This window comes from Lagenorhynchus albirostris, chromosome 5, assembly GCF_949774975.1.
Source record: "Lagenorhynchus albirostris chromosome 5, mLagAlb1.1, whole genome shotgun sequence".
NCBI lineage: Eukaryota > Metazoa > Chordata > Mammalia > Artiodactyla > Delphinidae > Lagenorhynchus > Lagenorhynchus albirostris.
This window is the reverse complement of record NC_083099.1, coordinates 127850791-127922879: the sequence shown is the minus strand read 5'-3', so window position 1 is coordinate 127922879 and position 72089 is coordinate 127850791. Positions and strand designations below refer to the sequence as shown.

Here is a 72089-nt window from a genome sequence, read left to right as displayed (position 1 = left end):
AACTATGGTTTTTAATATATGCTTTAATGTTTTAACCCTAGAAGCTATGTAGAAAAGAAACTAGGATGGGGTCAGACAAAGATGAGATCAGTCTCACCCCAACATCCCAGGTGAGATAATATGACAAAAGTGACAGAAAAGAGGAGATGAATTTAGAGTTATTTTTGAGATCAAATTGCCAGGACTTGCTGACCAAATTAAAATCAGGAATGAGGGTGAATCCTTGTGTTGTGTTGCTGTTGTTGTTGTTTTCTGCAACAGATGAATGGATGCCAATGCTATTAACCGAAAACAGAATAATAGGGGGAATTTGTGGGGCTGTTGACACAATTCCTTCATTCACTTAATAAATATCTACTGTCCACCTACTTTGTCCAAGCTCTGGGCTAATGAGGTTCAGTTTGGGGTGATTCCAGGACCTTAAGAAGGTCACGCAGTACAAAAAGGGTGAGGAAGGAAACAAGTCACTCTGGGAGTGTTTAATGTTTTATATTTGTTTGTTTTATTTTGTTTGCTTTTTTGTGTGGGTTGACAGTGTAGAAAGGATAGTAGGTGAAGAGGTTGTAGTTTAGATAGAGGACGTAGTAAATGTGCAAGGGAAGTATATGAAGAGTTGTTAAAACGAGGGGTAAATCAACTGTCAAGAAGAAAGTCTATCTCCCGGAGCACAAATGAAACTGGATAACATTTTCATGATTGATTGACGTTGAAACGTTTTGGCTTTAAATATAAATGACATACCATATGCAATTCCTCCCCTAGATGCGTTTTTGGGAGACTTTATCACTGTATAACAAAAATACATAATAAATAAATAAACAATGGTTTATTGACATGTGCAGTCCAATACGTTTACAGGATAATGAGGCACACTTGGTATCTGTTGCACTTCATTAAAATTCCAGGCTCAAACTTAACCTTGAAGTTTAACGAAACTGCATTTCTAATTTAGTAATTCTTATACAGGACAAACCTTGATATATTTATGTACAGTGAGATACTGATCACATTTATATGCTGTCCGAACACATTTTTTTTTAATTTATTTTATTTTATTTATTTTTGGCTGTGTTGGATCTTTGCTGCTGCGCGTGGGTTTTCTCTAGTTGCGAAGAGCGGGAGCTACTCTTCGTTGCGGTGCCCGGGCTTCTTATTGTGGTGGCTTCTCTTGTTGCGGAGCATGGGCTCTAGGGCACGTGGGCTTCAGTAGTTGTGGCTTGCGGGATCTAGAGGGCAGGCTCAGTAGTTGTGGCTTAGTTGCTCCGCAGCATGTGGGATCTTCCCGGACGAGGGCTCAAACCTGTGTACCCTGCATTGGCAGGCGGATTCTTAACCACTGCACCACCAGGGAAGCCCGAATATTTTTCTTTTTTGCATGAAAGCCATCATCATTTTTAGTCCATGGGCTTGGTGATTCTTTTATATCAATTATCTATAAATATCCAGTGCATCACAGTTCAATGAAAGCAATGACCACAGGCAAGCACCTCATATGTGTGATGTCTTGGTTCAAAAGAAGATAAACTGAAATAATGAATAAGCTTTGTGTAGCAAGAATTACATACATGGTATTTGGCATCCTTCTTGCTCTGTGAATGGTTTATTTTCATGGATGTAAAAATGGTTGTATCCTGATCCTGAGCAGAGTTTAAATTTCAGCATATCCTCCAGGGGGATACTCCATAGAATGTCTATTCTGTAATTCTGAGGCAGAGCAATTTCTAATTATTAAAGGCCTCGAAAGTACCTGGTACTATATAAAAATGACTTCTACTCCACCCAACATTGCTAAAAGGGAAATGTTATAGTAATAGATATGGAAACTGGTAATTTTCTTATTTTAATAGATGAGAAAAATATTATTTTGGACATTTTAACAGATGAGGAAATTTACCTGGCAGAGTTGAGATTCAAACCAAACACGTGATTCTTCAACCCCCAAGGCCAAGCTATTCCTAGCACAGCAAGCTACCTCATAAACAGGCTACTTCAAATCCCTAAATAATCAAAACACTTATATTTTTGGTGGGTTTCACCCAGACCTAGTCCTTTAGGAAAAATATCAATACAATTATTCTATTATAATCGAACTTTAGCATACTTAGTCTGCCTTTAGTCGATTTAAATGATAAGTAAAGGTGAATATGCTTACTTCAACTAGAAATGCCACAACTTTGGAATTCATAATACATTTATTTATTTTTAGCCAAGATATACAATTTAGCATAAAATTTAAGCTAAACAAAAATCATTCTTAGATAAAAATGATTTTTGTTTTTCTTTAAGCATGCAAGATAGGCCACATGTATTTACATTCTATCCTATACCTTCACAAGAACACACTGAAATGAAATGATTAACCAATTTATTCTCCTACTCTCCTAGGCCACCCTGTCTCTTATTCTCTACTCTCAGCCAACAACCTTGTTTCCTATGTATTGAGAAAATAGGACTTTCACAAACTACTGAGTTCACCTAAGATTTTGTTTAACTCTGTTGGTTGCATGTAGGGAGAAGAAATGGATGGGAGGGCTATGGAGGAGATCAATCTCTAGCCACTGTAAGAAGTTATTGGATGATGAGTCAAACCATAATGGAAAAGAATATGAAAAAGAATACACACACACACACACACACACACATATATATATGTATGTATATGTGTAACTGAATCACTTTGAGATACACCTGAAACTAACACAACATTGTAAAGCAACTATACTTCAATTTAAAAATAATTAAGAAGAACATTATTAACATACCATCTAGAAATATGGAAGTAAATATCAAAAGAAACAGGTAAACATTTTGAAATAGTTGCTTCTGGGGAGTAGAACTACTGAGTCTGGAGGCATAAGAATATTATTTTTTAACTCTAAGCTTTTTAGCATTTAAAAAAATCTATATGATAAAAATACAATTGATAAAATTACAAAATTAAAGTCTGGAATAAAATACACAAAATTATAAACGCCTTACTATTAAGATGTTCTGGGTACTAATTTTATCATGTATTTCTCAACATTTTAAAATGTTACATAATTCATATAGTTTACCAATAAATCTTCATGAGAAATAATTGTTTGTATTTTATTCTATTTTAGAAAACTTTTTAAGTGTTCTCTAAAAGAAATAACTTAGTAGTATGGAGAAGGGGGAGTACACACATTTCTATGTTTGTACATATTAAAACTTACTACTGTAGACAGTACAAGAGATGACTCTCTGCTGGGCCCGTTATTAGACTCAACACATGATGAGAGGGATTGAAATGTTTTCCAGGACTAGAGGAGCTGCTGGTTTTATCAGTAAATTTAAAATGCCAAGAAAAGTATTATACATCTCAAGGAGGATTGTCAGCATGGAAAAGAGGGTGAGCTAGGGATATGAAAGACACAGTTTCTTATCTGCAAAGTTAATGATCCAATTTTAGACCATGAAAATTCACCAAAGCTTGTTTTCTCTGAGGCTCTTTTGGTAGACAGCAAGCTGATCTCAGAAGACAGTCCATTCACACCTCTGAATATTAAACCATCAGAATCACCAACAAGAGCTATCCTTGATAAGGACAACCACAAGGTACAAGGAAATGACTAGATTTCTGAATCTCTGATCTTAGGTTAACTTCACACTATCTATATCCAAGAATCAAAAATGAAGATGAAATTTCTCTTTCAAAAACTTTGTCTTCTACTCTGTTTTTTTTCCTAGACCAATATAAGACAGTCCTTTAATTTATAGCTCATCACTCACTTGGGCTATAAATTAAATGATTCCATTTAACAGTGGTTTTCCTTCAGATACAATGTTAATAAGGGGATATTTCTTAATCAACAAACTGAGGCTCAATGTTTTGGAAAATTATCCATTTCTCTATTAAAAGTAATTACTGGTCATTAAATCATAAAAGTATGCAGTGAACAGTATAGTATTAACAGTGTATAGAGTCAGTATATGTGAACAATACAGTAACTAGACTCACAAAAATACTTAGTCTCTACTGAGGATATAACTGGTAGAAATATTTTAAGGGTAAAAGTGAACAACTAAGGTCCTCCTGAGGAGGGAAAATATATGTACAATAAGTAAATAAGATTTAGAGTCAGGAAACTTGGATTTGTTCCAGCTCTGCCATGTACCAGCTCTGGCTTTGTCCAAGTTACACATCATTTTCAAACCTTAATACACCTATAAGCAAATACAATTTATAGTGTCCTTGTCATAGATTTCTTGATTAATTACACTCATCTAGCCAAAGTGACTACTATAGTGACTGTCCTGTAGTAAGTGCTCAGTAAATATTTGGTATTGGTATCAATTGATACCAAATGAAGGAACGTGTACTCGAAGGTAGAGAGAAAAGTTTTACATACTGGATCCTACATTATTGTCATTGATTACTGACAGTGTTTGAGACCAAGAGCCAAAGAGAACCCAGGCAGAGGGAGCTGTAGAGGCTATCAGGAGGCCATCTGAGGTCAAGGACCCAAGCCATAGGGTCTTACGTATTGATGCAGGTCAGAAAGCAGACAGTGCCAATGATGTAGCTGTGTTTAGCCTTCTGCCAGGGCTCTGAGTAACTGGCAGAGCACTGAGCATGTGACTCATTATAAGTCAAATTGCTGTAAGTGAGAAACCACCTGTAGTTAAGACAAGTGCTTCATTGAAAGTATTAGAGCAAGAGAAAACTTAGGGAAAGAATGATCTCTTTGATGCAAAATAGCCCTCAGCTCTGCCCTGTAGTAATTTCTAGGAATTCTCTCACCACACCCCTATCTGGTCAAAGCATCTCTTCTAAGCTTCCTCTTCAGAGGAAACTGGATTCTGGGACCTGGGGCTCCCTATGGTGACTCTATACCCAGGCTCTTCTTCTTTACAACATTGTGGATTACTCTAAAAAAATTAAAAATGGAGTTATTTCCCCTTAGCTTCATGTATGAACCATACTAGAAATCCCTGTCTTACCTACTTAGTCTGAGTTCTGTCCCATTGATAGGCACTCAAACTTTAATTTGGTTTCCTCAATAAAAACACTATTACCATTCACAAAATCTGTTTATTTTGTCTTTCCATTCAGCTTGGCCAGGACAATTTTCTCTTTTTAACATTGAAGTTAAATCCTGTTTGGATATTGCCACACATTTCTTGACCATTTTCTGTCTCCTATCGCTTCACTGTTAAAGATTTACAAGCTCACTAGTTCTACCTGTCCCTCCAATTGAGCCTGAATCAGCCTTCATCTTCTTCTTCTTTTTTTTTTTTTCTATATCTACATTTATGTTTCACTAAAATGCCTTTCTGGGCTTTTTTTACAATTCCCCTTTCTTTCTTTTCCTTTCTGGGCTTTTTTACAATTCCCCATTCTTTCTTTTCCTTTCTATGCTCTTAGCAACATTAGTTCCTCCACTTTCTCAATGTGTTTTTCTAATGGTTACACTGAGGTTATAGGTTTTTGGAAGAAAGACTATAGAGATGAAAGATGAAGTATCATTCTCATCACATCATATCAAGGATACTTACTATCAACATTACTTATCACTGGGATTATTGACTTGGATCACCTGGCACGGTAGAGTTTGTAGGTATTCTCTCTCCTTTCCATATTCTACTCATTGGACACAAATCACTAAGTGTAACCCATACTCAAGGGTCTGGAGAGCTAAGCTCCATCTACGTAAGGGGCACTATATTGACATATTGTGCGGGAAATTTGTCTCTTTTCTTTTTACTTTTTCAATAGTATATTTGTATCCACATGATTTCATGGATATTCATTATACATTCTGGGTTATAATCCAATAATACTTCATTTATTTTGTTGCTGAAATTGTCCCATCTTTAGTCACTTGAGAGTTCTTTCAGTTTGGCTCCTTTATTAAAGTTCGTAATAAATTCCACCATTTTTATTATTTTAGATAAATGCTTTAAGAAAAAGCATACAAAATGTGTTTTGCCATTATGTCAAAATTCAGTATATTAATCAACATATTATGTCAATTTTGCATTTATCATTTTATCTTGTATTCTATGCTTCTCCTCTGTGCTGACCTTTCTTCTTGTTATTTTTTATACTTTAACCATTCCTATATAGGGGCCTATTGGATGATGGCAAAGTTTCATAGTCTTGGAAAAAATTTTCTGATCTCTATTTTGCCCTCATTCTTGGAAAATAATATGGCTGGGTATAAAATTCTAGGCTTACAATGTTTTCCCTTCTATCTTTTTAAGATCTTAACCCACTGTTTTCTGTTACCTATTTTTTGCTGACCAAAAGTCTGCTAAATATTTATCTGGGTTTCCCCTCACTCTGGTAACCTTTACTATATAATCCTTTATGTTAGGAAGATTAAGAGTAATGAGTCAAATAGAAATTATTTTTATTAATTCATTTTGATACTCAGAGTAAACTCTTGATCTAATGAATTCTGGAAACATCAAATATTTTCCCTTTATATACTTCTTCTCAACCATCCTCTCTGTTCACTTAGTCTGTTGGATCCTTCCTGATTGATACCCACATCTTTTGCCTGCTCTTTTGTCTCTATATGATGTTACTATGGTCTGAATGAATGTGTCCTCTCAAAATTCACACATTGAAGTCTAATGCCCAATATGATGGCATTAGGAGGTGGGGTCTTTGGGAGTGGTTTAGGTCATTAAGGTGAAACCCTAATGAATGGGTTTAGTGCTCTTATAAAAGACCCCACAGAGCTCCCTTGCACCTTGTGTGAATACAATAAGAAGTCTGTGGCCCATCTGACCACAGACTAAGCAGCAAAAGAAAAAAAAGTCAATGAATATTTTCCAATATATCATTAAAATTTAACATTTAGAAAGGTATTTATTTAACAAGCTTCTATCTAGAGCTTAGGAAGGAACAGGATTTTTTTTAACCTTTTTTTAAAGTAAGCCACTTCATATGGTAGAGTATAGCAAAGTGGTTAGAACTACAAAATTGGAATAAAATAAACTCAGTTCAAAAAACTCTGCCACTTCCTTAGCTATGTGTGACCTTCAGAATGTTAGTTAATGTGACTGAGTCTTTCTTGGGCTCACTTGACCATGCCGGACCCTGATTTTAAACAGCCTCCAGAATTGTGAGAAATGAATGTTTGTTGTTTATAAGCCACTCAGTTTTTGGTATTCTATAAAGCCACCTGAACAAACTAAGACAGATGCACCTTGATGAATTCAATACCTTCTTCCAAATTACTATATTCAACTGTATGCTGAGTTTATGGATGTATTTTGTGTATATATATATATATATATATATTTTTTTTTTTCTGTATATTATGATGTGTTGACATCTTAAGAAAAACCTTTCTGGCTGGGGAGAGACTACACCTCCCAGGGCTAGCAGATTCTTAGAGGTAGAAGGTGATTCAGGGATTCAGCTGGGGAGCATACCGTTGATATGCAAACCAACAAACACAAAGCCACACCTCCTCTATCATGTGGTCCTCATACAACAGAAGATCCTCTATCTGGTCTTTGTACTACAGCTGACAATTCCTTCTGCCTTAATCATCCCAGGGAACTAAAGCCAGGCAACTGAAGCCCACACCTATAGCTCAAAGCCCACTGAAATTACACAAACTAGATATTCCTAAACTGTTGACCCTGCATTGCCTTGCCTCCTTCCTGTGAAAATCCCCAGAAAGGTCATAGCCTAGGCCCTCCAGGCCCTCCAGAAGCTCCTGCTTCTGCTTCCTGACTAAAACCTGGTGTTCTTCCAGTGGTCCTGTGATGCAAGTTGTGCCTGTCATTTCTAAGGAACTATGAGTAAATTAAACTTTTTTTTCCAATGGTATTGCCCTTCTGTGTTGTCATTCAGTCACATGTATAACTGAAGACCTAGGCCCAGAACAATGAAAGTAATTAAAATAGTTTTATACTTTAAAAATACATTTTTTATTTTCAAGATTTCTAATTTCTAAAAAATATATTACCTATGTTAGCATGTAATAGGTTTATTATTATTAAAAATGAATCAACAAATATTTTTTTCAATTCTATTTTCTATTATGGTAACTATCAGTAGATATAATCATATACTGAGAACCCCACATAAACCAAAGTTTGGGGAGTCATCAATCATTTTTAAAGGGACAAAGGGATCTCAAAATTTTTGAGATTCACTGATTTCTAGAGGATGGAAATTTTTTTTCCCCTTGTTTCAACAAAAACATGAAGAAAAAGAAAGTATAGACAAAGTATTCTACTCTATAGATATGCCAAGAAAAACATTGAGAAGCCACACATTTTAAAATGCCATTTAGCACAAAGTACTCGTGGACATTTTTGAAAGAAAAAAATAAAAGAATTTGACCATGCTTTATACTGTTTTTAATGGAACGTCAATAAACATTAAGGCAGTTCTTATTCAAGTCCCTTAATGTTGGGAAATGACAGAACAGGAAAACAAGTGAGTCTTAATCCCAAAATATGCTACTCTGCCACAAAAGTAAATGAGTCAGTTTATCCTTGGCCTCCTTAAATCCTTGTGTTTTCCTATCCATCTCATGGATGAATGAATATTTAGGAAGAAATTTTCTTTATTGAACATGCTATTTCTCCACTATGAGTTTCTCTACTTCAAGAGAACACTTCTGGGGCAATGAGTCAAATAATGCATTTGTTGATTTCACAAGTGTCAAAAACTAAAATGCTTCGGGAAGTTTCAAACCAACATTTACTCTAGGCATGCTGAGTCCAATTGCCACTGTCTTGCCTTCACCAGTTGTAGCTCTGTTTGCGCTTTTGACTTTCTCTTCAACCTTATTTTAATGGAGACCCACAATTGTGTGCTTTTTGTACCTAATACATTTTGCCATCTTGCAGCTTTTTCCAAATATTTATCTCACTGGTGAGTAAACTGCATTGCATAAATCACTTGGAGTCACTGTCCCAACTATTTCCTTTTCTTATACCTCTGGGCAACGTAAGTGAAATTGTTTTCATGGTAGATCTGAGCCTTGACTGAATTCCCTTCTCAAATCTATCCATTTTATTTTCTGTCTTAAAGTACAACTGCTTTACACTTTGTGTTCTCTTCACTTCTACCACCAATAATACTAGTGACCTCCTTTGAAGAAACGTCTGTTTTAAATAACAGACAATAAATGCCTGTTTTCAGTTTTTTAATTATTTTTTATTTTGGGGTCAAAACATTTGGCTCAGAAATTAATTTTCTCACATCCTGAAGGATAGAAGTGCAAAATTAGTGTCAGCTGGGTCACATGCTCTCTAAAAGCACTAGGGAAGAGTCCTTTCTTGTCTCTTCCTAGCTTCTGGTAGTTGCCCACAATCCTTGGCTTTCCTTGGTTTATAGCTGCTGAATCAGTCCAGTCTCTGCTCAATCTCCTCCATCTTCACATAATCATCTTCCCCCTGTGTGTTTGTTCTTTTTGTATCTGTGTCTCATAAGGACACCAGTCACTGAATTTAGGACCCACCCTAACCCTGTATGACCTCATCTTAACTAAATCTGCAACAGCCCGAATTCCAAATAAGGTCACATTCTGTGGATTTGGATGGCTTCTTTTAAAGAAACAAAAAGTTGTGGTTTTCATTTTTTGTTTAATCTCTTGACCTTAGCTTTTTGTTGTGTGATAGGACTTTTCAAAACAAAGCAAACAAACAAAACCCAGAACCAGAAATACCAGGCAACTACCTAGGCTGACCACATTCCAAATTATGAATTGCTGTGTACTATGTAACTAAGTTCTTCCAGGAACCACCAAGAAACTGGAAATGTGAATATTATGTCCACCAACCCTAAGGGTCCCATATATTATATCATGTGATGGGAAAGATAAGTGTCATTGAGTCTTCCCTCAAGTACCAAAAACCTGTACTGTTTTGTCACCATTTATATTCTCTTCTGGACATGGGGTTCTAGAAGTTTCTACTAGACTGAGTTATAGATGGTCATGATTGCTTTCATAAGTTACAATTATTTCTCTTTTCCTTGAACTGAGATCAAGATTATAGAAAAGAAACAGAAACTAAATATTTTGTGCTTTATTTCTCCTCACTTAAACCCTGTGGGATTAAAGGAGATTAATTTAATTGAAATAAATTAAAGCAAATGTTTGTCGAGAGACTATAAGGTCTGATGTGCTAGGATCTGGTGGTATGTGTAGATGGGGGTGATGGTCCCTATACTCTATGATGGCAGTCTAGCACGTGGCAGAGGGACAAAAAAACAAGCACACAAATGACTTCAACACCATCAGGGAATATAAACACAAGAAGACATGAATGGAAAAAATAAAGTTCTTTTTTTTTAATTCCTCTTTACCGTTCACTCAGACACCAGAGGTAATAATGACCATTAGAAGATACTTCTCTCTAAACCCTTTTGGAATTTCCACTTTGCATCAGGCTTTTCTCCAAATTTAGCACCTGGAATGTTTTAAATATCTTTATTCTTCACAGCCTTGTGATGTTCTTTCAAAACCTCCTTTCAGGACAGTCAGAGACACATTCTGAGCCAAAATATAAATGGACATGAAAGAGTTAAAACTAAATCCGCAACTGCCACAGTGGGATAATAATAATAATAATAATAGTAATATATTATTTATTTACTGTGCACCAGGCACTTCATACATATTTAAACTTTTAATCTTTATAAGAACCCAGGAAGGTAAGTGTTACAATCTTCACTGTTTGGCACATGAAAAACAGGTGCAACAAAGGGTCTAAGTGACTTCTAAATTACAAAGGATCACAGACAGTGCCTGGGCTGAGATAGAAACTTGGGCATTTTGGCTTCTTGCTGTTGTTTTGGAGGGATGTGCTCAACCATACAGCAAGTAGGCACAAAGTAAATCTTCTGCTACTCTCGTGCCTCATAGTTTGGTAGAAGAATTTTCTTATGATGTTTGGCTCTGGTGGTTTCCTCTAATTATCAAAGCCCCGCGATGACTATCTTTCCACACTGTGGGGTCAGCACAGAGAGGGGGCAGGGAGCCAAGCATCTCTTCAGAGCACACATCAGAGGGATGTTAGGTGTCCTTACATTCCAGAATTTCACAGACATTTGCTGTGTTTAATAGGATTAAACAGATTTAGAATCAAAGAAGTACAACTGAAGTCTCAGTTTTAACTAATCATGAATGTGAAAATTTCTGCAATAAGTGAATCAACCCAGATAAAAAGTGTTGAAAATTTTGATACAGATCATCATGAGACACATCAGCGACATGAAACAGAATAACAGGAAATATAATGATAGACTGTGTGATGCATTTATTAGTATAAGTTTGACAGCTAACATCAGACAAATATATTGAGAGTTCATTCCTATAATCTGTGATTCAAAAAATATTTAGACTGTCTACCATATGCAAAGCATTGTGTTTAGGCCTACATATAGCGTAGCAAGCAAAACAGGGGTGTGTTCATCAGATTATTTCTATTTTAGGTGACAGAATTTCTAATTAAACTAGCATAAACAAAAATAAAGATTTTATTGACATTGTGAATTCAAGGTTTCTAATGTTACTGTCTTTCTTTTTTCTCCCCTTTCTTATTTTCTCCCTCTTGCTCTCTTTCTCATCCCTGCTTGGCTTCATTCTTAATCTTTTTCCATTGGTGGCATCTCTAAGATAAATGGCAATTATCAGAGACTGACTAAATGTTGTTTTCACCCCCTTTCTTCTTGGGTTCACACCTGCCTCCCTCTGCCTTACATCTGGGTCACTCCCTATGGCTAGTTATGCCAATGGACTGTTAACAGAAATGAAGTATGCCACTGTTGGAAGACGCAAGTAAGAGAGAATGCCTTATCTACCCTCTCTTTCTTCCCTTTCTAAGTCAGCCTCAGAGGCAACAGGTGAAGAATGGGGTGGGATCACAGGATGAAACAAGGTTGAATTCTTGATTGATTGCACAGAGCGGCCTCCCACCTGCCATCAACCCACAAAGAACTGTGATATCGAAGGAGAAAATATGATTACGTAAAAACACTGAGAATTTGAGGGTGTTTATTATACACTTAGAATAAACTTCAATTGTGTGAGAACATTGAGAATTTGTGGGTGTTTTACAGCAGTTAGATTTCTGTTTTTAGTACAGGGTCCTTATAGCTTTTGATCATGGAAAGAAAAGTATATTTGCCTAATGACCTGGGCAAATGTCCCAAGTGAGAATACAATGGGCAGAGCTCTTTCTGGGACCAATTTCTATGGCCAGGTCTATGGGGAGCTCTGAGCTGCCAGGTTTGGTGTCAAGTGCCCAGACCTGTGGGAAGGTGACAGAAATGGGATCAGCTTTACTCAAACACGTGGATTAGGGCTCCCTGAAAAGGTGTGGTTTTATTATTAGAGAAAGAATGGTTAAGAAAGGTGACAGACAAATATCAAAAAACACACGCACAAATACTTTAAAAAAATAGTTAACATAGATGTTTTGCATAGTTACCATGTATCTATTCATGCCTCCCATTTGCAAGTTACCAAGCTAGAAACTGGAGTTACAAGGTGATAAAGATAAGCATAGGTCCTGTTTTCATGGTGCATGCATTCTAGTGGAAAAAACAGACATAAAGAACGGGAGAGGGAGGGAGGGAAAAAGAGAAAGAAGGAAGAGAAAGAGGCCAAGAATAATTCTGATACATGGAGTTATCTTTGGCATGCAAAAAGTTTACTTATGTAGGAGGAACCCAACCATTAAACTTGTCAATGATCAAAGGCAAAAACAAGGTTTATGACAGAGCAGAGGGAGAGAAACAAAAACAAAAATACCTCATAGTCTCAAGACATTGTTTTGCATTTTTTGGAGAATAAATTATTTGGCTGATAGCTAGCAGAGAGTCCAGTTGGCATAGTTTACCCTTTAATCCTCTGACTACTAATTTTTTTTAAATTATTTTTAGATTTTCTGAAAATTCTGTAGAATTTAGCTGTGGAACATATGTGAGAGGCTTTCTTTATGTCATACTTGATAGTTTCCTGCTGTGAATGCCTCTGCCTTATGTAGTTTCAACCTGCATCATTATCCTCAACCCACTTTTCTAAAATAAATCTCACGAGGAAGTAGGTGAATAAAACACTGACCGATTTGATTACTGCTGTGGCAGAAATAAATGAAGATCTGAGATGCAGAAAAACAGGCTAGAGATGATATAGTTCATTGTAAATATGTGTTTAGTAATTCACAACCAACTACTGGTAATTAATTCTAAAGTCATGAGTCAAAAGAGCTCTTTCAGGTATAATTCAACAGTCACTTAAAACATTTGGGCCCAAACTGACATGGACCATCAAGGTCTGATAATGACTGTGGACAGATCTGGTGAGGACTCCTTTGAGAAGATGATTTTGAATGTAGGTCTGAGTTTCATGAGTGACAGCACCGCAACCTCATTCTTTCCTACCCAGCTCTGTTCTCAATAGAATGTGATGCCCCAAATGCCTGAAGGACAAGGGGAATCTTTCTTCATCACGTATATAAACTGGAAAGGGTGTAGATGGCTTGAAAGAGGATCCCGAAATGAGAAAAATGAAGGAGCAAAAGTAAGAGTCTGGCTTTGGGGACAAATACAGAAAAATTTGGGCAAAGATTATTTCCCTCAACTATAACACAATCAAATTCTATTTCCTCTTCTCTTCCTGCTGCCGCAAGCCCATCTACTCTTATTCTTAAAGATGAGAGATAACGACCTCATTGGGACTCTGGGTCACGTCAGTAGAGGTGAAAGGGGAGTTTCCAACAGGTTCAGGATGGACTAACTGGAAGAAGAAAAGAGGGAGTGTTGATGGTGATTGTCATGAATGGGCTCCTTCCTGGAACTGAGAATAAAATTTTTATTCAGTAAGTCAATAAGTAAGAGCGGCATTGTTACTTCCTGTTTCCGCCATGATTCGGGGCTTGGGAAGAGGGGTATAGGAAGAGGGACACCTGTGAAGTAAAATAAGGAAACACTGCAAGCTCTTTACCTGCACCCCCATCCTCATGTAGGATCATAACCAGGATAACTGCTCCTTCCACCTGCTAGTACCTGTCTAAGAAAAGTATGTGTTGGACAGGTATGAATTAGTCTATGGATAATCATGAGAAATGATACTCTGTACTTCTTTCTTAAACCGTCTAAGCAACCAGCAGCATGGGTGGAAGGTAAGCTTATTGATTAGGCAGCCACTGTCTTCATTTCCTTACTAGCCGGGGGCGAGTGAGGCAGGAACCAATTGATGTTTATCAGCTTTGTTTGGACTAACTTCCGCTTCTTACTTTACTGACCAGAATAAGGCAAATACTTTTAATAAGGAGAGATTCACTGGTTTCCAAGGAGACTGTGATATTGCAGAGGTTGAACAAAGTGTTGCTACCATGTAAACTTTACTTAAAAAAACAACAAAAAAAACTAGTTGTAGGGCTATGGAACAACAATTCTTACCTGCTACAATGACGATGGCAACAACTACTCATTACGCAATTTGAAATCTTTGCTTAAATTTGTCATCATGAAGGAAAAAATAAAAACCTCAAATGTTTTAAATTACTCTAGGCTGGAAATTCCTGATTTTCCATGTGTTTCCAGTAACGTTTGATTTTGAGATGATTTTTGGAAAATAAAGAAAAAAAAAAAAGGACTTGAGTAACTCATAAAAGAAAGTAATATGTGCATATTTGTGTGAGAAAAGCTAAAACAACATTTCACAGCTGGTCAGCATAAAAACACTTGTTGGTTTTACTTTACAGATAGCACCTGTATGTCTTAAATAATACCATGTACATTACTCGAAGACTTTTACACTGTATAAAATTTCTGCATATAAAAACATGAAAATCTAGCTTTGTCCAAAATTTATTCTTTATAAAATTAAATAACACTGATTCTGAAGCATATGTTATCTGTCACAAGAGATAGACCATTCTGTAATATGTCCTAAGCAGAGACCAGACAAAATGGTTTTGAGTTTTATCAGAAGTGTGGTATATTTCCCTAAAAAAATAAAATCTCTACAATGAAGGTCTCAAGAAAGTTTTCTCTGCAAGGGGAAAGGAAGAGCTGGCATAATACCCTCTCCTATTTTCTCAAGACATTCTATCCCCTTGTCACATCAGTACAGCCTAGATGGGAAACCGAGTTAGGGCGAAGCGTGTGCACAGGTGCACACATGCTGCTGTGTGTTGTGTGTCTAATATGTGTGAGATCGTGCATGTACATTGATGTGTACACCATTGTAGATTATAGGAGGAGATGGAGAGGGAGGTAAAGGGTTAGGAAAAAAGAGAAGGATAGGGCTTCCCTGGTGGTGCAGTGGTGGAGAGTCCCCCTGCCGATGCTAGGGGACACGGGTTCGTGCCCCGGTCCGGGAAGATCCCACATGCAGCAGAGCGGCTGGGCCCGTGAGCCATGGCCGCTGAGCCTGCGCATCTGGAGCCTGTGCTCTGCAACAGGAGAGGCCACAACAGTGAGAGGCCCGCATACCGCAAGAGAATCATAGTTTAGGTAGTAGTTTTACCCTCTAAAAATTTAGGATTCATATCAAAGATAGCATACACTCCTTTCCCTATTCCCCAAGTGTAACCTTTGGTTTTCATTTTGTTTTTGTGTTAAGAATATTTAACATGAAATCCACCCTCAATAAATTTTTAAGCATACAGTACAGTATTGTTAACTATAGGCACGATGTTTTACAGCAGATCTCTAGATTTCATTCATCTCGCATAACTGAAACTTTATACTTTTGAAGAGCAATGCTCCATTTCCCCCTCCCCCTAGACCCTGGAAGCCAGCATTCTACACTCTGCTTTTATGAGTTTGACTATTTTATGTGGACAGCATGGATGAACCTGAAGGACATTATGCGAAGTGAAATCGACCAGTCACAGAAGAACAAATCCTGCATGATTACACACTTATATGAGGTATCTAAAATAACCTTTGGTTTTGAAGCAAGTCTTCTGAGAACTGGAATTTGCAAAGTTGAGTGGCACTTGAGGAAAAGGCTGACCTAGAATCTTTAGAGCATTCATGTAGGGCCTCAAGCAGCAGTGGAGCTGCTTCACTCCCAGCATCCAGCATCCTGCCACTCAGGGACCTGATACTCAGGGACTTCAAAATACAGCAAGACCTAGGGTAGGGACCCTGATGTGGGAAAGGAAAACTATTACAGAGTTGACAGGCTGTCATTCTCCTACCTGGGAGGTAAAGAACAGGTGTTTGACTAGAGGGGAATATTTTATTGTCAGTTATTTCCTCATTTTTAGCATTAAAATCATAGATGGGGGGAGGGGAGGAAATGACACTTTAGCAAATGGAAATTTGAGAAAATACTACTTACAAGAATATACACATCCTATGAAATGAAGTTGTACTGGAAATACACAGCTCAAAGCACCTGCAGAAGTTGTTCTCTTGCTTTTTTCCCCTCTCTATTTGCATTTTCCAGTTTGTATTCCAAGTATCTCTTGGTACAGTTGGCTCCATCTCTGAACTGTCAGCATCTTTGAACATTAATCATGACTTATTCATTTTCATATGTCTCCAGAGAACCTCCAGAGCACTTTGCAGTGGGACCTTGACAGATATTTGTTACACTGGGTGGATTTTAAGAGAGGTTGTGGATTGCCCATCAAATCAGGGGGAAGGAATTTAGGTTGCAGGAGAGCTGGCCACTAGTGGACTTTTGACTCCCAGGCAACTCACTTTGGTCTCAACTCTTAGATAATAATCTCTAAAATAATTTCCAATTTGTAACATTCTGGAGTAGAAAGTCTCTCTTCCTTTGGGGAAATGTAAAATTACACATCAGGTGTGGTCATATACTTTAGAAATGCAGTGGAAACTTCTCATTAAATATGCACAAGTAACACTGTCACTTGGAATAATGAAATAACGAAGTAGCAAATTGTCCCCCTAAACATGATTCCTCATACATGTTCTTTTTCTTCTTTAAAAAGAAAATAAAAACACGGGCTACTTTTAGCCAGTGCAAAGTATATTATTGGACAGACAGACATTAATTTTTCTGGAACATTTGTGGAATATTCATCCTAATCCACAAGGGTAATATTTTTAAAGTGTTACCAAATGAACTTCCTAAAGTGCCCAAGTTACTTTCACAGAAAAAGAAAAAGGTTATATCCAATTAGAAATGTTCTGACTATGTAAGAATTTACTCATTAAATTTATAAGCTGTATTAGTTCCTGTCCTTGTGAATATGTGGTTATGTTTATATTTAGTACTTGATATTCATGTTTGGAGCTTTATCTGTATCTATCTTGTTCTTCAACATACTTCTAAAATTTTGAATAATCTACCTGAGTACAAATATCATTATGTAATTAAAATTGAAGGCATAAAATTCAGAGGCATGATTCATGTGAGAAATGCAGTGTTTCTGAGAGAGGAGAAAGATGTTCATTCACTAAGAAGAAAATTGATTTGGAATTTGTTTAAATGCTAACTATATGAAATCTATGAATTCAAATAATTATAATTAATTAATTTACACCACTGCCATCTGCTTCTCTATCAAAAGGATCCTTTGAGATTAACAATGATGAAAGGGTTAAAATTAATGAATCCAAGTTGTTTTAGAGATGGTATTTAGTGACGAATATTGGGCTACTTTTTACTGAAATTGGTAATAATAACAATAACAAATCCTATCTAAAGGCACAGGCAATGACCCCTGAAGAGAGAATGGCCAGTACAAACTTGAAGGCTACTGGGGGAACAGGAAGACTTCAGGAACTAGGTTCTCCTTTATTTCCTGTTTCTGAATGTCTCTGGTTCCTCAAAATATTCAACTGGTAGTATTGGTCTTGGACAGTTGACCACTGAGAGACTGAGGGGTCGTGGAATTAAAAGGCAATGGCCTTCAGCAATAGAACTTCCTCCCAGATCTTGAGGTATTTCAGAATCCACTAGAAGTTATTGGGTGGTCCAGAAACCCCAATGATCAGTTCATTTATAAGTGAGAACTAACTCTCAAAACACGCTTCACCCCTCCTTCCAGGTGACTCCAGAGGGTGCTCCAGGCACAGGGCAATGGGCATCACTGCTGGGCAGCTCTGGGATTCCCGGGTTCATCGCTGCTACTCGGAGGACCTCAAGCCAGTTCAGGACCCTCCCGATTCCCTGAAATAGTCATCAGATCTCTTAACAAAGATACAAAAACCACCAGCAGCTTGGGGTGCACAGAGGTGCCCCTGCTATCCTTGGCATGCATCTCTGTGAATTAAACAAAGGTAGAAAGACAGAAATGTGCTAACTATATAGCAGATTCATTTTTCAATGATGTATTCATTAATTCGTCTTGGAATAATGGGGAAGGAAGGTACTCTTGTCCCTACGGTAGACCTTCTAACCATTATCAGTAGTGGTTAGAAAGTAGGATTTTCCTTCTTTTCTACTAGAGTTGATAATTTGAGGAAAGAAAGAGGAGAGAGAAACCAAGTAGCAGTAACAATACCACTCAGATACTAATAAACACCAACCTGCGCCCTTCCTCCCCCCAAAAGTCTTCTTTTTCACCTAAAAGGAATTTCTGAGAATGATAGTAGGTCAGGGCCAAGGGTGGTGGTGGTTGTTTTAGGAAAAATAAATACATATATGGGTATTTATCATTTAAATATCATTTTAGACGAAGGAATAAAAGAAAAGTGTGGGCACTTTTTGTTTTTTTTTCCTAATCTTATGGGGAGAAAAAAAAAAATGAGTGCAATTCCCTTCAAGAGTTAACTCTCCCCCCCTCCCGCCCTTGCCTTCTTAAAGCAAAGCAAAGGAAGTTCCAGTCATCCGGGATTAAGTGAAAGATCGTGGGCGAGGATGAAAGGCGCGCTTGAGGAAGCGGGGAGCCCGCGGCTCGCACACAAAGGCGCGGAGTTCCCAGGCCTCCCGCGGCCCTGTCCCGGGGACACGCAGCCCTCGGGGCGCAGAGACGCGCCAGGAAGCGCCCGCGGCTCTCCGCCTGCGCGGCCACTCTGCTGGTGGCTCGGAAAAGTTAGTCACCCGAAGACCGAACCTAGCGTGCATCCAAGAACGAGAGCGAAGAGTCCGAGGGATGCGGAGGGAGGAAACCGGTACCGGGAGAGCGGGGCGAGGGGGCGCACGGGAAGCTGAAAGCCCTTGGCTGAGGGATGCGGTTGCAAGGTCTACGAGGCCAGAGCGCACCGGTGTGCACAGGGCAAAAACGTGCTGCAGGAACTTCCTACTGAGGGAAAGAAAAGCAGGAGAAAAGGGGGCAGAGAGAGACTTGAAACGTCTCAGTAACTTTAAAAACATACCAAAACACCCCGTCAGGAGATGAGGTAAGCCGAGGTTAGCCAACCCCGATTGGTTGTGAAATATCAGACAAACCCCAGCCGCTGTGGCTTTAAATGAGGCCAAAGAAATCTTCTGTTTTTCTTACTCAAATACTTTTCTCCCCCTCGCCCTTGCTCCCTCCCCCACCCTCCTTCCACCTCACCGGGTCCCTTCCTCCTCCGCTGTCGCCCTTTCCTCGATCACCCCCCAGGCCCGCCCTCCCCCATCTGATTAGGCGCGGACCAGGAAGGGTGGGAGTGGTGGGGGAAGCTCTCCCTTTAAGAGGCAGCTTGCAGTGACGAATTGTTGAAATTGCCATTGCAGGATGGCATGCCGCTATAAATTCATTGTTCCACCTCCTCGCATCTTCACAGCGCTCGCGCTGCTCTCCGCGCTCGCAGCGGCCGACTGGGGATGACGGCGGGCAGGAAGACACTGCATCAGAAGGGACACGGACGCGCAGCTTCGCTGGCTCGCCGCAGGCCGCCCCTTGCATTTCTGTTTTTCTGTTAATTTTCTGTTAATTTTTATGGCTTTTTTTCTTCTCTTTCTTCCCTTCCTCCCGGTTCCAGTAGAGTCAAGGAAACCCACAAAATAAGAAAGGAAGCGGGCTCCGGAGCTTGGAACCCCTGCTGCCGGCGGGTCCCGAGCAGCAAGGGGGCTGGAGGCAGCACGCACCAGTTGCCCGCCTGGTGCGCGGCACCTTCCTTACTTTTCTCGGTGCCCCAATCCTGGCTGGGGTTGGATTGGGTTTTTTCCCCTTTTCTCCACAACCCGGCTTCTTTTTCTTTTCTCTTCTTTTTTCTTTTCTTTTTTTTTCTTTTATTCTTTTTTTTAATCCTCTTTCGGGAGCACGAATCCAAACATTTTCCAAACCAACAAAGAAAAGTTCGCACGCTGGCATCGCGGCCGGGACAGGCTGGCGCTGCTGCCGGGTCCCCCTCCCTCCGACACTTGACTCAACCTTGCAAGCAAGTGTATGTGTGTCCCCACCTCCCGCCCCGGTAACTTCCAGAGCGAATAACAAACCCCCATAAAGTCCCCGTCGCGCAGCCCCTCCCCGCGGGCAGCGCACTATGCTGCTCGGGTGGGCGTCCCTGCTGCTGTGCGCGCTCCGCCTGCCCCCGGTCGCGGCCGGCCCCGCCGCGGCACCTGCCCAGGATAAAGCCGGGCAGCCTCGGGCTGCTGCTGCGGCCGCCCAGCCCAGCCGGCGGCAGGGGGAGGAGGCGCAGGAGCCGGCCGAGCCTCCCGGGCACCCTCACCCCCTGGCGCCGCAGCGCAGGAGCCACGGGCTTGTGCAGAACATCGACCAGCTCTACTCGGGCGGCGGCAAGGTGGGCTACCTGATCTACGCGGGCGGCCGGAGGTTCCTCCTGGACCTAGAGCGGGATGGTTCGGTGGGCGCCGCTGGCTTTGTGCCCGCAGGAGGCGGGCCGAACGCGACCCGGCGCCACCGGGGCCACTGCTTCTACCGGGGTACGGTGGACGGCAGCCCCCGCTCTCTGGCTGTCTTTGACCTCTGCGGTGGTCTCGATGGCTTCTTCGCGGTCAAGCACGCGCGCTACACCCTGAAGCCGCTGCTGCGCGCGCCCTGGGCGGAGGCGGAGGCCGGGCGCGTGTACGGGGACGGGTCCGCGCGGATCCTGCACGTCTACACCCGCGAGGGCTTCAGCTTTGAGGCCCTGCCGCCTCGCACCAGCTGCGAGACCCCCACGTCCCCGCCAGGGCCCCGTGAGCGCCCCCCGGCGCACAGCAGCCCGGACCGACGCTGGGCGCTGGCCCTGCATCTCCCGGACCAGTCAGCTCCCTCGTCCGATGGGAGTCAGAGACCACAGACGTGGTGGAGGCGGCGGCGACGCCGCTCCGTCTCCCGGGCCCGCCAGGTGGAGCTGCTTCTGGTGGCTGACGCGTCCATGGCGCGGATGTACGGCCAGGGCCTGCAGCATTACCTCCTGACCCTGGCCTCCATCGCCAACAAGCTGTACAGTCACGCCAGCATCGAGAACCACATCCGCCTGGTCGTGGTGAAGGTGGTGGTGCTGGGCGACAAAGACAAGAGCCTGGAAGTGAGCAAGAACGCGGCCGCCACGCTCAAGAACTTTTGCAAATGGCAGCACCAGCACAACCAGCTGGGGGCTGACCACGAGGAACACTACGACGCGGCCATCCTGTTTACTCGGGAGGTAGGTCCCGCCTGGGGGAGTGGTTCAAGCCCCGGAGTACGGAGGTAGGTCAACGGGACAGCCTTGTTGACAGCCTTGTTTCTCCCACAGACCGCCTGCCCCCATGGGTTTGCTTCCCTGCTTCTTGCAGGAAACCCAGACAGCCTCCAGATCTGCTCCCGTATTCGGGATAGAGCCGGAGCAATTCAAGCCTTAAATGACCAAGACCTGCTCACACAATCAGTCCAACAGGCAGGATGTCTCCAGTCTGAGATACGCAGTCATAGATGCGTAAATGTGGTAAAATGGAGCTAGAATGCTTGGGGAAATGTGCGTCGTTAAATGAGAAAAGGGGGAAAGCAAGTTTGTCTTTGGAATCAGGGATCATCTACTTTGCAATGAACCCAAAGATATAACTTTGTCTAACCTAATGGCAAGGGCTGATGATGCATTCACTGTAGTCACTTTTACCCACCATCTTCCTTTGTAAACGTCCATACCTTCTTACTTGAACCCCTTTCAAGACATAAGTCAAGGGAAGGCTTTCCAAAGGAAGGACTTGTTTTCCTGTCTGGCTTCCTAATGGAGTTCTTACATACCCAGCTTGGTGGAATCTTGCTTCCTTGGATGGAAGGGATTGGGGATGGCCAGGAGGATATAGAAACCCAATCTTCTGAGGTTCCTTAGCAACTCCTTTGCCTAGTCCTCCAATGCATGGCAAGAACTGCTCCGTCCTCCACAGCTGCCAGTCAAGGGTCACATCCAGCTTGCATGTTTGGGTTTTGGATGAATGTTTCTGAAGCCCCAGTGCGGAAAGATCTGGGCAAAGAGTCAAGACATGAAGGAATGTTTTCCCAGGATTTCCCTCTTTTAAGGAAGGGGGTTACAGGAAGGGAAAAAATACTGATCTTTATAGGCCCAGAGGTTCTGGGAGGAACACAATATCTATGTAGACCGTCACAAAAGTGTGACATTCAGATACAGAGTCTGGACTGGTTTTGAGCTTGTTTTGCTCAGAGCTTTGAGCCTCAGTTTTCATAGCTGTACTCTGATTGGCGGGTTTGAGTCATGCTTTCACATGCCTGGTAAGAATGGACTTTGAAAGCTCATTCTTTAAGTGTTTGAGATCCATCCAGGATAGAGAGAAGGATTAGAAGCTTTGAAATATTATGCAAAATCATGGTGCAAAGGGAGCAACCAGAACTAGGACAGGAAATTCAATGATGGCTTGCAGGAGGTTTCAGAATCACATAGCTCCACCACCTAATTCTCCTATTTTTACTAAGGCACCTCTGGTATGAAGGAAAAGTGTTGATAAATTTGGAGTGGAGAAACACTTGTGGTTCACAGGGTGGACACAGATGTAAACCACATGTAAATAAAGATGCCGGAGGGCAGCAGTTTAGGGAGAAGTGGGCAACGCACAGTGCTTTGTACAATGGAAAACCTTTCTCTTCATGAAGTGATCTCCTGGAAACCATCCTTTAATTTTTCTGCACAACATTAATCTTTAAAACGGAAGAACATTCATTTTTGTAGCCTTCCATATGAAGTGAAGTTCTCCTGTAAAACTATCCCTTTTTTATTTGGTTTCCAAGTCTTTTTTTTTTCTTTCTTTCTTTTTTTGGTTCACAACTTTCCATGTCTGGATTTCTTGCTTTGCTACATCACTAGGGGCTGCCAAGAAGGAGGCTTCAGAGAGTTTATGGAAGGAAGTTCTCTAAAGACTGAAGAAAAAATACTTTTGTAGGCATACTACTGCAAAGTGTTCACTTTGAACATTTTCATGGTTCACTTTCATTTTGGAATAAAAATGCACATTCCATAAACATTAATAGAAGACCCCAATACTCCCTATTTCCTGCCCCATAATTTTCCTAATTGCTTCTTAGAAAAAAAAGGAAAACTAGTCAGTGATTCAAAATGATCTGTCTGTTGCTTTTTCTGGATTTGTTTTTTGTTTGGGTAGTTAACGATTCCTATTTTCCAAGCTTTGAAATATATCAGTTCCTTTAAATAGATAAAGCAAGGGGGAAATAAGTTAACATCTATCTTAATTTTAATAAGTGTTATAAGAACATTCATTTTTCAAACTAGTCTACACATGGAAAATATTTTACATGGGCCCTCCCTGGCCTCCTTGCCAAGCAGAAGCATACTTTTAGTAAAGTAAATCTCATTTAGTTTGTGGTTGGCCCTCTGGTATATACATCTAACTTGATGAGAACCAAATATTTGAAGAGCATATGATTATGAATGTATGCACCTAATTTTAAAAATGCAATTAATTAGGGGGCTGAGGAAAATATTACAAGACTCATGTAGCATTCATTTGAGAGTACTTTAAAATATAATGTTAATCTCTGCCTAATACTTCAGAATGTGGAAACCAAGAGAGCTAGAGGAGAAATGATCTGAGATCTTCAGTTTCATGGAAATCAGATATCTGGGACCTAAAGAAAAACTTTCATGGCTATTTTTTTTTCAATGAGAAATACCCGGAGTTGGCACCAGGATCTACTTTTACATCTCTGTTTTGAATGTAAGAGGTACGTTGCTTAGCAGCCAGACGCCAAGCCATGAAATCCATGTTTTGATGGGCTCTGAGCACTGTTCAAATTCTGTATCCAGATGTCTCCTAAATTACTTGTTTTTCAGGCATGAAGCAAATGTGTGAGGATATGTTTTCCACCCATGTTGTCTAGCCGAGGGCATCTTGAGCATTATGTCTAGGAATCAGCAGAATAGTGCTAGTAATTCATTTATCAAACTAACAGGCTTCACTGTCAGGACTCTACCCCAGCACAAGGCGCTGTCCTAATTAGGGAAATATAGCACCAGTCACTTTTTTGCAAGAGGAGCCATTTTCATTCCAGAGTGGCACTTACGCTGGAATTCATACCACTGCTACCATCAAACAGTAGAAATCTGATCTCCCCAGGATTTATGTTTGCTTTCCAGAATCCTTTTCTGGTTCCTGGCTTCCTCTTTTCTTTTAAGATAGTTTCCTTAAAGGCACACTCCTAAATCCATTTTGGAGATGATGCACTCTCCTTTAGGAACAAAACACCTACCTGCTTGAGAAAAAAAGTGGGAAATTGTTTAACATTTCCTGTCTGTGACCATACCACCCTGAACATGCCCGACCTCGTCTGTTTAACATTCCCTCACCCCTGCACAACAAAGCTTAATGAAAGCTTTACTTTTTCATGGCTTGAAAGCATTGGATTGAAACTGAACCAGCTACGAGACTACATAATAGAAAAGGTTCATTCATTTTCATTAATCATCAGTCTGCCAGTTAACAGGCAATTGTGTGTCAGCTAACACCTCACTTCTATATTCTGCCTTTTTTTTAATTTTATATTGGAGTATAGTTGATTAACAATGTTGTGTTAGTTTCAGGTGTATAGCAAAGTGATTCAGTTATACATATACATGTATCTATTGTTTTCAAATTCTTTTCCCATTTAGGCCATTACAGAGTACTGAACAGGGTTCCCTGTGCTATACAGTAGGTCCCTATTGGTTATGTATTTTAAATATAGCAGTGTGTACATGTCAATCCCAAACTCCTAATCTGCATTCTGCCTTATAATGCTGTGGTGGGGACTCCACCCAGAATTAACAGCTGGCTCCTTGCAAGGTTATGACAATAGAGGGCCCTAGAGGAAGACTGGAAGCTTGGAAGAAGGAAACGGATGTGCTTTTTCTTATTTGCTTGTAAACTGAATCGACTATTTCAATCACATATTTGAGTTCAAATCCCATTTAAATTCAAAAGCAAGCCCTTATCAAGGGATCATAGCTGATAGGTCAATTCTAACCAATAGAAGGCTAAATGTCTAAGAAATGGGAAGACTGGGAGCAGATTCAGCAGCTCAAGTTGACATTTTAAAAATAAATTGTGGGGCTTCCCTGGTGGCACAGTGGTTGAGGGTCCACCTGCCGATGCAGGGGACACAGGATCGTGCCCCAGTCCGGGAAGATCCCACATGCCGCGGAGAGACTGAGCCCGTGAGCCATGGCCGCTGGGCCTGCGCGTCCGGAGCCTGTGCTCCGCAACGGGAGAGGCCACAGCAGTGAGAGGCCCGTGTACCGCAAAAAATAAATAAATAAATAACAAAAATAATAAATTGTGAATTGAAAATTTCTGAGAGTAGGTCTTAAAAGTTTGCATCACCAGAAAAAAAATTGTAACTATGTGTGTGATGGATGTTAACTAGACTTACTGTGGTGATCAGGTTGCGATATATACATATATTGAATCATTATGTTTTACACCTGAAACTAATATAATGTTGTAAGTAAATTATATCTAAATTAATTGTGAAGAATATTACCTAAAATCTGAAGTCTATTATATGAGAGACAGTAAACCACAGCACACAGGACATACTGTCTTCCTCACTTTCAGCACCTGCCTCTGGGCATCTCCTAAGTGTGAGACACTCATTTAGGGAGCTGAAAGCAGCGAGATGGAAAATACCTGGTCCCTGCCCAGCCCAGCTTATCACAAGGGGAGAGGAAGCAGATATATGCATAAATCAGCTAATGTTAGGAAAACGCTAATAAATGCTGTAACTAAGCTATAAACAAAGGCTTAGAAAGGAAAAAGGAAGGAAGAATCAATTCTGCCTGTGTATTTTTATACAGGCTTCATTGTAAATGTAGAATTGAATTGGTCCTCGAAGGATGGGCAGATTTGATTTGGATTCAACCACCTTTTATTGAACATTTCATAAGATGCTATCCATAGTCATAAACCATTTTATAATTAATCCTTTCAGCGGTCTACAACCATAGTGACATTATCATAAGTTGACAGATAAGGACATTCATACAAAGAGAAACAGAGATAAACTTCTCAGAGTAACAGCTGACAGGTGGCTGAGAGGGAAGTTCGTCCTGTCTAGTGGTCTCTAAAATAAAAATATTACAGCAAATTTATTCAAACATTCAATATGCTTCTAATAGGCAAAGAGGGATGAAGAGGTTTGAAAAGTAGCCCCTTTCCAAAGAACCTATTCTAGGAAACAGACAAGGAAATGAATAATTGTTATACAGTGTGATGACTTTTGTAATAAATGTGGTCATTAAATGTCATGGAAGTACATTGGAAGGTAGCCTAACCCATCTGAGTTCAATTTGGAAGAAAGAGGAGAATTAACCAGATCTATAAGGAGGAAATAGGCATTGCAGACACACCAAACTAATAGTGCAGTGGCCCAGAGGCAGCATGGTAATTCTGGGAAATATAGGGGTTTAGGTATGATAGGACAGATGGTGTGAGAGTGGAAAGGTGATAGGTTAGTCTAGAAAAGATGATAACAACCAGCTTATAGAAGAAATTCTATTCCATGTGTATTAGTCTTCTTGGGCTACCATCGCAAAACTCCATAGACAACAGAAACTTACTTTCTCAATTCTGGAGGCTGGGAAGTTCAAGATCTAGGTTTCAGCCTATTTGCTTTCTGGTGAGAACTCTCTTCCTGGCTTGTAGACTGTTACCTTCTCACTTTGTGCTTACATGGTGTGTTTGAGGGGGCAGGGGTAAGAGAGAGTTTTCTGGCATCTCTTCTTAAAAGGACACTGATCCTATTAGATCAGGGCCCCATCCTTATGATTTAATTTTACCTTAATTACCTCCTGATAGACCCAATCGCCAAATATAGTCACGTTGGGGATTAAGGCTTCAATACATGAATTTAGACAGTGGCAGGGAACACGATTCAGTCGGTAGCATAAAGAGTTTAAATTGTAAATTAAATTCAGTGGGAGTCTATGGAAAGAGCATCAGAAGGAAAGCAGCAGTGATCAGAGGGGTGTTCTTGAATGAGCCTTCTGGCCTAAGTAGTTGGGCTAGAGCCTGCGGGAGCCTTTACAGACTATTTCGGTAATCTTCAAGGAGAGACTCAAGATGGTCTAAACTAAAGCAGTGGCATTAGAAGTAGAGAGGCAGGGGTCGAGTCAATAAGTGTTAAAAAGAAGTGGATTTGAGTAAATTAATCCCTTCTAGCAGGAGGAATATTGGGGCTAAAGTTTGGGCCAAAGAAGTTGGGGAGATATGCAGGAAATAGTGGACAAAATGGATCATAAAGGTGCAGTTAAAGCTGGCAAGGAAGCCTGGGTTGCATTGTGCAAGGTTTTAAATGCCAGGCTGAGGTTGGCATGCCTTTTAAGTTTTGCAGGAATGGAGGAATCCTATAAGATCTGGGTTCTAAAATGTAATTGACTGCAGCATATAGGTAGGGAAGTCACAGGAGACGAAAGGACCATTTAGAAACCTTAGGTGATAGTCCAGGCAGGAGGGAACAATGGAAGGAACAAGAAAGAGAGGACATCTACATGAGGCATTTGGTAGATGGAGTCAGTGACTTACAGTGACTGATCTGATGCGGCAGGTGAGAGACAGGCAAGTTAATGATGTCACCAGGTTTCTTATCCATCACTTCCAGTTTCTTGCTTTCTGGAATTTCTTTCTCAGTGCATTTTGTATTTTTCTGTGCCTCTAGATTATTGAGTTTCACCAGATATACCACAGAGAGAAAGACTGTGTTATTTGTTACAACCAAGGAATTTGCTTGACCAAGTAGAGATTATGAATGTAAAAGATAAGAGTAATGTCGGGGGAAACACAGGTGATGATTTAACTGCACCTTGGTGAAGTAAGTTCAGGAATTGGAATGTTTAGATATAGGTTTGAATTGCAGCTCCACCAGTCTCAAGCTTCTGAATTTGGACACTAATGACCCCTGAGCTTTAATTTCTCCATCTATTAATTGAAGTGTTTTCCCTTAATCTCAACATGTGTGTAGCTGGAACAAACCCATAAACCACCTGGTCCAAGTTCCTAATGCTATTGATGAAGGAAAGTAGTCTCAAAGCATATAAATAATTCACACAATGAATCTAATTAATAGAGTTGAATTTAAAGCATCACTATCTCTTCTCAGCTTCCATCTCCATTCTCCAGAACGACGACTCTTCTGAGCATCTATTCACCTCAATCTCCAATGTGCTCCATCTTTCCTTTCTCTTCTTCTTATCTCATATTTACCAGGATAAGTTCCCTATCTTGGAACTCCGGGCCCAGGCTACCTTTCCAGCTTCCCCTGTTCATCCTCCACCAGGTCTATCCTGTGCTCCAGCCACAAGAAACATGTTGTCATTTCCAAAACAGACCCTGCCTTTTCCCACCCCTGATATATTCACGAGTCTTTCCTTTTTTGAATACCCTTCCTCTAACACTGTCAGACTCCCTTTCATCCCTCAAGATCCAGTGAGCTCCTTTGAAACACCTTTATTGATTCCCCCAAGGAGAGCTTGGCAATTCCTCTTCTGAACTCCCTCAGCAACCTGTTCAATCTGCTTCCTTCTTGACATGTCTTGTTTTGCTCACTAGATCATGACGTTTCTTAAGGGTCAGGATCAGATCTTATTGTATTTATTCACCACACTGTCAGCACTTCACACAGTGTCTGGCAGGTTGTGGACACACAATAATTGTTTTAGGAATAAGTGTACCTGGATCCCTTGGTCCCTAATCCAGCAGAGCTCCATGTTTTTTGTGTTACCTAGTTGTATCCAGAAGCATGGACAGAGACTGCAGAACATGGGTCATTGTCATGGTTGGCCTAACAGACCCTATTAATGTAGTTTCTGCTGAGGTCCAAATCAAGATCTCTGCTATTGGGGGCTGCTGTTTAGGTAACCCTAAATCCCTCTTCACTAGGAATCTGGTAGACAGATAGGTAGATACCTGAGGCTAGTTAAACCCTCTTCTCTGCCCTTCCCTTGAGCTCTGAGCTTGTCCTTACCAGGGGGTAATATCTGCAGAAATAGAAGATGCTGCTATTTAACTCCAGATTCCCCCATACAAGGTACCCTGCCTTCATTTTGGCTGCCGTTACCACAGCTGTGATGATATCTGCTCTTATCAGCCTTCACGTTTCCTTCCTTCCCTCAGCGCATTTATGCTGCCTGAGAGACCAATCTCCCATCAAGACTAGAAATCCTGCGTCTCCTGTTATGCCTTCCACTTTGCACACTCATATCGGCTTAGTTCATTTTCCCCACCCAGTACCGACCACTGGGATTTTCCAAGTTGTATTAGCTTCTGGGCACCTGCTTCTCAAGGTAGCAGACTTTGCTGGCTCCCTCCCCGACCCCACTCCATCCACAAGAATAGATCTGATGTACTGTGAGTCCTCCTAAACTTCACGATAAGTCACAGATACGGCCATATTCATGATCCTCTAAATGACCACCCTTAGTCACCATGTCAGTGACCACCCTGTCAAGTCTTCGTTGGGCTTGCTGACTATCTCGGCTCCATTTTAGGTACATTGTCCCAGTCCTGGCTTCTGGCCAGGACCACACCACAAACCCACCAGTTAAATCTCTGCATGCTCTTGCAACCCTTACATTTTATTAAATCTTCCATTGCATTGTTGTCTACACGATATCAATATCATGATAAGATATCAATCCTGCATAAAAAGAACCATCTTTAACATAGCAGAGATATAACTTCTCTTCAGATTTACACTGACTAAGCAGAAGAATTCTTGAGAGCACTTTTATTTTGTTTGCCTCTTATGTGGCTACTGTATGTGATTTACATTTCTTTAGTATCCCCTGCTTCCAGATTTGGAAGATAGATGGATGGGTGGACAGATGGAGAGACAGACAGACAGACAGATAGATAAATGCTATTGCCCCAATGGTGTCTTTACCCTTTCTATGAATTAAAAAAAAAAAATTCTATAAATTTCAAATAAGGTTTGCACCTGTAAATGTTGTTATAAATCACCATCAAAAAATAGACATGAATGTGATGTGCTGTATTCTTAATAATTTGATGCACAAGTTGAGTTTTAATGCAATGGAGTGAACATTGCCTCCCAAAGAAATACAGGCATTCGTTGTATAACTTGAGGAAGAAACCATAACTGAGCTGCCACGGTTTGAAATTGCATGAGTGAAGTGGAAAGGTTGCCAGTTTACATAAATATAGTTACAGAAATATAGTCTGTGGCTATGCAGTCAAGGGTTTAATCAGTGTGATTAAAAAAATAACTGCTTCTGTTCATTATTTTGTCACATGTACAAATTTCCGTGGCAAAGGACCAAATGCATTTAATGCAATTCAAGGATGACAAGGAGGTTTGATGGGCTCTAATGAGCAATTGATTAGCAGTAAACAGAGAGAGATTAAGAATCCACATTAAACTCTATTCAGAACAAGAGGGCCATTTCCATTAGCTGTGGCTGTTCATCCGAGCTTATTAATGAAGTAAGAAGGGGAAACAATTCTTCGGTTTTGTTATTTGAACCCCAAATTGTGAAGATAAACATAAAACACGGTTTAAAAAAATATGCATGTGCAGAAATAACCCACAGTGTCCAGTAGTTCACTTAAACCATGACCTGGGCCTTTGGTCTTAAAGCTACTAAAATGACTGGGGGAAAAATGGATTAAAACATGTATTGTACTATATAATTATCTCAAAGACTGATTGTTATGCAAAAGTGTGTTCAAATTTCAATTTTAAAAACTACTAATTTGTTCTCAACAGCTGTAATTTGAGATCCCATGGATGACATATGAGGATACCCAGGAGACATTGGGAGGCTATTGTTGGTTTGGTGACTGGATTCACCAAGGCTACTTGGCTGAGATTTCTACTGTCTGCAGCTATAATAATATGGCGGCCACAGTGCAATTCATCACAGCTGGGATCTCATAATATACGGAACACAATAAGGACCTGAAAATGTACTAGGGAGATCGTAGGGTATCCCTTTTAAATATTATTCACCTTAACTGGACTTCTATGCAGCTTTTTATGCAGAGAAAAGTTAGAAGAGTGTGTTGACATTGACTAGGCGGCATTAGTTATGTAGTAGTAATATCTCGTGCTGGCTTCCTGCAGTCTGTTGAGGTCTTGCTAGCATACAGCATATTAAAGGTATGTGACAATGTTCAGTAAGGCAAAAATCTGTATAGGATAACTATCTTTTCTCTTTGTCCTGGGAGAATAAAAATATTAGCTCCATGTCATCAAAAAAAAAGTAAAAAATAAAATTATGTGAGGTCTACATTGCATCTGACTATATGTCAGAATTCACCTCAATTAAGCAAATGTTTGTTGAGTTCCTATTATAAGTCAGGCATTGTGGTAGTTGGAGATACAAAGATAATAACTGCAACAGAGAGAACACTTATTTCAACTAGTAAATAGTCATTTTTCACAGTAATTAATATTTTTTTTAAATTCTTCTGCAGTTATTCACTTATGGCTTTTGCTTTGGACAGAAATATATATACTGTCAATTAATTTTCATTGAAAACAGGAGTCAAATACAAGAAAGTCTAATGTCCATTAATACTCAAATAGCACTTAATGGAAAGCTTATCATTACAAATCTATCATGTCAAAAAATTTGGCTTATATTTTCTCTATATGCTTCGTGATTTAAAATTGTCTTGTTGATGTCCCTTTCATCTAATTTGATCATATTAACCATTAGCGAGGTGTGATCATGTTCCCCTTTGAGAATCTCTTAAACGCTATGCAATTTCTCTCCAGGAGAACATGTATGCTCATTTATATAAATACAGTATATTACATATATTTTCTGAGAATTGATCAGGTTGAAAAACACTACATTAAACACTGTGGGAAAGAGTGTATACATTTCTGAAGACACAACCTATGAAATTACAACTCAATTTGGCAATTAAGAGATGATCTTTTGAGGAATTACCCTTATAGATTGAAATTTAGTTTCTTACCCAAATTACTGGGAAATTTATATTCTGCCATAAATAGGTGATTGCAATTTGCCCCTGTGATGGAAAACAAATTATTAGACTTGGCTTCTAATAAATTTAGCAGGAATTTAGGTCAGAATATTAAGGCTTTCCTAAGCGTGACTGTATGTGAAAGTGATCCATGGCATATGTGCCTGCATATACACAGTACAGCTTTGTTAAGGCTGCGACTGCTATTGTAATGGACAAGCCACAATCTTATGACATCTTTTAAAATGTAATTGAGTCCCTTCTGTGCTTCTGGGACCCAGAGAAGCTTAGAAGAGTCAATGCTATTAGTTTGTCTTTGGAAGGTTTCCAGAGCTGAGCAGGTGATACCATAAACAGAACCCAGTGTTGACATTTGGAGTGAGCAAGTGGCTCTACAAGGTGGCTCCTTCTGGATGTAAATTGATTTTAATGATTTCTTTCTTTCTCCTGGGCAGGATTTATGTGGGCATCACTCATGTGACACCCTGGGAATGGCAGACGTTGGGACCATATGTTCTCCCGAGCGCAGCTGTGCTGTGATTGAAGATGATGGTCTCCATGCAGCCTTCACCGTGGCTCACGAAATTGGTATGCAGTGTCTTTTCTCTTCCCTGGCCAAATCAAACACTTGTAACAGCTGCAACAGGAACCAAAATACTTGGCAATTAATTCCAGATTTCTCCTGGTTCAGATGCAGCATTGGGGATTACATTTGTTTATATTTGTACTTTTAGGGTTAACTAATAAGAGGGAAGGAAAACAAAGTCAGGCATACACAGAAGTTATTTCCTTTCTGTCAGTGCCATTTAAAAGTTTAAGAGAAATTCGCTAGTGCTACTGTCTTTTGAAGCATCCATAAAGGACTCAGACAAAATTTGTCACAGTTGACAATGGAATGCAGAGATGTTTGCCTTAGAAGTTACTCTATTGATTCATCCAGGGCTAATCAATTTACACAGAAATTCATCAGGCTTTATTCCACTGTGAGTGATAACAGTCAGCTCCTGGAGAAGGTAATCAATAGATTATGGACAACATTCCTGTCTTGTTTTTAATAGCAAAGCAAATGAAACAAAACCTAACAGTTACCAGGGTTGGTTTTAAAATGTCACTTACCTGGTGACATTAAGAAACTCATCTAAATCCTAAAACTAGAAATTTAAGACTGAGTTAAATATGAAAAATATCCCAGCAATTAAGAATATGTGTTTCCTAATAATTGACCTAGCTACTAGGTATATAAGAAGTTAATTTAGTACTTAGGATTAAATGTTAGAATTATACCCATCTGGGCTCAGTTCTTGCTAAAGTACTTTCTACCTGTGTCATGCTGGTCTGATTATTTAAAGTCTCTAAGCTTCAGTTTTCATATCTGAAATATAGGCATAATAATGCCTATTTCATTGAATTATTTCAGGGACCAAGTTGGGTAAGTTACAGATACTGGCTGTTATTTATATCCATATACACTTCTGTTTATCTTTTTAATTAACTAGTTCATTTACTTTTTAAAAAATTCTTTTTGCGGTACGTGGGCCTCTCACTGCTGTGGCCTCTCCCGTTGCAGAGCACAGGCTCCGGATGCACAGGCTCAGCGGCCGTGGCTCCCGGGCCTAGCCGCTCCGTAGTAGTTCATTTACTTTTTAATGTGTCACATTTTAGCATTATCTTTTTGGAGGCAAAGTATGGCTTGATAGTTATTGTACTTTTTTGCTGTATTTTATTAAGCAGATTGTTTTCTTAAGCTAAAACCATAATTTTAAAATAGAAATTAAACTTTTTTCCCATAATTTTAGTAGGCAAAGAACATTTCACAAGGTGTTCATTTTTGGCTGCTATGTTTTCTTTTGGGACTTAAAATAACTTCACATCAAAAGTGTAACTGTATAAGTCAGTATATTGGAGCAGTAAAATAGAAATCAGCACTTAAATGCCAGTTCACATGTATTAATCATGATTTTAATGCTCTTAACTGACACTCTTCTTACCATCTAAGCAAAAAAACACAAACATAACATCTTAATGTAAATAACTGTCCAATAGCATCACTGATAACAATTCAATTTAATACTTTATTAATTGAGCATCTTTAGCTTCAAGATGGAATCCCAGCTCTGTCTCCATGGTCTCTTTTATCTCAGGAAAGAGATTCAGACAATGAGTCTCCATTTCTTCCCTAGAAAGTGAACTAATAATGAATGAGGCATGGCTCTCTGGTGGCTGCACTAGAAGACCTGGTATGTCTGCAAGTGTTTTAAAAACACAAATGCCATTTGAGCTTTGGGGCTGGGATTATGTCTTCACCTCTCTCTTATTCATGCCTATTAAACTCACTGATAAAAAATACAGCCTAACATTGATCCTTCATTGATATTTATTACATATCTCTGTATGTGCACGAATAAGTGGGAGAAACACAAGAGCCACCCAAGGCAATATTCTGATTTTGCAGCAAAGCTAAGAAGAATTAGTTCAAATACTCAAGAGCATTGTAGTGACACAGAGACCATTTAAAAAGTACACCAGTAATTAATCACCATTATTCAGAGTGAGAGAAGTTCCATAAGAAAAGTTCTAAGCCCTGGGTAGGTAGAGGTTGGTTCATCTCACACTGAGTAGAGGAATGATGAGAAATAAGCAACAGTGCTGCAGTGAATATTGGGGTACATGTGTCCTTTTGAATTATGGTTTTCTCAGGGTATATACCCAGTAGTGGGATTGCTGGGTCGTATGGTAGTTCTATTTTTAGTTTTTTAAGGAACCTCCATACTGTTCTCCATAGTGGCTGTATCAATTTACATTCCCACCAACGGTACAAAAGGGTTTCCTTTTCTCCACACTCTCTCCAGCATTTGCTGTTTGTAGATTTTCTGGTGATGACCATTCTGACCGGTGTGAGGTGATACCTCATTGTAGTTTTGATTTGCATTTCTCTAATGATTAGTGATGTTGAACATCTTCTCATGTGCCTCTTGGCCATCTGTATGTCTTCTTTGGGGAAATGTCTACTTAGGTCTTCCACTCATTTTTTAATTGGGTTGTTTGTTTTTTTGATACTGAGCTCCATGAGCTTTTTGTATATTTTGGAGATTAATCCTTTGTCTGTTGATTCATTTGCAAATATTTTCTCGCATTCTGAGGGTTGTCTTTTTGTCTTGTTTATGGTTTCCTTTGCTGTGCAAAAGCTTTTAAGTTTAAGTAAGTCCCATTTGTTTATTTTTGTTTTTATTTTCATTACTCTGGGAGGTAGGTCAAAAAGGACACATGTACCCCAATGTTCATTGCAGCATTATTTATAATAGCCAGGACATGGAAACAACCTAAGTGTCCAACGATAGATGAATGCATAAAGAATACGTGGTACATATATACAATGGAATATTACTCAGCCATAAAAAGGAACAAAATTGGGTCATTTGTAGTGATGTGGATGGACCTAGAGTCTGTCATATAGAGTGAAGTAAGCCAGGAAGAGAAAAACAAATATCATATATTAACGCATATATGTGGAATCTAGAAAAATGGTACAGATGAACATATTTGCAGGGCAGGAATAGAGACGTAGACGTAGAGAACAGACTTGTGGACACAGGTGGGGAAGAGGAAGGTTGGATGAATTGGGAGATTAGGTTTGACATAAATACACTACCACATGTAAAATAGCTAGCTCGTGGGAACCTGCTATATGGCACAGGGAGTTCAGCTCGGTGCCCTGTGGTGACCTACATGTGGGGGGTGGGTGGGGCTGGGAATTTGGGAGGAGGGAGATCCAAGAGGGAGGGGATATAGGTATACATAGAGCTGATTCGTTTCATTGTACGGCAGAAACTTAACACAACATTGTAAAGCAATTTTACTCCAATAAAAAAAAAAAAGAAGAAAGAAAGAAGCAACAGAGTGGAATTGTGGCCACGACCGCCCATGAGATCATGAGCCCTAAATCCTGACCTTGTGAAAAAGAGATTACAGATTCCATGAAGGAAGAGCTGTTCCTTCAATCCTCTAGTGATCCATTTTTACACATTGACAGCCTCTGGTTTCTTTGTAAAGAAACCACTGTGGCAGTAAATGCAGCTTCTTTGAGGCTGCATTGATCCCCAAGGCAACTGGACTGGAATGAAGAACCTTCCAGCATCATCTTTCCCAGCCCTCCTGAGCTCCTAAACCAAGAGGTTATGCAGGCAGGCAGCAGTCAGAGAGGTAGGAAGCCAGTTGCTAATGAGAACATTTTATTAAAACTGTATATGTACAATAAGAACATTTCTTAATAATACAAGAATAGTGGACATAGTTTTATAAGAGAACAACGTGGGAGAAATGTGGGTTTCTTTGCAAAAAAAAAATCATACCTAACTCTTTGATGTCTGACTATGCTCTGTGTTCCCTTTAATTTCTTGTTTGGATCATTTCTATTTACTTCTTTAGAATTCTCTGTAATTCATTCTCCAATCAAACAGTGCCTACTTAATTTCCCTTTTTGTATTACATGTGCCCTAATCTGAGAAATTTAAGGTCTGGGAATAGGGGGATATGGATTTAATTTCCCTTTTATAAAGGGATCTGGCTTTCATTCACTTTGTTTTCTAATTGCTTTATTTTTCTTTAATTTCACTTTTCGCCTAAATATTGTGAACATGTGTCATAAAGTATAAGCCTTAAAAATTGTAAAGATAACCTTACAAAATATTTCCTAATCATCTGTATACAATTACAAAGCTTTGCTTCTGCAGCCAGTGTGATCTCGGGTAGTGCAGCTTGCTATTCTGTTTCTAGCGCTTTATTTTTAGATTGTTGCTTGAAGCCATCAGCTTGAATTAACTATGCTCTGGATTCTAATTCTACTCTGTTCTTCTTATGTAATTTCCTCCCTTCCCTTTTATTAGACATTTACTACTTTCCAAATTTGGAGGTTACATATCCAGGCTACATATGGTGATAAAATGACGTTGTGAAACCTCGGTTTTGCCAGAGTGTTTTGAATTCGCTTCAGTCCATTCCAAAATGAGCAGTTTGCTTCATGCATACAGTGTAAATACATTCCTGTGCTCAAAACATAAGCTGTGGAGAAATTTCCAGGCTGTTCCCATGATCTTTCTACTTTATTTCTTCTATAAGAAGTGGAATGATATATTTGATTAATACTTTTATTAACAGATTTAAATTCCATTTCACATGGAATGTCCCACTCACTGCTTCCTCTTTCTGTACATAGTGGTTTAAAATACAAAGTCATTATAGTTGAATAAAAAGTTTTTTTGTTCTTTTACTCCCTTCATCAAAAAGTGCCCCTACATTGAGAATTATGTAAAATGTCAATAAACAGAGGCAAGCCTGAAGTCCTTATCTTGTACGTTTTCTATCCATGATGTTAAAGTCATAATGAAGTGACTTAAATGAACAGTTCTGAAAAGTGACTCTTCACGTGCCACGTGTAAACGGGAGCACTTCTCTTTTCCTGCTAGTTCTTTCCAAAAAAAGAGCTGGATTCTGGAGATGCATAGTCAACTGATGTCAATACAGGCTTCTGGAAAATAGAGTTTGATGCGTCTAGACTCTGCCTAGACAGTAACAAATTGCCTGCCATCTTGCTATGTTAGGGGCACGTCAACACTGAGTAAATTGTTAGGACGTTTAAGAAAGTTGTTTGAAACTATCAAGAACTCAGTCCCCCATCCCTGGACCTTGGGTGGAGGTAAGAATTTTTACAATCCAAATGTGAACTGTAGCAAGTTTCAAGTGAATGTAAGTTTACATTTGGAGTTTATATTTTTAACTTGTCAAACTTTTATTATCAGCTTTCAATAACAAAGATTTCACCTGCTGTACACATGGCTCTCCAACATAATAATTTTACTGATGTTAGGCCAGCTTCTAATGTGCTAGGGGGAGCAATCTGATTTTATTTAGACTAATGAAATCCATAATTTGCAAACAGGCCGAAGCTTAACCTTAGAGTAGTTAATTATAAAATGTGCTAAGTGAATCTCTCCACCATGAAAGTCTCCAAAATGCTTCCTAAGCTAAAATCAGGCAAAGTGTCAGGGCCAAATATTCAGCTGGAGGCTTAGGAAGTGGTCGAGACACAACAGTATGGCTGCATATGTTTTGCTGCAGTTGGAGTGATTCTCTGCGGTTCTCTGGTTATGTTGATCTGCATGTGACTCTGCTCCCACCGATGATTAGATTAAACGAACCCATGTTTTGAAAAGCTGCAGAGGCCCTGGAAACACCATACACCAAAGCCAAGTGCACAGAATCAGATGTCAGGACTGACTGTGAGATGTGAGGTTAAAGGAAGCTAGGTTTAAATTTGGTATTTACCCTCAAACCCATAGCTTTAATCAACATGAACTGAGCGTTTTTTTCTGTCCAGTTTGGAGCAATGCCACACTGTGTCTTTCTTGGCCCCCAGATGAAAGGTGGGAATAGGTCTTTGCTCCATGTCCGGAGGCAGCATTGAAAGATTTAGCGTTTAGTATCAGTTGGTTTGTTTTTAAATCAAATCCCAATTCGTATTTCTCTAGGGGAGGCCTGTAGATTGTCTGTCATGTGTGTGGAAAGCCAACAAGTTGAAGGTGGCATAAAATAAATATATCACACACTTAATGAGTGATTTTTCCTCTTATGAATAGAAAATTTTGCCTTCTCTCACAAATCAAGAGTGTCTAGTAATATCAAAATTTATCAAAGACTAGAATACCCATAAGTAAAGTTGTAAGAAAACCAAGATATTAGTGAGAACAATGAAGTTAACTAACTATCACTGGGTATTTATGTTTGTCAAGCACGTATTCTAAGCACTTTGCATCTTTTATATCCTTTAAGCCTCACAAAATCCCATGAGGTACGTACTATTAATGAGTCACCCAAGGGGGGACGCTGATACACAGAGAAGTTTCAAACCTGTCTAAGGTCAACAACTAGTATACTGCTCGGGGAAAATTTGAACCCAGTTCATCTGGCTATAGAGCCCAAGATTTGGACACTATCCTGTAATGGTTTACTAGTGTTCCTTTTGAAGGAGATAATCCTGAATTTGATTCAAAAGGTTATTGACACAGCTATTTATAAGGTGAAAAAATTTGTTTTCTTCCTTCTAAATTACATCATTGATATAATGTTTAGCGTTTATGTTTAATGTTTTGAAATGGAAGTTTTAAGAGTTTTATCACTGCTACATAAGGATTTGCATTTGAATAGACACGTAGGATCCAATTATTGGAGCTCCTGGTTTCCTTCACCAAGGAGTCTAGACTCTGATCCCATGTGAGCTTTTGACTCTCTTTTCAACCTCTGGCAAGACCTTCCTGCATCTCAATAATCTTAACTGGAAAATTAAGTAAAAATAAAAACATCACGTCATTAAGAGACAGATGCTTCATCTGAGCAGTGCTTTCTTAAGTAAACACATGACAGAGCTTCTTGTGACATTTTTTAAAGATGTGGTGCTGTGTCTCCTTGTCTATTGGTCAGTTTGGGGTCAGGAGACAAGAGCTTGAAATTCTGTTTAATTTACAGACCAAAGTTTAGAAAAACAACCCAATTTCCCTCCTGAGGTTAATGTTATAAGTCATCCCTAGTTGTACGGTAATAACTGAGTTGGATAAGAAGCTGAACCAACATTTTCCTTTAAAGTAATGTGTCTTTACCCGGGTGTCCATTGTCTCAGATTTTAGAACACCAGATTCACTTGTGAATTTAAGGAGACAAGATGCTTTTTAAATCTACATTGTGAATGTCCAAGATGAAATTTATTTAATGAAATGTCACCCATTTACCAATTTTAAAAGACGATTACTGTCCTAGAAAAATTATCAGGAGACTAATTGTTTGCTATTTCTGAGCTAACACTAAACTCAGACTCCTACCCTACAGGCTTTGCTTTAATGTAATTTACCATGAAACTCATTTCCTTAGCATAATTCAAATAAACTCCTTCCCGAGGTTATTTTGTGTGATGGGCACTCAGCAGGACTGTTGTATTTATGACATGATTTAATATCTATTAATATATGTGTATATGTATAGCTGATTCACTTTGTTATAAAGCAGAAACTAACACACCATTGTAAAGCAATTATGCTCCAATAAAGATGTTAAAAAAATTTAAAAAAAATAATAGGTCAGTATTTTATACAGAAGCCCGTTTAATTTACACCTTGAGTTTTACTAATGATTTCAAACAGCAACACACAATTCTGGAGGCTGCATCACTTGGGAAAATACTGGATTGGACCCCTGCATTACTCTCTAAATTTTACTGTAACTTCTGTAATACTTAAAAAAAAAAATTAATGTGTGAATATACAAATGCCATTAACAAACTCACCCACTACATAACTGTGTTTGGTCCTTAACTCTGTCGGGATTTTAGGCGAGAAATGGCTTCCAATAACAGGAGTCAAGAATTAAAGATTCACTAAGAAAGATATTATTGTAAATAAGATTGCCTAACTTCATTAAGGCCAACAAACCGCTCTTCAATCTTTTGCACGTCTACTGATTACAAATGGTTCCAAATACAAATGCTAATGCTTCCTTGCAGTGAGTCTTTGGGACCTCTGCTTTAAACCCAGACCTTGAATTGTGGTCCTTAATCCATATCAGCCCTGTCCTCTCACTAGGATTTTTCACATCCTATTTTACTAAGGTAGCTTGGTTGAACTTCCTCAGATCTCTTCCTTTACCTTTTCCAAATTGACTTGAATCTTCCTCTTTTCGTATACCTGGACTAGAGATAGAAGTATCTCCTCTGTCTTTCAAGGGAAAGAATCGCCTTTCTCTGTGGCTTTCTGGAACCCCTTGCCCTGACTCCTCCAAGACCTCACCCCTCAACTAACTCTGGTCTGCATTGCTCTAAAAACTCATCATAAAATACATTTTGATTAAAAATCAATACATTATTTTAGGAGTTGTCAATATTTTCTCCAACATTGTTTTATTCTCTGTGGCGCACGTGTTTAAATCTCAGCTGCACTAATCCTGCCCAAGGCTGCTTGTGGGAGAAATCCTTAATCTCTAATCTTTAAACATTTCTGTGGATGATTTAGGAACAGTCTCTCACTGGAAAAGTCACTCCTAGGCAATCAGTGACATCGTGATAAATTCTGATTAAGCTCTTCACAGCATTTCCTTAAAATGTGTTGTTGTCAGCCATGACATTACATTTGAAATTTCCTAGATTCCAGAATTTTCTCTGTTAATAAGCTTTGAATATCATAATGTGTGATCTCTAATGTAAGTGTCCCTTGAAAATAGCATATGCTTTTATATGTAACTTGTCATTTCAGGATTCAAAGATATTGGCAGATTTCAGACTGACATTAGGTGTCCTAGCTTAATGATTGGGGGAATCACATTTGAAAATGCCATTTCTTTGGCCGCTCACAGCCTTTAGTATGCCTGTCACGTCTCTCCAGAAGAGCTTCCAGACATCACTCACATTGTTCTTCCATTTCAATTCCTCTTCAGCTCCTGAAGGGAAATCACATGGGTCTCTCTTGCTGTGCCCTGGTTCCAGCTCCTGTGGCACTGGCTGCCTGTTTCTTTGGGTGCCTAAACGTTCTTCACATTGCCCATGACTCTCTTTGTCCTTGGGAGAGCATACCTCTCCCAGCCAGCTGACAAGCTTTCTTCATGGAAAACAGAACTTTCCTCCTCCCTCCAAGGAGTCTGTCTCTCTCAACTGACCCTCAGGCAGTCCCTTTCTGACTGACTCTTGGAGATCTTACAAAATTCACATCTCGTCTCAGCTCTTGCTAAAGTGGAACTGAGATGTGTTCATGCCCAGAATGGCAATCTTTTCTGATGGCCGTCTAAGCATTTCTTGTATGTATCTTCAGCAACAAGTAAATTACATTGATAAATTAGCAATTTAGGGGCCAGAGAGCATGCCAAAAGATTCATTAAAAGAGACCAAAATATCTTAAAATAAATTGCTTTGCTTAGATGATTGATATTTAACATTATAGGCTTCACCATTCTGTATAAAAGAAAAAATGGAGGTACTCTCCCAGGTCCCTCAAAGCGAATTTGGTGTTTACCACCTGGCTTGTATTTAAATCGGAAATCTAAAATTTAGCCTCCAAATGAAGGGAATATCTCGATGCAGTAATACAAAGGCATAAAAAAGTGCTATTTATTTAGATACATTTGGAGGAAAAGACTATTACTCCATTAAATAAATATAAATATCTTATGAAATCGAGTGCAAAGATCACATTTTTTAAAGTAGAAAACCTGGATTCATATTATAGAGGTCTCCTTAGGCCACTTTCCCTTTCTCTTCTATGCCAGGGGGGGGAAAAACTCAAGTATGAAGCTTCCACACTAATGCCACAGTGTTAGCTGATAAACATTCTACATTCTCAACAGTGTTTGATGTACTAAGTAACTTCTAGCAGTTTTGAATAGGACATGAATGAAAGGTTCTATTCTTCTGTGAGTGCGGTGAAAAACTCAATATACCACCCCAAAATTGGACGAGCTGCTTCCAGTCTTCTTTTGCATGTTACTTGGAAGATATTTTACATACTATGATGGGCATTTATGCTCCTGACCAAATAGAAAGTGAGTGGTGGTGAGAGGGTTTCCCACAGAGAACTGACTAGCCTAGTAAATGCTACTGAAGTACATAACTGCATAAATAGCATCAAAATGTGGAGCCTTAGAAGGTCACCGAGCCCTGGCCACTTAACTTCAACCACAACATCAACCAGCTGCTCAGTGGACAATTTTGTTATGAGGTGTTAGTGATTTAACAAGTTGGCCAACAGTCATTTGGCATAAAAAATTTCATCTCTGTTGGATTTTACTGTTGCTCACTGGATTTTTTCTTGGCAGAATGGACAAAGTTCCTGCCATTGGCATTCAGGAACCCAAGGAGAATGCAGTAATCACTTTTCTGTGGTATTTTCCACATTCTTTTTTGGTGGTTTATGTATGATTCCATAAAGCTTTGCAGAAAACACTACTAGGATGACTTGTCTACCTTTTTAGAGTCTCTCCAAACTGTTGTCCTGGATTTTTTTCAACAATATTTTAAATTTATTAGAGAATGCATTATACCTTTAGACTATGTGAAAATTAATCTTATGTAATCAAAAAAATTTAGTCAGATTATAAGAATGGGGTATGTACTCTGTGAAATAATACCTAGCTTGATAGAATGGGAAAGGCAGTGTGGGATTGCACAGGGCGTGTTTGGTAGACTTAAGCACAAGCACCACCTGAGTAGTTGTGGACAATCACTTACCTTCTCAGTATTTTCTTTCTCTCCAAGCGCTAACACTCTGTAATGGGCATCTTGGTGCTTTAGACATTTCTTAAGTGTAAGTGAGTATATCTTCAAAATATACCATTTACTTGTGGGACTAGTATACCTTCACAACTCTCTAAATAACTAAAAGAAATGGGAGTGAAGCAAGCTTACATATGCATGGAAACAGAAATTTACTTGAAATCTTTTTTTTTTCTCCTCTAGTCATCTCTTTTATGGCTACCTATTTACTTGGCCAAGAAAATAGAAGTCACTGACATTCAAATACCATCTATTAAGTGTTTGTAACTTGCAGAACATTGAGTTAAATACAGATTTTTTTCAACAGTGGATGGCGGGGGTAGGCTGGGGGATGCTCTCTGATCTCCTGCGGCTTATAGTTTGTCAGAGAAGATGGAAAATTAGACAAGCATTCAAAATAATATGTAGTGAGGGCTATGACATAATCCCACAGTTGCCTTGCAAATTCTAGATTCTAAATAAGGCCTGTTTCTACATATCCTTGAGCATGTGTGATCCAGATGGATTATAGGAACATCTACTCTAGTGTAATTTTTCAGTTTTCCTCTAAATATTCACCAGAAGTGACCACTCTGACTACATGCAGCTTTAATTTACCTGGGGGTCCAGTCTCTGTGTGAAAAGGCAGTTAAAATAAACTCATATACAATTGGGAGGAAAAAAGTCAAGTGCTAGTATAATTGCCACAGAAAAGTAGAAATACAAAAATCACTCATTATTTGCACTTCATTTGTTCTGTCCCTTAGGACATCTACTTGGCCTCTCCCATGACGATTCCAAATTCTGTGAAGAAAATTTCGGTTCCACAGAAGATAAGCGCTTAATGTCTTCCATCCTAACCAGCATTGATGCATCCAAGCCCTGGTCCAAATGCACCTCAGCCACCATCACAGAATTCCTGGATGATGGCCATGGTATGTATAGTTCCATAGGCTCAGAAACAAAACTTGGAATTATTGCAAGTTGTACTTCATTATGTCCTCGTGACGTTCACCTTACCCTCTAAGACAGTGGTTGCTTAGAAAGTATCAGAAAAAGGAACAAGGGGACTGTCTGTTTGTGTGTAATGCCAACACACACAGTGGCATTATAGCAATGGTATTTTTGCTTTTGAATTACAAAGTTCAAAGAGAAGCAATGTGGGAGACCACACAGAATGCCTAGCCAGTGCCCTGAAAGCCTGGCTTTTATTCCCTCTTTCACCACTAGCTTACTGTGAGAACATTGGCAGATAATCTTGCTTCCCTGCTATTAATATGACTCTCAGAATTATTTGTTACATCCTTATTATAGGGGTGTGGTTAAAATGTAGGTGACAGTTCTGTCAGATTCTCTTTATGGCGACATAAAACCAAGAATGGAAGCTCTTTAGATTTGCATTCACTAAAAAGTTTGGTTTCATCCTGACAGCCTGTTTTCCTGAAAGTGGAGTGAAAACTGCAGAACAGGAATAGAAAAATCAATCTGAATGGTGAGAAAACAGTTTAAGAATTTCAAAAGAAAATCCTTGGCTTTATCCCCTAAGTACAGTTCAAGAGCACAGCACATTTTATTAAGTTCTGCAAATCTAGGATTAGTGCTGTAAATTATACAAAAATACTAAGGAAGTCACAGTTTTAGAAATAATAAATTCTGACCCTTAAGTAATCTTTGAAACAAGCTGTTGCTAATTTCCTAGCATTCCTTGTTACCTTAAAATATTAGAAACACAGGAGAAGAGATGAGGTAGAGTTGGAAGAGATCTTCAGAGACCACAGAGTTCAAGTTTCTCATATTACAGAAATGGACATCTTCTCATTCCTTTTTTTTTTTTCTCTTAAAACATGTCTCTTTCTAAAACTGGTGGTTGAAGTGAATGTGACAGAAATTCTTGATCATGATAATTGTTCACAAATTTATCTCATGATGTATGGTTCAAAGTTAGATAAACAGAATCTGCAATAGCTGTTTTTCCTTGTTCCACAAAGTTTATGGCTTGAAATTTTTGTAACTTCATAGTGAGTTGGCCATCTTGAGCTTTGGCTACATAATTACACAACAATTAATAAATTCAGTTCTTTTCAGACAAAAAGAAATTCCACTACACAGTTCTTTGCTATCTTGTAGCCAAAATGTTCATAAACTCATTTTTGCTATGTTAATGGTGAACTGGTAATGCTTTAGTTACTCTCAACTACTTACATTTACTATTTTTGAAAACAATCCACACCCATCTTGCTTTAAAATTTCCCTTAATACAAAATAAATGTTCTTTGTTAGTTGAAATGATGGCCTAATATCTTGATGATTCAGAAACAATATCAAGAATCAATGTATTAGGTTTTTCCTAGACTAATATAAAGTGGTAATTTTCTGTTTAGTTAGCCCAGTTTAAAATGCTGATTAAATGCTGATAGAGTCCTGGAGTGAATGTTTACCTAATTACCTGCCTACCTACATTGATCAAGTCCATATCTAATAACGTTCCTCTTGGGTGGAATCTTAGTTTCCACTCTTAATATTACTTTTACTGTTTTTCTTCAAGTTTCCTAAAAATGGAATAACATTAATATTTCATTTCAAAATCACACATTACTCATTCCAAAAGGTTGAGCTAAACTTTGAATCACTAAATGAACAGATTTAGTTGCTAAGGCAGCAAATACTTATGGCTAAAATTGAACCAACTTTTTTTTCCTTGTGTAAGTATTAGGTCAGCTAATTACAATGCTGTGCAGAATTTTGTTCCTATTGCCATATTTCTGGAATGATTCATTTATTTCATGTTTGTGGAATTCATGATTTTACTTTCCATGCAGTAAAGACGCTCCCAGTATTGTTTTCATTTTTTAAACATTATTTCTGTATTTAAAAGAATCTACACTCAGATTTTTTTAAATTTTACAACAAATTTTATACATCTTTCTGTGTCTACTCCAAAGGATCTCATGGTAGATAACAGCCAAAACCATACTTTTGCTTGAAATAGGTCTTATTCATTTGCACTGAGGAAATCACATCTGAATTCCCCATTTATATGTTAAATAAATAAATAAATTCAGTTACCAACATTAGTCGGACAGGAAATTCTCATAATATATTCATTCATTCATTCCTTTCATCATGCCTAGGCTCTCTCACTTTTGAATGTGTTGGTTAGGCAGTCTTGTGTTTTAACTGCCCCATCCCACCAAAAACTTCAATTTTATCAGTAGCTTATAGCGAGTAAAGAAATTTCAGAATGATGAGAATCTAAGAAAGGCACTGTAGCTGTGACACAGTGGCAAAGTTCAATTACATTCATTTCAAAACAGACGCAGAACTGAAGCTACAATACTGTCTGTAGCACTGTCATTTACACTTGAATTTAAATAATTTAATAACGTTTAGATTGCAACCAAAAGCTGACTTAAGTCAGTTAAAGCCAAAGTATGACAATAGGAACTAATCAACAGGATTTTCAGATGGTGGCAGTTCTGACATTTCAACTCCAGATCGTAGGAGAGAACCAAGGGGACAGTCAAAGCCCAAGATGATGGAAAAACAAACAAAAACGCAAACAGAATACATCTTTGTTCGAAGACTAAGCTGATATCATATCATCAAACCTTTTCAATTTACTCGTAGGGAGCTACTCACATTTGCAAGCAGAGCCCATTCATTCATATGTAGTAGAAATAGTTCTACTATTTTTCTGTTCTAATTTTCTAGGCCACTAACTATTTAGAGCAAAAAAAAAAAAAAAAAAAATTAGTCATTTGGGTGCATAGGGGATGCCAGACAGGTAAGCTGAGAGAAAGAAGTAAAATCATTTGACAATAAGAGAGAAACCAGAAGAGCTGTAAAAAGTAGCCCTGAAACAGTAAAAGCACAGTGGTCTGGCACCATGTTCCAGAAGGTCAGAAACCCTCTTACGCCATTATTGTATCCTGCTGAAATCCCTCAAGATTTCAGCAGGATACAATAATTGATACTCAGAAAAGAAGTGATTTTCTGTTATTTAGGAAGGTTAAATTAGGACACTCATATAAAAGGCAGCAAAGCTATTGATGTTTTTAGGTAGATAGTCTCACAAAATGGATACAATTTTTAGGTGGTGTCTAAAGACTACATTACCTAGAGAATCCATTTATGTAATAGCTTATCTGTCTTGTTCCCACCTCCAGCAATGCTGGAGAAATGATGTCTTAGAGTACAATTAAATTTGAATCATTTCATTTGTTTTTAAAATTATTAGCCATAAGTAGCCAGACATGTGTAGCACTCTACCACTGCCAAATTTAAATTTCCTAATATTGAGTGTTTCCCGTTTTAGTTCCAACAAGAAATATGCAGCAATTAGGTTATGGTTGAAAAGTCAGTGTGCACATTCTAAAATAACTGGGCCTGCAGATTTGTGATTCAGAAAGGAAGAAGCCATGTCTTATGGAGACTACCTCCTCCAACTCAGCCTGGCCAAGATACTTGCAGACTTCCTGCAGTGTTTATACAAGTTAGCTCTAGGCAAGCTGGCTAGGAGTGTGATCCTCAAAAATAAAGGTAAGCACTGGCAGAGAAACTGTTCAGCAAAAACAGTTATTAAATTTCTTTTCTCAAATGTTTAGTAACCATGAAGCCAAAAACAATAGCCCTGTCTGCTGGATCCCTCAGTTCACAGTGCCAGGTGATAAGAAGGACCACTGCCTAAGCAGACACAGCTCAAGAACACCCAAGACACAGGCTGCTAAGGAAAATCTAAAGACAGCTTTGAAAAATTCATATTTAAAGAGCTAAGTTTACAGCCACTTACTGAACACAGAACTTTGGAGAGAAAGTGGTATTAGAAAACCAATTCTCTGAATCCTTTGTTAAGTGTAGACAGTGAAGCTAGTAATAAGATCTTAACATTCAGTTTTTAAGGCCCTACTCATAAAATTCAAGGCCCATGATGGTATTCTCTTTATTTTCACAGTAAATATGTTCTTTAACATGGTCTGTGAGTAAAACATGTTCTTTAAGTCCACAGTGACCCATATGTTTAAAAAGCTATGCTTCATCCTTTAACACAGAGAATTTTTAATCGAATTTCCTTGGCATCACATCTGCTAAACAGTGTACTACAAACAGATCCCTTGAATTACTTTGGTCAGCAACCACTGTCTGTGCCTTTGTCATTGCCCAAGTTAGTTTATTCGTCACTGAACCCATAATGCATCAGTGACACTTTTAAACATGCAAATAAAGACCTTAGAAAAGAGTTGCAAGACCAGAGAGATGATGATAAAAGAAGAAACTTTGCAATGTTGTGAGCCTTCTTTGAATGAGTTTCATTAGGTATATTCATTGATTTTTCCTAGGCCAAGGATATTTGGACCAATTCGTTTTCTGTTTTTTTGCCACACCATGCAGCTTGCGGGATCTTAGTTCCCTGACCAGGGATCGAACCCGGCCCCCGGCAGTGGAATCGCAGAATCCTAACAACCGGACCACCAGGGGATTCCCTGTTTGGGCCAATTCTTATTTTCAGTGTGCGTGTATTAAAAAGGAAGAGAAGACAGAAATAACTACAGTGCTAGAAACGGGGCGGGGCGGGGGTGAGAAGAATAAAGAACAACCAACCTTCATCTGATGTTTCATTTATCATTAATATGAAAGACAAACAGTGCTAGAAGTCAGATATAAAAAAACAAAGATTTTTCTGCTCCATTTCCTGGAGGCATGGCATACCTTCCATCACCCCAAGTATATTTGTGGCCATGGAGAGACTACCACTTTCTTTCCTTTATTTATCCATCTCAGATCACTGGCTCTTACTTTTTAAATTTTCTTCTTTACTTATAACCTAACAGTTAACTTAGCATTTAACTTAACATGGATGGTGAAACCAAATATGTGATGTGCACACATTTTCATTGTCTTTCTTTTAGAAACAATCCATCTATATACGCAGAATGTTAAAACAAAAGGAAGGAAGGAAGGAAAGGAGGGAGGGAGAGAAAAAGGAGGAGAGAAAAGGAAAAAGAACTTGGCAATTTTGTGGAACAGAATAAACAGACAAACTGTCAGCAGCAAAGCCCAGACAGGATTTCAGGCTAAGATAAATTTTAAAATATGTGAAGATATGGTTGAGAATAAAAGTAAAACAGATTAAGAAAAGTCAACAATAGATTGGACACTTTTAGAGGTCAATATAAAAGATTCTAAAAGACTGATCAATTTCCTCTCTCAGCCCTCCCCCAAATTGTACATACTTTTTGGATGAAAAGTGTATATCCGACCCACTATTACTTAAATCTTAAATATTTCATATCGTGAGATTCGAAATCAGGCTTTATATTGGTTTTTTTTATGGTTGTCCCTTGGCCCAAGTCTTCCCTTTGGTAGCACTGTCTGTACCTATTTTATTGCCAAAGGACATAATTCAACATATAGATGGAATGGATAGACTGTAGATTTCACTGTTAACAGAAACTAATGCAGCAACAAATCCTAATGTTGAAAGCATTAAAGTAATAAATGAATAGCAGATCTGAATAAATCATTTTATTTTAAGCAAGAAAAGTTCATCTCCAAATGACCTCTAAGGGAAAACCATAGAGCTAAGATATCTCTCTTTTTTAATAGCCAAGTAAATATGTTATACATTTTTAAAACTTATACTTTGATATTGAGCTTCATAAAGAGAGGCCACATCTTGGAGCCTCCTTTGTCATAAGCCGATTCCAAATTGCATTGTACGTTTCTTTTCACACATCATACATCATCAGGGAGGTAGAGGAGGTATCAGTGACCGCATATCCATGGAGAGGTGCTGAGTTATTTCAGCTTGGGAGAAACGAGGTCGACCCATGCCACATGCACCCACACATGTTAAAGACTTCCCAGCTAATATTTAGTTACCCAGTCTTACAGTCTGTGCTTTTCAGTAAAATTTAAAAAAAGAGAAAAGTTTCTTCAAACAGCACTTTTGGAGAACTGGAAAGCATTCTTGCTGCCTCAGAGATCTGTTGACAGTCTTCTACCATCAGCAGTCTGCTATGCATTCCCTGGTTTACACAGGCTCTTTTTTATGTAGCAAGGAAGATGATGCTTTTCCCGGAGTTCCAAAGGGCCTCATCTCACTTTATCTTCTAAACAAAGCTTAGTGAGGTTTTACTATCATTCCTTCCTATTGACTTGCTGTTGATGTTTTTCTTTTAACTTAATGTTTTTCTCCCCAAGTTCTCTTTGGCTGGATACTGATTTTTAATGCTTTTTCTGGCTTGCCTTAAGAAGCTTTACCTCTTCAAACGTTCTGGCTCAGAAGTTAAGTAGGAACTTTGCTCTTTATTCATTTTCATATAATGCCTCCAACACAGACTGACAAATTTCAAGGTATTCGCTTTGAAGAAACTTGAGTGTAGTTGTAAAAACATTTGCAGTATACTTAAAATGTGCTGAATATTCCATTTCTCAGTGGAAAGTAAGATTTAAACATGGTTTTCTTTTGTTGAATAAAAAGAATGACTTGAATACATCTGAAATGTTGTTAAATATGTTGGGCATAGTATCAATAGGATTGTTTTCTATTTTTCTGGTCCCCCCTTATAGCTCTGTGAGCTAATTTTACCCTTCCAGTGTCACAGTGAGGAGAGAAACATTTCACAGATCTTAAAAATAAATTAGGGAGCAGTTAACTAATTTGGCCAAGAACACTCAGCCATTTAGTGTTTTGCCAGAATTAAACTTTAGACCAACTGTTTCTTCCTTTAGCTACCATTTAAAGGATCCCTACACATGCCTGCCCTTTAGCAATAAAATAAGCAATCTATCCACATGCTCAGCAGAGGCAGGATGGGCCTCTGAGCATAAAACCCTAACAGCTATGGGACCTTGGGTAACTGATCCATCTTTTATATTCCTCAGTTTCCTTATCTGCAAAATAAAACAATGAAAAAATCTGCTTCATAGTGTTCTCATAAAGATTGAATAAGCTAATACATTTAAAGAACCCGTGTCCCCTGCATTGGCAGGCAGACTCTCAACCACTGTGCCACCAGGGAAGCCCCAATTATTTTTAGTATTGTTAATAATCAGTGTGTAAATCTTAAAATCAAGTAGACAGAAAAACACCAGAACTGATGGGCAATATGTAAGCTCCTGTATGAAGAGAAGAAGTTGAAGGAGTTAACTCACTGGGAAGGGATTTCTTAGGGAAGCTTTTTGGGGAAGGTGAGGCACATTTCAGCTTCTGAATTTGCACTGTCTATGTCAGCTTCTACTGACCTCCCCCGCCATCCCTTTATAATCCCCACATCACTACGTACTGAGAGCACCAACTTGTTTGTGACAGACACACTCCAAAGACCCAACAAATATCAACTGCATTCAATAACTGATACAAAGGGGAGAAAAAGGATGCAAAGAGTAAAAAAATGGGCCTAGTCCCAAGTTATCAAAGATGTTTTCTTTTCTCCTCCCACTGCTCCTGATATGTGATGCTTGAAAGCTCTTTATTAAAATTCTTTCAGTCTAAGAGAAAGACTTTATTTCCTTCAGTTTATTGGGAGACCTTTAGGGGCAGATCTGGGTCATTTTTCTGTATCCCTAATATCTAGTATGTTTGCTAGAACATTGTAGGTGCTAAGCAAATGCTGGTTGAGTGCAGGAATGAATGAGGCATCCACTTGTTTATTACTTATGGAATTAATGGAAAGGTGACATGGATGGGGGATGGGTCCCCCCCGATGCAGGGGACACGGGTTCGTGCCCCAGTCCGGGAGGATCCCACATGCCGCGGAGTGGCTGGGACCGTGAGCCATGGCCGCTGAGCCTGCGCGTCCGGAGCCTGTGCTCCACAGCAGGAGAGGCCACAACAGTGAGAGACCCACGTACCGCAAAAAAAAAAAAAAAAAGAATGGGGTAGTTGGAAGTGGAGAAAGGGATATAGAAAGGGTGCAAGGACAAACTCTGTTTCTCAAAGTTGTAAACACCTATTTTTTATTATTGTTGTTGTTATTGTTATTATACCCACTATCTTATTTCCTCTAGGTCCAACCGAGTTTCTGTTAGTCCCTCAGCACAATGACTATTTTCACAGCTAATTATTATGAAATAATTTTATTTAATCAAACCACTGCACATCATTATGTATGCCCCAGAGCACATCATCCATGGGAAATCCTAGTGGGTGCTGGTGAGCTCACAGAGGCGCTCAGCCTCATCCACAGGGAGTCCCCTCCCCAGGGCATCACACTGCAGATCTGTAGATGCATCGTGTTTCAGCACCAGCTGGAGTCTTGCATTTTCAGATCCATAATTTTCAAGGTTTGAAACAGAAACACAGAACAGTGGTCAATCTTGGTTATTCTTTTAGGTAACTGTTTGCTAGACCTGCCACGCAAGCAGATCCTGGGCCCCGAGGAACTGCCGGGACAGACCTATGACGCCAGCCAGCAGTGCAACCTGACCTTCGGGCCCGAGTACTCGGTGTGTCCCGGGATGGACGTGTGCGCCCGCCTCTGGTGCGCCGTGGTGCGCCAGGGCCAGATGGTGTGTCTGACCAAGAAGCTGCCAGCTGTGGAAGGGACACCATGTGGAAAAGGGAGGATCTGCCTGCAGGGCAAGTGTGTGGACAAGACCAAGAAAAAATATTATTCAGTAAGTGATTTTCTTGTCATGCAGGGCCTGGAGACCTAAGGTCTGATGTACCTTCCTGTGACACCTGTGGGGACTGGCCACAGAAGGCTCTATTTCCTAGTTAAAATATTTTTCCTTGAGGGATCTATTTACAGCTCCCTCCTTTACCTGCAAGAGCCATCCCCAGCTGTCAATTACTGGAGAAAATGCAGATCTCAGGTTATATCCTGTAGCAAATAAGTAGACAGCCCAGATTCTGTCTAATTGAGACCCCACGTAGGGCCCCAAATTACCGCTTGGGAGTTTACTTTCAAACTGCTCGTAAAGTTATTGGAATACCTTTATTTAAATTCGGTAAGGAAGTAACAGCAAAGCTGACACGTGGTCCTCATGCATACTTGGTGAACTCCAAAATGGTCACGCTTTCCCCCTCATGTCAAGTTAATCTAACTTCAGGAACTATAATAGCCACACCTGCTCCACGGAGACACCTCCTCCCTCCCTGTGCACCCGGTCCAGCTTCATGTCAGCAACTGACACCTTCACTGTCAAGGTCCAAGCAAAGCATTTGTTCCCTCTCACTCATAACATTTTCAAAGTCCCTAGAAGAGTGTTGCCATAGGCGTGTTGCCTGTGCCTTTCAAGACTAACACACAAGCAAGCATCCTCAGATACCCTGACGCAGATACCCTGACACATACAACCAGAGGAAGTTCTTCAGGAATCCCCTCGGCAAAGGCATTTCTAGTATCTTCCTTTTGGAGTCTCTCAGCTTCCTGCTGCCTGCCGTGTTTCTATAGCAATAAACCTGGGATGTCATAACAGGACTCTTCATTCCCTGTGATGTGGGTGCTCTTCAGTATCTGTCCCATTTCCTCTTTACAGGGTGTAATGAAGCCAAGCCCAGGTCAGATACATTTATGCATGTGGCAGAGGATCTGTCACAGGTGGGACGTGTGATGTCAACAAAGGGACTGCAGAACTTCAGTGCTAAAGAGGGAGAAAAGATGGAAGCATAATCAACCTGGAATCATACAGAATCTTTAGCATCACACAGTTCTTTAAAGATGCAATATCAGGGTGGACACAAAGTGAACCGTGGTTCGGTGGTTATTAACAGAAATGTGCGGTATCAGAAGGTCCAAAGAAGCCACGAGCAACCCTTGCAGTGTGCTCAGTACTTAGGGTGAAGTGTTCAGACCCTCTAGTGCTGGGGGGTGGGGGACAGAAAACGTGGATTGCCAAGATTTGGAATCACATTGTAATTCCAGAGTGTTCAATACCTGTGACCATGTTAAATTCAGTGAAAATTTAACTGTGATGAAGTGTCCACCAAGCGACTGAATTCAAGTGATTTCCAAATGTACATTCCACTGAGTCATTGAATGCATGTGATTTCCAAATGTACATTTTGAATGTTTTCCTCCCTTCTCAGTTAAAATATCTTCTATTTTCTGTTTTAGACATCGAGCCATGGCAGCTGGGGATCCTGGGGTTCCTGGGGCCAGTGTTCTCGCTCATGTGGGGGAGGAGTACAGTTTGCCTATCGCCACTGCAATAACCCCGCGCCCAGAAACAATGGCCGTTACTGCACAGGGAAGAGGGCCATCTACCGCTCCTGCAGTGTCTTACCCTGCCCAGCCAATGGTACGCTGCTCCCAAGTGTCAGCAACCATCATGTGTTGGGTGTAATTTGTATTCTAGCAGTATTAAATAGCGGAGGCTGGAGAAATAGCCTATTAATCTTGTACTGCACAGTTCCACCAGTATGCAAATCAATAACAAATACATGAGTGATTTTTAAACTATTATTATAAACAACTGAGTGTTCAGGGAGTAGGAAGAAAATAATTGCTGTTTTCAACTCTGTGTTGAAGATAAAAATCCTTCAACACTGGTGTAGAGAGACTCTGGAAAAAAAATATATCATCTATCATCTCCTTAAATGTATTTAAATGAACAAGAATATATCTAAGTTTCAGAACAGAGAGAGTAATAATGTGACATGCTTGATTTTTAGGTAAATCTTTTCGTCATGAGCAGTGTGAGGCCAAAAATGGATATCAGTCTGATGCAAAAGGAGTCAAAACATTTGTGGAATGGGTTCCCAAATATGCAGGCATCCTGCCAGGAGATGTGTGCAAACTGACCTGCAGAGCTAAGGGCACTGGCTACTACGTAGTGTTTTCTCCAAAGGTAACTGCATGCAGACGGTCCAGAAACAGTAGGCGTCCATGGTGGAAATTATTTGGTAGAATGGAGCCTGCACATACCAAATGTAAACAGTCATTATTTGGGGGGGTGGCTAGGTTTTGGAAGGTTTCATTTTCACCTCTGTAATTTCTATATTTTCAAACTTGCTACAATAAATCAAAAGGATTTTGTAAACAGAACAAGTAAATGTTTTAAAAGCTATTTTTGAAAAAGTGTAACTCTCTGTCAAGAAGGTGAATTGCAAACTTAACTTCAAAATAGTATTCCCTAGGTACATTTGTAAAGGGGACTATAAAACAAGAAAGTTTTCTATTTTTCTGTCATCTTTTACTGAAGAATTTCTTTGGTGATTCATGAAGATAGATTCAAGATCATCATCCCTGACCTAGACTTTAAAATGTCTTGCACCTTTAAAATGAATCAATGTCCTTTTAGTTATACACATTTATAATATATGCATGTGAAATTATCCCTTGTTTTCCACAGAAGAGCATTTTCTAACTTATTGAAGTTTCATTTCTCACAAGCAACATTATGCGGCAGTTTAAAACAGTTTATCTAATTTGCAAATAGGTGCTATATTTAAAACCATCTCTGTAACTGGTCTTCAGATATTTATGACATATTATTGAAAAATAAGTTAATGTCCAAGTTATGTAACATTTAAAATGTTTTATCTTTTTATTGAAAAATAATACATTTTCATTTAAAAATATTATAGAGAGATAAAAGCAAAAATATTACCTGGAAATATAATCATTTAGAGAGCTGTTAACCTGTTGAAGAATACCCTACCTCACTTTATACACATATGCACCCTCATATACACACACTTATATGAAAGAGTTTTGTATATACACAAATACAAAATATGTATGTTTACACATATGACTATATATGTTACTTATACATACTTATATGCACAAACCACTGAGTCCATATACATAGTATTTTGTAACTAGCTTATTAAATATATGCTAATTCTTTTTTTTCAAAAATATTCAGTCTCTTCCAGTAAGTACTTTTCTCTGACCTTCCCAGACTTCTTTTTTACACAAAATTGTCTCTACTTCAGTGTCTCACAGTTCAACACAATAGGGAATGCTTTCCAACCGTTACAAGGTTGTGACTGTCCAGTGTAGATTTTCAATTTTGTTATAGTAATAACAATTATGCACAAGACAGAAATAGAGTCACAGATATAGAAAACAAACTACCAAGAGGGGAGGGAGGAAGGGATAAATCGGGATTGGGATTGACACATACACACTACTATATATAAAACAGATAACTAACAAGAATTTACAGTATAGCACAGGGAACTATATCAATATTCTGTAATGACCTATATAGGAAAAGAATCTAAAAAAGAGTGGATATAATGCATATGTATAACTGATTCACTTAACTGCACAGCAGAAACTAGCACAACATTGTAAATCAACTATAAAATTAACAAAAAACAATTGTGTAAACAAAAAGGATGTCTGCATTCGTGAGCCTGCTCGTATTCTGCTCTCCACACAAGTGACAGACAGTCCCACACTAAGTGAAAGATTGTTTTTAGCAATAAAAAGGCAAGACTATACCATGGGAACGTGTTACCCACACAGAAATGGAGACTAGGACCTCGGGTCTCCTAACACATTCGGAATTAAGCTCAAGAGATAAAGAAGAGAGAAAGGGCATAACCCCAATCTATCCCAGTTCTTCTTTCTGCCAATATGTCAAGAATTTTTCAGTTGGATACTCCTGGAAACTATGGGTTTTTTTTTTTTTTGATTGGTTGTTTAGTTTCCAAAGTACTAGCCATTCCAATCAAACTTAAAACTCCCAAATTAGAACTTGCAATTTTATCAAAGAACCCACCTACGCAGGCCCAAGTATTTCCCACTGCTAACGTGTTTCTCATTATTCAGGTGACTGATGGAACGGAATGCAGGCCATACAGCAATTCCGTCTGCGTCCGGGGAAAGTGCGTGAGGACGGGCTGTGACGGCATCATTGGCTCGAAGCTGCAGTATGACAAGTGCGGAGTGTGTGGAGGAGACAACTCCAGCTGCACAAAGGTGATTGGAACCTTCAATAAAAAAAGGTAACGTGAGAGAACGATTGCCCTTATCTGATCTGAACGAAGCTTTAGACTCTTGCAAAATTGATAAAGAAGAACTCGTGTTACATCATAAGCTATCTGTGGGAGGACATCTAGCCAGGACCTAGTTACACATTATGAATATGAGAAGTGAAGGGAAGGAGAGGACATGAAATGAGCTCTGCATGCCGACTGGAAACCCATGGCACCTCTGCGAGCAGATTAACTGCAGTAGCCGTGGGTCCAGGTTTTACAGAGTGTGAAAAAGGCAAAGAAAAAGTCTGTGACATTCCACTTTAGCCATATCTTGCAGATCTGTTATTTCTGAAACACCATTTAGGAAGAGATGGCTGGTTTCCAACGTAACTACTGTTTTGTTTTGTTTTTTTACAAATACATTCTCATTAGGCTGTAGTTTTATTGAGAAAACATTTCTCAATGCAAAATGTAAGTTATCTGCAGTAGTGTAGATGGCAAGCCTGTTTTTGAGACAGCTATCCTGGTTTATATCTACTCTGTAAAGAATAATGTCAGTTTTCTGCTTCCTCTTATGGTCCTGATTACACTCTTGCTTTACCACTTTCTGGCGTGAAATATTATACTATCAGCTAGGATGGCTGAGTCAACTAAAGAGTCTGCTGGAATGCAGGATTGTTTTTCCTCTTCACCAGACCACTCTTATGCTGAGTGGTCTTGGTCAGGTTCACCTGTATTCCTGATATATGTGCTGTGTTGTCTTTAACTGGAGAGGAATATACAAACCAAGTCAACAATAAGAATTTCTTAAAACAATCGCATGCCATGGTAATGTAAAAAACTAGAAATGACCTTTGATAAAAAAAAAGTATGGCTGGAGAATTTATTCTGTATTAAAATATGCATTACTAATCCTATTTGCTAGTGATATAATAATTATTCATCTAATTGTGTTGGGCCATCTAGGTCAAAACCCCTGCAAGTCCAATTATATCCTGCGTTTTAATATATTTCAAAGGTTCAAGGCTCCTTAGAAATGATCCAGTCTAACGTTTTGCTTTACAAATGAGGGAATTGGGACTCTGAAAGTTTAAGACTTACCCAGTTTTACTTGGCTGATAAATGCCAAAGTAGAGGCTATAGCTTAGGTCATAAAAATAGGATGCACAGGCCATTTGTAAAAAAAGAAAAAAAGAAACCAAAAAAGAAAGAAGGGTAAAAATTCAGGAGCCAAATGAGAAATAAAATTATTTTTTTAAAAAATAATACCTTACCTTATGTACTGTATGCTGTGTATCCTTCCTACATCAACTTATAAACCTCTTTTTATAATGCTAAATTTAGCATTAAGCTTTTTTATTTACAACAAATATCCGCATATTTGATGTCACCTGAAAAGAGGAAGGAAGACATTCATGATAGCAACAAGCAGGATCCCACATAACTGCTTGCAAATTGATTTGACCAAGATTATAGTATGTGGTACAAATGACCTGTTTGAGTATCCTATATAAATTATCTTGGCCTAGTGTGATCAATAAAAGAGAACATTGATCTTGGAGCTGGAATATTTGCAATCACGCTCTGGCTCAGTAATTCACTAGCTATGTGATCTTTGAAGAGTCACTCAACTTCTTTACAATTAGCATCCTTGAGAGTAGAATGGAAATAATAGTAATTATTTTGCAAATGAATGTTGCTGTGAGGACCAAATGAGATAATGCATATTAAACTACTACACTAAGTTCAAACCTCTTCACAAATATGATCCTAATTTTAATTCACTCCTCCCTCAATTTTCTTCGTGTCAGTAAAGGGCAACTCAGTCCTTCTACTGCCTAGTACCAAAACTTTGGCGTCATCTTTCACACCTCATTTTCTCTCACACCCCACATCCATCCATCTGCACATCCTCTCAGTCCTACTTCCAACATATGTCCAGAATCTGGTTTCCCCTTACCGCACAAGCAGAAGCACTGCCATCTGGTAGTCATTGTCTCTTGCCTGGACAAATCCAGCAGTCTTCCCACGGGTCTCCTGGCCCCCGGCACCTCACAGACTCTTTTTCACAAAGCAGAGAGAGCCATCACTTTATCACCTAAGTCAGATGGTGGCATTCCTGGGCTCAGCCCTCCAATGGCTACCTTCTCACTTAGAGTCAGTGTCCGAGATCTCTTCATAACCTGTGAGACACTAAAACATTTGGTCCCTGCCCTGCTCTGAGTCCCTTCTACACTGGCCACTTCCCTTGCTCTGCGCTAACATACTGGACTTCCCAACACTCCTCAAACATGGCAAGTGGCAGCATGTGCACTATTTCCTCTGCCTGGAACAATTTTTAACACTTAATAAGCAGTGCTTCCTCTAGAATTCCTTTAGATGTCTGTTAAATGTCACCACTACCCGCCCCCCAAAAAGGTGGTGGCTTCCATAAGTGAATAGGAGCATCTCTCCCCCATCCTCGTCGTTCCTCTATCTTCTTACTCTGTTTCTTCACAGCTCTTAAGCAACAGATATTGTCACATATTTTTTTGGGGGGTCTAAGCCCCACCGCACTAGAATGTCCCTTCCATGGCAGCATGCTTAGTATGTAAGAATGCATGTATTCCTTCATGGCAGGTACTGTTCTTGTACTGGGGAGATAGCCCTGAAGAAAAGAAGATTCCCCTGCCTTACCAGCCACACTTCATACTTCATAGTTATATGAAAACATCTGCATTCATTCATGGTAGCCAAGGAAGCTGGTTAATGTCTAAAGTGTAAATAATACCAAGAAGGGTGCAAAGAAAATGAATAAAGAGTACAAAGGGAAACCTATTTTACTAAAACATCAAGAAATCAGAGCATGACTATTTACAATAGCCAGGACATGGAAGCAACCTAAGTGTCCATCAACACATGAATGGATAAAGAAGATGTGACTCGTATGTACAAAAATATATTACTCAGCCATAAAAAGAAACAATAACTTGAGTTATTTGTAGTGAGGTGGATGGACCTAGAATCTGTCATACAGAGTGAAGTAAGTCAGAAAGAGAAAAACAAATACCTTATGCTAACACATATATGTGGAATATAAGAAAAAAAAAATGGTTCTGATGAACCTAGGGGCAAAACAGGAATGAAGACACAGATGCAGACGTAAAGAATGGACTTGAGGACCTGAGGAGGGGGAAGGGTAAGCTGGGACGAAGTTTAGAGAGTGGACATATACACACTACCAAATGTAAAATAGATAGCTAGTGGGAAGCAGCCGCATAGCACAGGGAGAGAAGCTCGGTGCTTTGTGACCACCTAGAGGGGTGGGATAGGGAGGGTGGGAGGGAGATGCAAGAGGGAGGAGATATGGGGATATATGAATATGTATAGCCTATTCACTTTGTTATACAGCAGAAAATAACAGAACATTGTAAAGCAATTTTACTCCAATAAAGATGTTTAAAAAAAAGAAAAGAAAAGAAATCAGGGCATGAATCCTCATACTTCCCAGTGGCTCTGGAAGCTCAGTTTGAGGCCTGCGCAGTGCTGAGAGCTCCCAGCGATTCTCGTGAACATGAGTCAGACTCTAAGAACAGGATTAAAAAAAAGGCTCTCCCGTCTAATTCCCTTACCCTATATTCTTCACTTTCTTGACACTCTGTTTGGTATCATTTAAACTCTGAACGCCACCAGAACTTATTTTAACTGTTATGAAGTACAGTTGTTGGAGGGAAGGGATTCATGCAATGGGGACGTGGTAAAAGGAGCACAAAGTGTGAGTCGAGAGGCCTCACTTAGCTCTGGAGTGAACTTGTGCACTTGTGCAAATACTTTAATACATCTCCACGTTATAGACTTTTTAGGTAAGATGGAATGTTTTCTCCTGGCTTTGTTTGAAGCCATTGTAGAAACATCTCATCTCTTAATATTAGATACTTCAAAAAAAAAAAATCCTGTGACAGAATCTAGTCCAAATGTATTAGAAAAATTAAGATAATGAATCAAATGAGGGAATTCCCTGGCAGTCCAGTGGTTAGGACTCCAGGCTTTCACTGCTGAGGGCCCCTGTTCAATCCCTGGTCGGCAAACTAAGATCCTGCAAGCTAAGTGGTGCGACCAAAAAAAAAAGAAAGCTAATGAATCAAATTGAATAGATAAGCAACATCATCAGCATTGCATCTTCTCTCTTCAACACAGTAGGAAGCTCTGACACCTGTCTGGCCATCATGGTAGGTCAGATGCCCAATAGAAAGGGGCCTTCCCTGGGGATAAGCCTCCTCTCCAATTCAGAGGAAATGTTTGAGTGGGTAACACATTTGGATTTTACATATATGAATCCGTTATCCCGTATCCTCTAAACTTTAGTAAGAATTTAGAAGTGAATAATTAAATTTCACACACATCCGTCAAACTGCACAAGTAAAGTATTTGTTTCCATTTAAATAACTAGGAAAGTAAAACATATGAGGACCTTAATGTGAAATTACTTAGGCAAAGATTTGGGCAAAAGATGACTCCTCCCCACTGGTCTAGTCCCCTGGTGCTTAATTAACCTTTCTGTCCTTGTGTTTTCTGCAACCTTATGGGTACCAGAGATATTTATGCCTTTGCCCATTTTCCTGAGCAGATGATGGGTCATTAGAGATCTATCTCATATGTCACTCACCATAAAGCATCGCTCAATTGACCATAACACTTTGCAGACCCTAAGCTTTCAGGGAAATTTGCTAAGGCATTAAGGATTCTTTTGTCCTTTGATGATTCTGGTAAGCTACGGTTACGCAGTTAAAGAATTTTATGTTCTATTTTCTGTCTTGCCCCAGGAAATCCAGAGTTTTAGTAGAAATGGAGTCAGAGCCTCTAACCTGTCTATAGCCCAACAAATAATTAAATCCGTGGTTTCCCAGCTAGTCTGCACCTTGGAACAGTGTGGGGAACTCTAAAAGTACTGCTGCCTATGACCCATCCTGAAAGATGGGGATTTAACTGTTCTGGCGTCTGGGGATTTAAATTTGTAGGCTTTGGAATTTTTAAAAGATCCTCACATGATCTTAATATGCAAACAAGCTTGAGGAACGTTCATTGAAAGACTTCTATGAGATTAATTGAGGGTAGATTTTTGCTGGTTTGTGTTTACGGGCATTTTGTGCCACAAAAAATCTAAAGTAACTTTGTAAAGATGATAAGATTTGATAAGGATGTGTGATTTTTGTGTAAATCTTTAACTAAAGGTAGTATAATTTTTAAAACCAAGGCAGGTTGCTAACATCATCCTAATTTTGAACATCATAATACAAATGTATACAATGTGGTAGTCTGACTGCAATTTTATTTTGTTCTAAGAAAATTAATTTTTGAGGGCAATTTAAAATGAAGCTTTTTAATACATTAAAACTTTATATTAAGTTAAGGTGAGACTTTTAGAGAATTTCTATTTGTTTATCCATTTGTTAAGCATTTACTTACTTTTCTTTCCTCCCCTTTCTTTTTTTCTCTCTCCCCTGTGGACATTCCTGCTTCCAGCAAGGGTTACACTGACGTTGTGAGGATCCCGGAAGGCGCGACTCACATAAAAGTCCGACAGTTCAAAGCCAAAGACCAGACTAGATTCACTGCCTACTTAGCCCTGAAGAAGAAAAACGGTGAGTACCTTATCAATGGGAAGTACATGATCTCCACTTCGGAAACCATCATTGACATCAATGGAACAGTCATGAACTATAGTGGTTGGAGCCACAGGGATGACTTCTTACATGGGATGGGCTACTCAGCCACGAAGGAAATTCTAATCGTACAGATTCTTGCAACAGACCCAACTAAAGCCTTAGATGTCCGTTACAGTTTTTTTGTTCCCAAGAAGTCCACTCCAAAAGTAAACTCTGTCACTGGCGACAGCAGCAATAAAGTGGGATCGCCTACTCCACAGCTGCAGTGGGTGACGGGCCCTTGGCTCGCCTGTTCTAGAACCTGTGACACGGGCTGGCACACCAGGACGGTGCAGTGCCAGGATGGAAACCGGAAGTTAGCAAAGGGATGTCTTCTCTCTCAGAGGCCTTCTGCATTTAAGCAATGTTTGCTAAAGAAATGTTAGCCTGTGGTTATGATCTTCTGCAGAGACAACTGGATGATTCATCACTGACACAGTCGTGGTGAACACGAGGTCAACCGAAAGCACGGAAAGTCACACTTCAGGGTCATTGTCAACAGGAGTCCGATTATGGGTAGAATCTGCTCTCAGCGACCAAATAAAGATGTGCACTGCTTCATGGGACAGTGGTGACCTTGGAATATAGAAAAACTTGGGAGTTATTGGACATCCCCTGGGCCTACAAGAATACAAAAACACTGATGAATGTAGGATCAGGGGACATTTGAAGATGGCAGAGCAGTCTCCCCCTTGTCACCTACCTCTTACAGAATGTCTACAAAGGCATCGTAATCATTTTCGTGCATATTATTTACACAGCAGCTTATTTTTACTGTTTGTAAATACATTCTTCCTTGGTATGTCACTTTATATCACTTGGTTCTATTAAAATATATATATATATATACATATATATATATATATATATTTCTATAAAAAAGTGTTTGACCAAAGTAGGTCTGCAGCTGTTTCCACTCCTTCCAGTTTCTAGAAAGAGCTGTGGATGTTTTACTGGAAATTAAGAACTTGCTGCTGTTTTAAGAAAGATTTAGTATATGTTTAGACTACAGGAGATAAAATTTTCGTCAAAAACCGTTTTGACAGCAAGAATCTTCTGAGAAATTCTGAAAAGAAAAAAGAAGCTCAATATATCTAGTCATTTAAATACATACAGGGGTCCATTTATTTAAGCCTTTGACTGCCTGTATTTTTTCAGGCAGCCAGCCAAACTAATGCATAATTAGGAGGTAGAAGAAATGTTTGTGTGTGTGTGTATGTTATCAAGTCTGAAAATTAGTTTCCTCCTGTTAGAATTTAAAAAGAAAACAAATACATGCTTCACCATATTTTCAAGTTATATTTTCACAACTGCTTTCTCTTTCTATGGTTCCCATCTGATATCTCACAATGTGTAATATACATTCAGAACACACAGCAAAGAGTTTTCTATCACCTTCAACACTGGTATACCTCTTACTAGCGAGCCTTTAAAATGCATTTTGTTTTTGCTTGTTTGTTTTGTTCAAGGGTTCTGTAGGACCTACAATGTTTTGTACTTCTTGTTGACTTGGTAGTTAGCCATATCTAGAAGTGGTTATCATTAATGTGGCTAGTGAAAAAAAATGGTTAATATTAATAATACTGTTTCCACACCATAGGCAATAATTCCTTGCATAGTCTTTTTTTCTTAATCCAAGTATACTTATACTGTACTTAAGATTTTTCCCAATTAGAAAGCATTTGGTTGTACCAGTAAGTGTTTGAGTGATGAAATGTGATGGTCTTTGCAAAGTCTGCTCTTATTTCCATAGCCTGTCTAGCTAGGTTGTGAGTTAGAATAGTTAGACATGGAAAACTTTTACAGTCATCTGCATAAAAATCTCATAGACAGTAAACTGCATCCCTCTACCCCATAGCTCAGAAAACCTAAGATATTTCATTTCATTTGGTTTTTCTTTTTCATTGTGAAATATCACAAAGCTACTTGTTTTTATAAAATTTTATAATAATCATACCAAATGTGCCTATTTGTAAAGATTTGCATATAAGGATATTAGGGAACTATTGTTTGAGTTTCCTTATGCTCATGAGAGTTTATTTTTATTATAAGATATTTTTAATATAAGAGGATTATGTAATTGATCTTGCTATATAGCACATTCATTTCAATAGACCAGGGGAATGGATGTCTCACTGTTTTAAGTATTTTCATAAGAAATCATTAAGAAATCAAAACTGTTAATCATCCTTTGGATTTTCATAGACTGACTTTGCTTTAGATGTGGTCCTTTTTTCTTAATAAATTACCAGTTAGAAAAAGGAGGCCTATACAAGACTGGTAACCTCCATTTGATAAAGGTACCAGATATCAGGGACAGGGAGCAAAGCTATTCATATCAGTCAGAAAAAAAAATTAAAAATAAAAATCGCACCGACCATTGACCATGCAGAGAGAATTAAGAGAAGGACCAACTTTACTTTTTCCAGTATTCAGAATAACTTGAATCAAGTACTTAAACTATGACAATTTTTTTTTTATCTTTTGTGGTTATATTGACAGCAACATTAAAAAATAATTGAAGAGCAAACATGATTTTGTCCTACTCTGCTTCTCCATACTGTATTCATAGATTTTTAAATATGATTTACCAATGATTCATTTTTTCCCCAAATATTAAAGTTTTACACTTCTCATGGGAGCAACCCTAGAGAGCTTAGAACAAATAAACCACTATTCCATGCTTTTAAGGAGTTTCCTTTAGGGTTTTTTGTTTGGTTTGGTTTGGTTTGGTATGGGTATCAACAGACTGACTAAGGAATGTATGTCTAAACTCCTGAGAAAATTTATAGACTGGAAACTGAAATTCAGAGAAATGGAGTGTTTGGTAGACATAGAGAATGATGAGCAAAGGGAAAATCCTCTATAATGAAGATAATTCAGTTCAGTTTCACATTGGGTTATGCCTTTTACCTTTCCATAGTTACATCTTGAATAGAGCGTAGGATTCAGGATGCTAGGGGCTACTTCCTAAAAAGAAAAAAAAAAAAAAACTTCTCTAAAAATGCTCAGGTTGGTAAGAATCTAATCTCACTCACAAAACTAAATACTCCAGGTTGTTTCATTAAATACTAAGGGAGCCCAGAAGAAAATAGCATTTATTTCTTTGGGAACAGAAAAAAGTCAAACGAAGCCCTCCCTTATTGTTTAGAGCTTTAAGGACATTGTTTTAATTTATTCAGCAAATTCAACTTCCTCTGCCTTCCTGTGGAAACAGTTTTAGCACATTAAGAATGAAGGGATTAATCACAAACAAAAAAAGTTGCAGCACTGAAAAAAAAAGTAATTTATTGTTTTTGCAACTGGTATGTGAATTTGTGTGATAAAATTATTTATTCTTATTTAACAAAAATATGTGCAAATTCTTCTATATTTAAGATGTTTTGCTGTTGTCCTACTTTTTAATTTATGCTTCATGTTTGTGTATAAAGTACACTTTGTGAGTTTACATAATATACGGCACTGGTTGCTTTTGTATTTTTTTTTTACAGAAAGCTTTCTGTGTGAAACAGGTATATATGTATATATTCCTCATGTATTCTTATTCTGATACTATCCCTTTTCTTTCTAAGTAAGTTTTAAATTTAATCTTCCATGGCTAGTAGTGTTCATCACTTGTAGTTATTTTAATAGGTCTTTTGGATTCCATTTAATACTAATTTTTCCAAGCTTCAGATAAGAAAAGCATTTATTCAAGCAACTAAGGTCTAAGTTTTAAACTAGGATACATAGGTAGCCTGGAAGCTTCCCATAGAAGCTAAGACACAATTCAAAATCAGGTCCATGAGCTTCACTGATGAACTTTGGACAAGGAGCTGTTGATACATCACAGCCTCCAAGTGATATCAATGATAATAAAACCAAATAATGTCTTTTGCTGCTCTAGAAACCCTCCTTAAAATTGGTATCATTCAGTCTCTAGTATCTTTAAGATTCTATAGATGAGAGTAAACAAAGTGGATTTAAATGATTCAAATGTTTGTAGTCATAACTGTTTCACCAAGGTTGGGATCTCCATTGATACAATATGACTTTTTACTACTACAAATTAATCTCTTGGAGGGATAATAGGACTTGAGACAAGCAAGGACACCTCTGAGCACACCAGCTTGCTCCTGACTATGATTTCACAGTCTGGTCATAGCAATAAGGCAAAGCACCTTTGGATACACAATTGACTAGATCAATCTCTGGTTCTGATGTTTCTCCCCTTTACTCCTTCCTCATTGGACAAGGTCATTGTAATGGTTTAGGTGAGGACAACAGCCAGAGTCAAAGAAGTTCAGGACTTGTGCTATAACTTAGAGTTCACTGTTTGTGAAATAAGATTCAAATTAATAATGGCTGGATTTTGCTAATAGTTTATGGCTGAGTATGAAATCTCATTGGTATGATTGGTGACTATTAGTAATCTATTAGTAGTTAAACTTGAAGCCATAAAAACACCTTACTTTTTTTTAACATTTCAAAGGTACAAAGTAAATGAATGACCTTGAAGACAGAAATGGCCATCCAAAGTTATAATAGAACCAAGTACAGGGTCAAGGTGATCTATCATATAGACACACAGAAAAGGAATTTACATGTTTTCTCTATTATTTTTCTCATTTGTCAACAACATGTAGTTTTAGGTTGTCAAACAGGTAGATCAACTTAGCTCAATAGCCCACTGAAAAATACAATCTTTCTAATAGCTCCCTGTTATCATGAACTACAGAAATGACTGCTCAAGTTATAACACATGAAACACATCAGTCTATACCACATAATTTTGTGTTCTATTCAATTAATGTATGAGAACATATTGAAACACCAACCCATGCATTAGTGAGCCAGAAAATGAGAATATACTTAGTGTTTAGATCAGAAAAGCTTTCAACCTGGCAAATATTTTTCCGGTGCCATTATATCATAATTTTTAATGCAGATTTTGTAGAAAAGATAAAGGAATCTGTTGTTAGAAAACGCTGGTTTTAAAATGGAGTAGGACTGAAACATACACATTCATTAACCCTGTTAGTTGCACCCTCTTAATATTCTAGCACTAAGAGTAAGTTTGCTGTCTGTGGTCCTTATCTCATAGCTCCACTGGCTGATCCATGTGTACTGCCATAGGTCAAATGAAAAAAATAAATAATGGCCCATCATCCTATAAGGCACTGCCACATCAGAGTGACCCAAGTCTAACACTGTGAGGAAAACTGTGATTTATAAATAAAACAGGGCATTTTTTTCTTTTACTTTTCCTTTGGCACATCCAGTGAACAATTGTAATCTTTATCAAGGTGCTAACATTTTCAGTGACCAACTGCCAAGTGTGGTATTTCTGAGTTACTATTTTATTCTACATGATTTTTCAATTTGCAAGAAAGAAATCTAAGCAGTTTGTCAAGCTTGGGCACAACTTGATACTCAAAGTTTGGGAAATTGTATTTAATGGTGATTCAGATTGGCAGTGTTTAGTGACATAAGCTACATGTACATTGAGGATGCTTAATGTGACGTCCAAACTTGAAGAGCATCAGGTTGGTGTAGCCCACTTTTAGATGTCATGTTCCATCACATACTAAGCCATCAGCATTCCTTTCAAAGAAACTTGTCTGTTTCTTATACACAAAGGAACTTCTGTGTATATTTAGCTGGACTTTAAGCTTTGCAATATTTTATGTTCACACATACACTTGGCTACTATATCTCCATCTTTTCTGTAACAATTCACAACATAGGAAAAACACTCACCCCATGCTGAGTATATCTAGGATAGAATATAATACTGTGTGTGACTTTGTAAAACTAGACTTTGGATTAAGAAAGTCTCCAGATGGTATTTTTGCATCACACACTCCGGCATGACATAAATGTAGGAGTCAACAAATACTGCTTACATTTTAGTGTGACACATTGATCAGAGCAAATCATGCACTTGCTTGTAAATAGACTGCAGGTAACTAAACAGATTGCGGGAATATGTTCAATTTGATGTAGGCACTGGCACGAATATTTGGTTTCTATATTAGAGTCTGTGAATCAAGTCAGGTAATAAAAATAGGTAGAACTGAGATTCTTAAATCTTGAAAGATGCTTTCAAGGTAGAGTAAAATATTGAAGATTTACGTGCTGTATACAAGCAGTAAAATGTAAGCTGCTTTTTACACTCAAATTTCCAGAAGTGTTGGCATTTTTCAGTAAATATTATGCTGTTGGAAAACCAAAAACAATCTTGGAAAACTAAGACGGGTCTTGTTTCAAATGTCTCTTCAGCTTTGGCAAATTTCAAATCTGAAACGACTATTGAAAGCATTACTGTGTCTTGTAGCCTGCATTCCACAACAACTCTGTTATTCATGTAAACCACTTGAACTGAGACTTTTGGGACCTATACTGTAATATTTTTCATTAAGGAACAATATCTTATTTTGTAAAGCATTTCCCCTATGTGTGACTTTAAACTGTAAAATTAAACATTGGCTTTGTGGTTTCACTGGGCATAATAAATGTAAATTGTAAACTAGGTTAAAGTATGTACTGCATATAATATGTTTTAGAGATGGAAACTATTGTCCATTTATTTTTAATTTTCTCATAACAGCAATTGGACCAAGCCAGGTCTTAATGAAGCCCTAGGTTCTCTATAATTTCTCCCATTCCTCCTTCACATTGGCACAGACAATTAATACTTTTTCTCTCTTAAAATACAATGAACTATATTGCTTCAAGTTCTTCTTACGAACTACCACCTGCTAAGTCTGTCTAGTGTCAAACTTCTGGTATTAAATTAGAAGCAGCAAGCAATATAATCTACCTGCTTCATCCTTTCTTTTTTAAAAATGTACATATTCTAGGTATAAAAGTAAAGAGCCAAAATAATAATGCATGCATGGAAATTCAAAAAGAATTGATATCCACTAGCAAAAGCCTATTTATTAATATTTGGTATCAAATTTATAGTATTAGGATTCTGAAGGACAAGAATTCCTTCTAAACCTGAAATCATTACTATTAGTATATATTGCAAACATTGAATTTCTCTCTCATCAAATAGTATTTCAGAATTGTACATTAAATTTTATTCTTGGTAGGATGTATACTTTTGAAAGAAATAATTTAAAATGCTTAAACATTTAAAAGCATGGTATATAATAATTTGGTTAAGATTGGTTGAACATCTCTTTGGGTCAGGCCCTGGGTGAACACGTCACAAACTTTCTCCCAGGTGTTTCTCTCCATGACCCCTATGGCATTGGTCTTAAGATCCCAATATTGCAGGTGGCTCTCACATCATCGTAACTGTCAATGGTCATCTAGGTGTCATCAAGTGCCAGGCACTGTTATAATCACTTTAGATATTTATTATCAATTATTGGCTTTTCAAAGCACTAGGAGTCTTAAATCCATATGGACCAAGAGTCTGAGGGAGGGATTGCAGGGTGGATGGAAGAATGTGTGAGATTGGGGAGATGAGGGGAAGTATTTCGATGTCCTAATGTGTGGACCCTTGAGTAAAAGCAAGAGTGGTCCTAAAATTCCTATTAAAATGGCATGGAAACTGGAAAATCGGGCAAGCAGTGAGAGTAGAGACAAGAGCTTAGAGTGTACAAAGAACTATTGTTTAAGGAGAGAGAATTTGATGTAGAAAACTAGTAAAATGGCTGGAAGAGGGAAAAAAAAAACTTTGGTATTTAATCTTACAAACTCCTTCACAGCTAATAATGAGCTGGTTCAGGCAAGGTCGAAGGTGTAAAAATGGTCCTGGGGGTAGTTTTTAGATTAGGAGTAAAATGAACAAAGAAGATGGTTCAGAATGGAGCAACAGACGTTTGAAAAGTCCAAACCATCTTTAATTCCTAGATTCTGTGGGGTTTTTCTTGATATATTATTGTTGTATCCGTTCAATTAAACTTATGTTTTCCCACGGAATGAAAGATATATATGTCTTAATGTAGACACAAGCAAAGGAGCATAGCTCTGTTTTTCCCAATTTTCCTCCATATCCATCTCATAGGTAAAGAGATTCGAATTCCAGAATGATTCACCAACTGGGGCAGTTCCCAGGGATGGAGAAAGATAGTAAGCAGTCCCAGAACCTCACTCTGACTTGAATTTCATTAACTTTGCCATAATATTGATTTCTGTTTTTATTTCTATATGCCCATAGCACTTTGCCTCCCTATTTCTGCTTTCATTGGAGTTTGCCTTGGAGTTTCAGACCTTTTGTTGTTGTTATTTATTATTAAAAGCATCTAGATCTTGGAAAGCAGGAAAGTATATTCTTAATCATTTGTAGTAGACTCATCCCCAAAACAGTAACTGAACTAGTTTTAGGTGTAAAGAATTTTTCATCTACAAAAGTGTTGGGGACCACTAACCTATTCATCTTCCAAATAAGTCTGGTACCTACTAGACATTGTAAAGAATTTATCCAGAGTGTTCCTTTAGTCTTGAGCCTTTTTACTACCTCTTTCCTATTCAAAGATGTTTTTTCTTGTTCCTTGGATTTTTTTTTTTTTTGGTACACCTATGTTCATAGCAGCATTATTCATAAGAGCCAAAAGGTGGAAGCAACCCGAAAGTCCATTGACAGGTAAATGGATAAACAAAATATGATAATACATACAATGGAGTATTATTCAGCCTTTTAAAAAAAGGGAAATTCTGACACGTGCTACAACGTAGATGAACATTGAGGACATTATGCTAAGCAAAATAAGCCAATCACAGAAGGACAAATACTGTATCATTCCACTTATGTGAGATAGTAATTGAATTAATGGTGGTTACCAGGGGCTGGTGGGAGGAAGGAATGGGGAGTTGTTGAATGGGTACAGTTTCAGTTTTGCAATGAAGATAATGGTGGTGATGATTACGCAACAATGAAACTACTTAATGCTATTGAACTGCACATTTAAAAATGGTTAAGATAGGGTCTCCCTGGTGGTGCAGTGGTTGAGAGTCCGCCTGCTGATGCAGGGGACACGGGTTCGTGCCCCGGTCTGGGAAGATCCCAC

At 38.7% G+C, this 72089-nt stretch overlaps 1 protein-coding gene across 1 annotated transcript; it reads left to right on the top strand.

The window, feature by feature from the left end:
- The first annotated feature begins 20001 nt into the window (after positions 1 to 20001).
- Positions 20002 to 65614, top strand: ADAMTS5 (ADAM metallopeptidase with thrombospondin type 1 motif 5). Its single transcript, XM_060150799.1, has 8 exons — positions 20002 to 21454; positions 32699 to 32831; positions 44289 to 44456; positions 52856 to 53139; positions 54582 to 54765; positions 55139 to 55314; positions 57252 to 57427; positions 62903 to 65614. The coding sequence occupies exons 1-8, from the start codon at positions 20348 to 20350 to the stop codon at positions 63468 to 63470; spliced, it is 2796 nt and encodes a 931-aa protein (XP_060006782.1). The 5' UTR covers positions 20002 to 20347; the 3' UTR covers positions 63471 to 65614.
- The last annotated feature ends 6475 nt before the right edge of the window (positions 65615 to 72089 follow it).

Bases quoted from the DNA above. Each gene is read 5' to 3' on its own strand.
- ADAMTS5 (XM_060150799.1), top strand. From the start codon at position 20,348: ATGCTGCTCGGGTGGGCGTCCCTGCTGCTGTGCGCGCTCCGCCTGCCC. The intron at 21,455-32,698 runs GTAGGTCCCGCC...TCTCCTGGGCAG, and splicing joins CCATCCTGTTTACTCGGGAG to GATTTATGTGGGCATCACTC. The intron at 54,766-55,138 runs GTACGCTGCTCC...CTTGATTTTTAG, and splicing joins CTTACCCTGCCCAGCCAATG to GTAAATCTTTTCGTCATGAG.